Source organism: Cucumis melo, chromosome 8, assembly GCF_025177605.1.
Source record: "Cucumis melo cultivar AY chromosome 8, USDA_Cmelo_AY_1.0, whole genome shotgun sequence".
Taxonomy (NCBI): domain Eukaryota; kingdom Viridiplantae; phylum Streptophyta; class Magnoliopsida; order Cucurbitales; family Cucurbitaceae; genus Cucumis; species Cucumis melo.
Window position 1 is genome coordinate 16,090,754 of NC_066864.1, and position 72,089 is coordinate 16,162,842.

At 32.6% G+C, this 72,089-nt stretch overlaps 4 protein-coding genes and 4 long non-coding RNA genes across 23 annotated transcripts in view; 5 read left to right on the forward strand and 3 right to left on the reverse strand.

Annotated features, from left to right (window-relative positions):
* The window catches only part of LOC103499526 (uncharacterized), a 4,245-nt gene extending 1,071 nt beyond the window's left edge, over positions 1-3,174 (reverse strand). The window contains exons 1-3 of one of the 7 annotated variants that reach the window (XM_051088347.1): positions 3,013-3,110; positions 2,320-2,339; positions 1,408-1,460 (exon numbers count right to left, since the gene is read on the reverse strand). The gene's annotated coding sequence lies outside the window, so the exon portion shown is untranslated. Of the gene's footprint in view, positions 1-1,407; positions 1,461-2,319; positions 2,340-3,012 lie in introns of all 7 variants that reach the window. The other 6 variants (XM_051088344.1, XM_051088346.1, XM_051088345.1 and 3 more) reach the window with 6 other exon arrangements.
* A 13,827-nt stretch (positions 3,175-17,001) lies between these two features.
* On the forward strand, positions 17,002-18,241 carry LOC127150668 (uncharacterized). The gene is made up of 5 exons (XM_051089169.1): positions 17,002-17,124; positions 17,407-17,472; positions 17,540-17,728; positions 17,802-17,885; positions 18,179-18,241. Exons 1-5 carry the CDS (start codon positions 17,002-17,004, stop codon positions 18,239-18,241), a joined length of 525 nt encoding a protein of 174 aa, XP_050945126.1.
* A 7,122-nt stretch (positions 18,242-25,363) lies between these two features.
* Positions 25,364-26,164, forward strand: LOC127150501 (uncharacterized). Its single transcript, XR_007822882.1, has 2 exons — positions 25,364-25,490; positions 25,582-26,164. It is a non-coding gene; the product is annotated as an uncharacterized LOC127150501 (long non-coding RNA).
* A 623-nt stretch (positions 26,165-26,787) lies between these two features.
* On the reverse strand, positions 26,788-34,860 carry LOC127150500 (uncharacterized). Of its 3 annotated transcripts, none has more exons than XM_051088339.1 (3): positions 27,796-32,421; positions 27,499-27,594; positions 26,788-27,412 (listed from the first exon to the last, which is right to left on the reverse strand). In XM_051088339.1, exons 1-3 carry the CDS (start codon positions 28,009-28,011, stop codon positions 26,822-26,824), a joined length of 903 nt encoding a protein of 300 aa, XP_050944296.1. In that variant the 5' UTR covers positions 28,012-32,421; the 3' UTR covers positions 26,788-26,821. The 3 variants fall into 2 exon arrangements, 2 of the variants coding, with proteins under 2 accessions (XP_050944297.1, XP_050944296.1); XM_051088340.1 differs by lacking the exon at positions 27,796-32,421 and adding an exon at positions 34,765-34,860.
* On the forward strand, positions 33,972-34,416 carry LOC127143756 (40S ribosomal protein S28-1). Its single transcript, XM_017047106.2, has one exon. The coding sequence runs from the start codon at positions 33,972-33,974 to the stop codon at positions 34,167-34,169; it is 198 nt and encodes a 65-aa protein (XP_016902595.1). The 3' UTR covers positions 34,170-34,416.
* Positions 34,861-48,138: 13,278 nt separating the features above from the next.
* Positions 48,139-54,942, forward strand: LOC103504437 (uncharacterized). Of its 7 annotated transcripts, none has more exons than XR_007822877.1 (8): positions 48,139-48,598; positions 48,682-48,747; positions 48,831-48,879; positions 50,538-51,951; positions 52,049-52,252; positions 52,422-52,474; positions 54,377-54,477; positions 54,610-54,942. It is a non-coding gene; the product is annotated as an uncharacterized LOC103504437 (long non-coding RNA). The 7 variants fall into 7 exon arrangements; XR_007822880.1 differs by having other exon boundaries at positions 52,049-52,190; positions 54,367-54,477; XR_007822876.1 differs by having other exon boundaries at positions 52,049-52,190.
* A 10,709-nt stretch (positions 54,943-65,651) lies between these two features.
* LOC103499523 (uncharacterized) lies at positions 65,652-70,491 on the forward strand. 2 transcript variants are annotated; one of them, XR_007822883.1, is made up of 8 exons: positions 65,652-66,029; positions 68,477-68,541; positions 69,119-69,177; positions 69,505-69,640; positions 69,751-69,823; positions 69,926-69,994; positions 70,150-70,212; positions 70,302-70,491. It is a non-coding gene; the product is annotated as an uncharacterized LOC103499523 (long non-coding RNA). The 2 variants fall into 2 exon arrangements; XR_007822884.1 differs by having other exon boundaries at positions 69,529-69,640.
* A 472-nt stretch (positions 70,492-70,963) lies between these two features.
* Positions 70,964-72,089, reverse strand: part of LOC103499522 (uncharacterized) — a 3,202-nt gene continuing 2,076 nt past the window's right edge. The window contains exons 5-8 of the long non-coding RNA XR_007822885.1: positions 71,922-72,056; positions 71,486-71,544; positions 71,216-71,272; positions 70,964-71,139 (exon numbers count right to left, since the gene is read on the reverse strand). This is a non-coding gene — a long non-coding RNA (uncharacterized LOC103499522). The remainder of the gene's footprint in view (positions 71,140-71,215; positions 71,273-71,485; positions 71,545-71,921; positions 72,057-72,089) is intronic.

The window sequence follows — 72,089 nt, forward strand, 5'->3', positions numbered from 1 at the left end:
ACAAATAGACAATGATATCCTTTCACAAAAAAAATCAGCCAATGATATTGTTAATTTGGATACAGATTGCTAAAAGTTTGGAAAGAGCTGCCTTTTCTCGTAAATCCTTACTAGCCATCTCAAACAAACCATGAGGACTCCTACAGGCCATCTTGGAGTACAAAATTCTCAAAAGGTTCAGATAAGCAGCACTGCGCGGTCATGCATTTTGGGAAACTACAGGGTTGTTTGGTTTCCCACTACTCTTATAAAATCCAAGTGTTGAGAAAAGTGCTCTCAAATTCTCTGGTTCACTACTTTGCTAGGCTGCTGGGATAGCTGTATGGAGTAGCTACTAAATAGCTTTTCATTCAAAGAAAAACAAAGATTTAATGGCAGAGTGTTGAATGCTAATAAGGCAATTCCAAGAGGCTAAATTATGGCTTCTACTTGGTGTGCACCATCAAAACCATTTGGTAAATTTGAAGTCATTATGCAAGATCCTATTAGCTCTAGGGCTTTGGCATTTTCCCCATTTCATAATTCTCACATCTTCTTGGTAAACTGTTGTTTTTTTTTCTTTTCATACAATTTACCAAAGTTGATCAAGTTCATAGTTTACAATATCAAGACTTAGGTTTGTTCTTCATTCTACAAGCAGTATAGACATTTTAAATCAGTTGGATGCAGGCAAAATCCTAACCAGATAATGCTTTGAAACCCTTTCCGGAGCTTTCTAAGTAACTACTACCGAGTCCTTAGTTCGAATTCCCTCTTTTCATCAATAATTTCACACTGAATTAGCCCCAACCTCCAAATATTCGAGCTCATATGCATGATAAAACCTTATATAGCTCAAAATATCTTTCTCATAACCCGCACAAGAAGCAATACGCTTAAAGTTAGTTTATAATTCAAAACATTACTGAAATGCTTTACAAAATACAGATTAACTATTTAAAAAACCACAAACAAACTCCAAAATTAAAAACTCTCTATCAAATACCAACATTGATAACAGTAATAATCTCTCCGTAGAAAAGAAAGCATAAATACAAAAGCCAGAAAACAAGAATCGAAGATCACTACATGTAATAACCACACAATAATCAAAAACAAAATAGTCGGGAACTCATATTGATAACAGATCACAGAAGGAAAAAAGAAGAACATATAGCAATTCTTAATTTCCTTGCACTGCACAGAACTGGGGAAAAAACAGATTAAAATGCAAACTACAGAGATTTGAGGGAACAAACAGGCGGATAACGATTTTGCGGGGTAGGGTTTCGATTTAATAAATCTATATCTTTCGATTTAAACTAGAGTCAATACAATTATAATAAATTTGTTTTAAAAGAATCAACACGACCACAAACATAGGATAAAAACAAAAACAGCCACCAAAGAGTTGACAATTTTACAAACCTCACAGAATCACACCCAAGAAATTGATTACTGAAATGTGAAAAAGTAGAGATCTGAAATTAAAATTGAAAAAAAAAAACAAATGTCAAATGGAGATGTAGGGAGACCCAAACGAGAGACGAGAGGAAAGGGCAAGGTGAGGGCGAGTGGCTAACTTAAGACAAAAATGAAAAGAACAACCCTAAAATCTAAAAGGTTATATAAGATTACATACACACAAACACACATATGAATATAGGGTTTAGGAAACGTTGTACAAGTAAAAAAAAAAAGTATCCATTAAGGAGGCACGAACAATAACCAACGGAAGTAACATAATAAAATAAATAAATAAATAAATAAATAAATAAATAAATAAATAAATAAATAAAAACAATTAGTCAATTACAGGAAAAGTAGAACAGAAATTATGGTGGCATCACAATAACAAATCCATGATGAGATTCCACCGATTCTACCAGACGTCAAAAGTGCTAATAAACACGAGATTCCATTTGAATAGAGAGATAGAAACAAACAACAGCTCAAAAATCAAGGATAGAGAGACATACCGATGAAGTTTAGAAAGAAAACATGAGTCTAATGCTCAAAGCATAAGAAGTAAAATGCTGCCGAATTAGATTAAACTTCATTGGAAAAGTAATCATCATTTCCTAGTAGTTCCTCTTAAACTTTAACCAGATATTGATTAGCCATTGAAAAGCCAACCATGAAGACTCCTATAGGTCATCTTGGAGTAAAACACTCCAAAAAGATTCAAATGTGGAACGTCATGGGAGGTGTAGTTACTACAGACATGTAAAATTAACAGATCCAACTGGTGTGCATTTTGGACAAGTAGTCGGAAAACAGGGCTCCTCTTATGAAATCCAAGTGTTGAGAAAAGCAATCTCAAATTCTTTAGTTCATTACCTTGCTTGGCTGCTGCTCGGCTGTATGGAATAGATATTACGTACTTTTCATTGAAAGAGAAACAAAGATTTAATGACAGAAAGTTGAATGGCAATAATAAGGCAATTCTGAGCAACCTACTATGGCTTCCTATATTTGGTTTGGCAATCACAATTCTCATAGCTTGTTAGAAAAGGATTAATGTCTTTTCATATAATTTATCAAATCCATAGTTCACAAGACCAGGCAAACAATGTAAAAATATTTTTAAAACGATCTGATGCAGCCAAAATCCTTCACCTTCTTTGCTTCAATAATTTCAGACTGAATTTATCCCCAATGTCCAAATATTCGAGTATCATCAATATTCACGAAAAAATCCTAACATAGACTCAAAACCTCTCTCCCTTGTCCGCTCATAACTCGCGACAACAAGCAATCCGCTTCATGCTTATGATACAAAACCCTAATGAAATGCTATTCAATAAACCACAATCAAACTCTCTTTTAAATTTCCCGTGTCAAACTCCAGCGTCAGATAACGGCAATGATATCTCCGTAGAAAGTAAAGACAAATACAGAAGCGAGAAAACGGGAATCAACAATCACTAGACGATAATCGAACGTATAATAGATGGGAACTCATATTGATAAAAACATGTAGCAGTTCGTAATCTTCTAGCAAAAAAACTAAATAGATTCAAGGGAACGAACCGGCGGCGAAGGGTTTTGCAGAGTTTGGATTCCAAATCTCACCGATGGAGTGTATGAAGCGGCGGCCTACGCTTGATTTTGTGGTTTTTTACTCTCAAACTTTTAGGGCCTTTTACTTTTTCTTTTTTATTTTAACGAAAATATCAGTGTATATCATTTGTGTATTTTTATTGTTTAAATTCAAACCATTCAAAACCTAAACTAATAAATAAAATTAATTTAAATCTTAAATTTTTATAAATCTATCGATTTAAATTTTAAAGTTATAAAGTTGTATCCGTTTAGACTTTTTATTATATTTTATTTAGATAGAAGTTTAAAATTTAAATTAACATATTTATGAAAGTCCAGATGCAAGTTCATACTTTAAGAATATAAATTAATATTTGCTTTCTATTTTATTATATCATTATTATTATCTATCTATCTATGTCCTATATTTAAATCTGGGCTAAGTGTAGGTTCCCTCATTTGTCATTAAAAATTTTGGGTAAAATTAAGTTGTATAACCCTAATTTGTTGTAGGGTTATACAATGTAATTTTACATTTAAATCATTAAAAAAAATCTTATTTATCACTAACAAATTTGAAATAATTATTAAAAGAAAAAAATTATCTTTAATATGTAGTTCAAGTAAACGATATCTACCTTAGAATGTTAAATTTTTTTAGGAGAATTGGATGAAATGACAAAATTATTTTACACAGCTGGGAATTTAGCAAAAAACGTAAAATAAGTTCTTTAGCAAAATATTAACTTGCACATTTATGACTTTCTGGTATGGACGTAAGAATAACTCGAGCAACCCGACAACCCAGACTACCCAACCTATATAGGTTGGGTTGGGTTAGTTTAAAATGTGAGTTGGGTTGGGTTAGTTTAAAATGTGACTTGGGTTGGGTTAATTTAAAATGTGAGTTGGGTTGGGTTGAAAATTTTAATTTTTTTCGGGTTAGGTTGGGTTGCAGGTTGGAGGGTTGAAAAATTCGAGTCAACCCAAATTAATATAATAAATATAAATATTAATAAATAAATATATATTATATTTCATTATTATTTAGGGGTCTTTTCAAAAATATAAAAAAATCGCAAAATAATTACACTATATAGAACAATTCCAAAAATGGAAAAAGTCCAAAAACTCACTGTGTAAAATACCGAAAATGCCCCATCAACCACGCGTAATATATTTGCGATCAATAACGCGCGCGTAATATATTTGCGATCATTTAGATATGGCTACAATTTGTACGCGATCATTTAGATATGGTTCAATATATATGCGATCGTTTAGATATGGTTCAATATATATGTCATCGTTTAGATATGGCTATAATTTATACGCGATCGTTTAGATATGGTTCAATATATATGTGATCATTTAGATATGGCTATACTTTATACGTGATTGTTTAGATATGGCTACAAGACGATCGTTTAGATATGGTTATAATTTATACGTGATCGTTTAGATATGGCTACAACGCGATCGTTTAGATATGGATACAATTTATCTTTTTAATTCCATCTTTAATTTTGTTACACGATCATTTAGATTTGGGGATCCAAATCTAAATGATTTTTTTTTTTTTAAATTTAGTACACGATTTTTTAAATTCTTTTGTACACGATCGTTTAGATTTCTTTACATGATCATTTACTTTTTTTACACGATCGTTTACATTTGGCTACTCCAATCCAAATGATATTTTACAAGATTTTTTATGCAAGATCTTTTATTTTTTTTACACGATCGTTTACTTTTTTAAATGATCGTTTACATTTGGCTACTCCAATCTAAATGATTTTTTTACAAGATTCTTTATACACAATTTTTTTTACACGTTTACAATTAGTTACTCCAATCTAAATGATTTTTTTTAAGATTCTTTGTCTTATACACAGTCGTTTAGATTTGGTTACCCAAATGTAAACGCGTAAAAAAAAAGGAAGAAAGATGATGGAAAGATTAATCGACATAAAAAAGAATAAAAAAAGAAGATGTAAATATTAAACAATGTAAAAAGAATAAAAAAAGAAGAAAGACGGTTAAAAGAAATCACAAAATCAGAAAAGAAGAAATACGATGGAAAAATCACAGTGAAAAAAAAGAAGAAGAAATACGATGGAAAGATTTAATGACGTAAAAAAACAATTGAAAAATAAGAAAGATGATGGAAAGAAATCGCAGAAAAAAATAAGAGGAAAAGAAGAAAGACGATGAAAGAAATCGAAGAGGAAGACGATAAAAGAAACCGCAGAGAAATCGCGAGGAAGAGAAGGGCAAACTTGGAATATTTAAAAAATGGCTAACTTTATGGGCTTTGTTACACGGTCGTAAATAGTTTGGTGTTTTGTTATATTTATGTAAGTTTTCCTATTATTTATTTATTTAATAAAAGTTAAACAATCTTGAGTTCTGAAAGTTTTTTTTTTTTTTTTGCTTAACTTGATGCAAAACATATTCGATTTACGGTTGATGATTTTCATTTACAAATATTAAAAGTTAGAAACGAAAAAAAAAATAAAAATAATACAACCCGTCAACCAATCTATATGGGTTGGGTTGGGTTGGAAACTTAATTCGGGTTATTTGGGTTGGCAATCCAACCAACCAGAAAATATGGGTTGGGTTTTGAATGTCTTCCAACTTAACCCGTTTACACCTCTACTTTCTGGTCATTTCCATTTTACCCCTAGTTTTGTGGTATTTCAAGGTTTCACATATAGTGAATTATAAATAGATCGGACATTGGCAAGGTGGTCGGATTTGCGAATAACAGTGTATTTTGCAAACTCATGATTTTATCCTAACTGAATCTTAGATTTATTTGTAGAAAAAATTGCAGAATATCTGAGAATTTGTATCCTTAATATCCCTAATTAGTTGTTGTGTTATATTCTAATTGAAATTGTATCTTTAATAAATAGGGGTCTTTTCAAAAATAGAACAAAGAGGCAAAATATTTATACTGTATAAAACAATTCTGAAAACGGAAAAAGCCCACAGACCCACCGTGTAAAATACCAAAAATGCCCCGTCGACTACGTCGTCAATAATGTGCGCGTAATATATTTGCAATCGTTTAGATATGGTTCAATATATACGTAAATCGTTTAGATATGGTTCAATACATACGCGATCATTTAGATATGGTTCAATACATACGCGATCGTTTAGATATGGTTCAATACATACACGATCGTTTCGATATGGCTACAAGGCGATCATTTAAATATGGTTATAATTTATACGCGATTGTTTAAATATGGCTACAATGCGATCGTTTAGATATGATTATAGTTTATACACGATTGTTTAGATATGGCTACGACGCGATCGTTTAGATATGACTACAACGCGATCGTTTAGATATGGCTACAATTTATACGTGATCGTTTAGATATGGTTCAATATATACGCGATCGTTTAGATATGGCTACAAGGTGATCGTTTAGATATGACTATAATTTATATGCGATCGTTTAGATATGGATACAATTCATACGTGATCGTTTAGATATGGTTCAATTCATATGCGATCGTTTAGATATGGTTTAATATATACGCGATCGTTTAGATATTGATACAATTTATTTTTTTCAATTTCATCGTTTAATTTTGTTACACGATTATTTAGATTTGGGGACCTAAATCTAAATGATTTTTTTAAAAAAATTGGTACACGATTTTTTTAATTCTTTTAGTAGATTTCTTTACACGATCATTTACTTTTTTTACATGATTGTTTACATTTGGCTACTCCAATCCAAATGATTTTTTTCAAGATTTTTTATATATAATCTTTCATTTTCTTTATACGATCGTTTACTTTTTTAAACGATCGTTTACATTTGGCTACTCCAATCTAAATGATTTTTTTCAAGATTCTTTATACACAATATTTTATTTTGTTTTACACGATCGTTTACATTTGGCTACTCCAATCTAAACGATCTTTTAAAAAATGTGAACGCGTAAAAAAAATCAGAAAAGAAGAAGATGTAAATATTAAACGACGTAAAAAAAAATCAAAAAAGAAGAAAAACGGCTGAAAGAAATTGCAAAATCAGAAAAGAAGAAATACGATAGAAAGAAATCGCAATGAGAAAAAAGAAGAAGAAATACGATGGAAAGATTCAACGACGTAAAAAACAATTGAAAAATAAGAAGGATGATGGAAAGAAATCGTAGAAAAAAAAAGAAGAGGAAAAAAAGAAAGACAATGAAAGAAATCACAGAGAAATCGCGAGGAAGAGAATGACAAACCTGGAATATTTAGAAAATGGCTAACTTTATGGGCTTTGTTACACGAGCCGTAAATAGTTTGGTGTTTTGTTACATTTATGTAAGTTTTCCTAATAAATATTTATATATTTATTTACTAACATTTTGAAAATATATATATTTAACTAATACATAATATCTATTTTTACTAAGATTTTGAAAATATATAGTTCTAATATGATTTCCAAATTATGTATGTATTTTTAGTTAGTTTTTAAAATAGGTTTGTTTATCTTAGGAAAATTTTCATAAATATAACAAATCGGTAAAATATTTATGGCTCGTATAATAAAGCCCATGAAGTTAGACATTTTTTAAATATTTCAGGTTTGTCCTTCCCTTTTATCGTCTTTCTTCTTCTCTTTCTCTACGATTTGATTTTTTTCTTTTCATAATCTTTCTTCTCTTTTTTTTTTTCCCAAACTGTTATTTGGTTCAAGATCGTGTATCCAATATAAAAAATCTATTTTTTTCAAATTGTTATTTGGTTGTTTAAGATCGTGTACTAAATATAAAATGCTTGAAAAAAACATCATTTAGATTTTGGTAGCCAAATCTAAACGTTCGTGTACAAAAAATAAACAACCGTGTAGACAAATCTAAATGATCATGTACCAAAAGAATCTTGAAAAAAATCGCTTAGCCAAATTGCCAAATCTAAGTGTACCAAAGAATCCTAAACGATCATGTACCAAAGAATCTTGAAAAAATAAACGAGTATAGACAAATCTAAACGATCATGTACCAAATCTAAAAGATCATATAACCAAATGAAACGATCGTATAACCAAATTAAACGATCATGTATAGAATGTTGAAAAAAATAGTTTGGATTGGCTATCCAAATCTAAACGATTGTGTACCAAACAATAGCCAAATCTAAGCGATTGTGTACCAAATGTATTACGTGTGTTGTTAACGACGTGATTGACGAGATTGTTGAATAAGAAATTTTGGAACCAATTACAAATTGCTACATCATTTACTAAAATAACTGTATTTGGGATTAACTAAAAATTGACATGTGTCCCAAATTAAATTTAAAGACAAGTTAGACAATTCTAATGATGTCACATGTCTTTATTATAACAATTGGATCAAATTAATTATGTTGGTTCAATTAAATATTATTTACTTGGGCTAAAATTCAATTGAGCCCAAGAATAAACTTAATTTAGCCCAAAATTAAATATGACTCAAATCCATGTGATTGAGCCCGTGGGTATGGTCAATGGATCAGACCAAGCCCAAGTTCATAAAAGCCCACTAAGGAACTCAATAAATAGAGGAGTTCTCTTCGTTTGTAGAGAGGGAAAATTTTTGACTCCAAAAAGTCTAGATTCTAAGAGCTAGAAAACTCCCCAACTCCTGAAGTTGAAGATACAAGCTTTCTTCCAAAACTCCAACTTCAAAAACATCATGTGCTTCGCTTCTTCAAATCAAGCATAAGCATCCAGAAATTTTTTTTGACTCCAGAAGGTCTAGAGAGAATTCTCTAAGAGCTAGAAAACTCCCAAACTCCTGAAGTCGACCACCCTCGAAGATTGAAGCTCCTTTGAAGATATAAGCTTTCTTCCAAGACTCAAACTTCAAGAACATCATGTGCTCCGCTTCTTCAAAGCAAGCGTAAGCATCCAGGTGGAAAATTTTTTACTTCAGAAGGTCTAGAGAGAATTCTCTCAAGAAATAGAAGATTCTTCAACTCTTGAAGTCGACCATCCTCGAAGATCGAAGCTCCGACCACCCTCGAAAATTGAAGCTCCTTTGAAGATATAAGCTTTCTTCCAAGACTCCAACTTCAAGAACACCCTTGAAGATTGAAGCTCCTTTGAAGATACAAGCTTTCTTCCAAAACTCCAACTTCAAGAACATCACGTGCTTCACTTCCTCAAATCAAGCGTAAGCATCCAACCGAGAGAGAATCAGAGGATCAAATTCTAGAGATTGAATCACATCGCATCAAATCAACATAAATACAACATCAACACAAGTTCAACTCCACGAATCAAATTTCTTTGGAAATCTCGTGTGAACAGGGACATTTTTGGTATTTTGCATTGTGAGTCTGTGGGTTTTTCCGTTTTCAGAATTATTTTATACAGTGTAAATATTTTGCTGCTTTGTTATATTTTTAAAAGATCCCTTTATCTTATTCCTTTTGATTATTTTAAACATGTATTAAACTAATTATATTTATATTTAATTGTTTTTCGAAAATATCAAAATATTTCATTAATTAACTTTAAAAAAAAGTAAAAAGTTTGTTGTTTTTTTAAGGAAATTTTGATAATATAACAAACTACTAAAATATTTACGACCCATGTAACAAAACCCATGAAGTTAGCAATTTTTTAAATATTCTAGGTTTGCCCTTCCGTCGTTTTTCTTTTCTTCACTGCGATCTCTTTCTATCGTCTTTCTTCCTTTCCTCCTCTTTTTTTTTCCGCTGTGATTTCTTTCCATCGTCTTTCTTCTTTTCATTTTCTTTTTTTGCTTCGTTTAGATTTGCTTTTTCTCTTCTTTTTTTATGGATTTGGGTACCAAAATCTGATTTCTTTCTATCGTCTTTCTTCTTCTTCTTTTTTTTTTTTCTGTTGCAATTTCTTTCCATCGTCTTTCTTTTTTTCCTCTTCTTTTTTACGTCGTTTAGATTAGGGTAACAAAATCTAAAAGATCGTATTGTATAAAGAATCTTGAAAAAATCGTTTAGATCAGAGTAGCCAAATCTAAACGATCATGTAAAAAGAAAAATAAACAATCGTGTAGACAAATCTAAATGATCGTGTACCAAAAGAATTAAAAATAATAATTTAGCAAAATTTAAACGATTGTGTACCAAAAAATCTTGAAAAAAATCGTTTAGCAAAATCTAAACGATCGTGTACCAAATTTTGAAAAACAAATCAAACGATTTGGGATAGCCAAATCTAAATTATCGTGTTCCAAAAGAATTAAAAAAAAAATTGTTTAGCCAAATCTAAACGATCGTGTACCAAAAATCTTGAAAAAATTCGTTTAGTCAAATCTAAACGATCGTATAACCAAATTAAATTATAGAATTTAAAAAATAAATCATTTAGATTTGGCTATCCAAATCTAAACGATCTTGTACCAAACAATAGTCAAATCTAAACGATCGTGTACAAAATATATTATGCGCGTTGTTGACGACGTGGTTGATAGAATATTTTTGGTATATTTCATTGTGGGCCTATGAGCTTTTTTCATTTTTGGAATTGTTCTATACGGTGTAAATATTTTGCCGCTTTGTTATATTTTTTAAAAGGTCATTTTTTTATTGTTTTATTAGATTCAATTTAAATTATTTAAAATATGAAAAGATTTTTTTCCATTAATTTAAAAGTTTTGATTATTTTGGAAAACAACATATTTCTTAACTACAGTTCAAACTAATAACAAAATTTTTATTCTTCTTCATTTTTACAAACTAAGATTCTATCTAATTTTTCAATTTTTTCTTGTTTGTTATGGCTCTACAACAAATAAGGTTGATTTTTATGGTAAATTAAATGAAAGTTCACAATATCACGATTATCGTTTTGTTGAGGATTACATTTCATCCGACTCTTCATTTCAACAATTTGATAATTATATTCGAGGTAAGCTCTTTCTCTCTTATGATCTTTATGTGTCTCGTTTGAAGATAAGGATGTCTCATGCTTAAGTTGGTTTTATCAAAATTCTCTCAAAATGATTTATCTATATTTTCTGAAGGACATCACATAGTCAAGAACAACACAAAAATCATTTTGAGGAAATTCTGATAAAAAGCATGAGACATCCTTATCTTCAAACGTACACATAAAGATTGGAAGAGAGAAAAAGTTTACCTTGAATACAATCATCGAATTTTTGAAACGAAGAGTCGGATGAAATGTAATCCTCAGTAAAACGATAATTGTGATATTGTGAACTTTCATTCAATTTACCATAAAAATCAACCTTATTTGTTGTAGTGCCCTAACAAACAAGAAAAAATTGAAAAATAGATATAATCTTAGTTCGTAAAAATGGAGAAGAATAAAAATTTTGTTACAAGTTTGTACTTTAGTTAAAGAAATATGTCGTTTTCCAAAATAATCAGAACTTTTAAATTATTGGAAAAAGCCTTTTCATATTTTAGATTAATTAAATTGAATCTAATAAAACAAAAAAAAAAAAAAAAACAAAATATTTACTGTTTTTTAAAATTAATTAATGAAATATTTTGATATTTTTGAAAAATAATTAAATAAAAATTTATTAAAAATAAATATAATTAGTTTAATACATGTTTAAAATAATAAAAAGAAATAAGATAAATGGGTCTTTTTAAAAATACAACAAAACGGAAAAATATTTTCACTATATAGAACAATTCCAAAAATGGAAAAAGTCCACAGGACCACAATGAAAAATACCAAAAACGCTCTATCAACCATGCCGTCAACAACGCATGTAATATATTTGGTACAAGATTATTTAGATTTGGCTATTATTTTGTACACTATCGTTTAGATTTGGATAGCCATAAATCTAAACGATCTTTTTCAACATTATGTACATGATTTTTAATTTGGTTACACAAGCGTTTAATTTGGTTAGAGGATTGTTTAGATTTGGTACACGATCGTTTAGATTTTGTCTACACGATCGTTTATTTTTTCAAGATTATTTTGTACACGGTCGTTTAGAATTCTTTGGTATACGATCATTTAGATTTGGCGATTTGGCTAAACGATTTTTTTCAAGATTCTTTTTGTACATGATCATTTAGATTTGTCTAGACGATTGTTTATTTTTTATACATGATCATTTAGATTTGACTATTTTTTGTACACGATCGTTTAGATTTGGCAACATTTTTTTCAAGTCTTTTATATTTAGTACACGATCTTGAATGACCAAATAACAGCTTGAAAAAAAATAGAACTTTTTATATTTGATACACGATCTTGAACCAAATAACAGTTTGAAAAGAAGAGGAAGAGAAGAAAGACGATGGAAAGAAAAAAATCAAATCGCAGAAGAAGAAAAAAAGAAAGACGATAAAAGGGAAGGGCTAATCTAAAATATTTTAAAAAATAGCTAAATATTTTACTGATTTATTATATTTATGAAAATTTCCTTAAGATAAACAAACCTATTTTAAAAGCTAATTAAAAATACATACATAATTTAGAAATCTTATTAAAACTATATATTTTAAAAATCCTAGTAAAAATAGATCTTACGTATTAGTTAAATATATATAGTTTTGAAATGTTAGTAAATAAATATATAAATATTTATTAAAGATACAATTTCAGTTAGAATATAATACAACAACTAATCGGGGATATTAAGGATACGAGCTCTTAGATTTTCTGCAATTTTCTCCCACAAATAAATCTCATATTCAGTTAGGATAAAATCACGAGTTTGCAAAATACATTGTTATTCGCAAATCCGACCACATTGCCAATGTTCGATCTATTCATAATTCACTATACGTGTAGCCATGAAATACCACAAAACTAGGGACAAAATGGAAATTACTAGAAAGTCCTAAATGCACAAGTCAATATTGTGCTAAAGAACTTATTTTCCAGTTTTTGCTAAATTCCCAACTGGGTAAAATAATTTTGTCATTTCATCTTATTTTCCTTAAAAAATTTAACAATCCAAGGTAAATATCCTTTACGTGAACTACATATTAAAGATAAATTTTGTTTTTCTTTTAATAATTTAATTCAAATTTGTTAGAGATAAATAAGACTTTTTTAACAGTTTAAATGTAAATTGACGTTGTTTTACGCTACAACAAATTAGGACAAATGAGTAGGGGTGTTAGAAAAACCCCGTAACCCCACCAACCCGAACAACCCAACCCAAACCGTAAGGATTGAGTTGGATTAAATTATGTTTTGGGTAGGGTTGAGTTAGGAAATTAAAAAAAAAATAATAATAAAGGTCGGGTTACCGAGTTGGGGAATTAAGGGTTGGTTGACCCAACCCATCCCAGTTTAGTAATATATATATATATATATATATATAAACCTTAATAATATATAATGCGTAAAAACTAAAAAGTCTCTTCCTCTGCCCTGCGTTTGCAACTGCTTGTTTTCATTTGAGGGTTCTTCATCGTGTTTTCATCTCCCACATTCTAGTCGGTGTCTCCCACCCAGCCCTACACTTGCCCCACTCGTCTTCCACCTATATCTAAGGGTTCTTCATCTAATCTACCCCTACCCCATTTTCAGCTGCCTGCTTAGGGCCTTTTACAAGGTTTCTTCATCGTGGGTCGTTCCCATCTAGACCTAATTTTCATTTTTTTCTAATTGTTTTTTTTATTCTTTGGCTTTGAAAATTACTGTCAAAAAAATTTTTGGTCACTGTTGTTCATTTTATTCTTTCTCATTACTACTGTTCTTTTTTATCTTTAAGAAATTCATGTACAAAATTCCATTATGACCATCACCAGTTCAGCTTCTCAATTATCTAAATTTTTGGAATTGAAATTTGTCACTGAAGTCTCTTTTAATATTGTAAATTGTAAAAAGGAGTTTGGTGACATTATATTGTTGGTAATGAACAATGGTAAATCTTTAACAAAACTAGTATCATGGCAGCAGAACCCATGTTTGGACTATTTCATTTGTCTAATTTTTCTTCTTGGGGTTTCCTTTTATCAATATGAAAACTCAGATAGGTCCTTTAAATTTCATATATTTGAGAAATTCACCCAAATGAATCATGGGTGGGTGAAATGTTGAGTCAACCTTGAAATAAAAGGGTAGGAGGTGGTAGAAGAAAGGCTTTTCTTTTTCGTTTTTCTTGATCTAGGTTTTATTTTTAATCTCTATATTTGCTCATTTTATGATGGAATATGGATATGGATTTAGCTTTTTGGCTTTCTTTTAACTCAAGGTTTTCATATTTGATTGATTTGTTACACTTTCTTTTGACAATACCTCAATATTTATATTTCGGTTTCTTTAAAACTCGTCACCACGAACACAGTGCCGGATACTGTGGAATCATCATTGTCTAACTTTATGGTAAGTTAAATATTTTGATGGTTAACATTTTATGTGTCTAATAATTTGATGCATTGTTTGAAATCTAAATTTTAATTGGGGTTGGAATTAGATATGTATATGTAATTGGAACTTTAGTAGGAATTAGATATTTTAGTTGGTGTTGAAATCTGAATTTTATGTTAGTGTTGGCAAGTTTAATTGGTGTATGTTGGTGTTGAAAGTTTAATTGGTGTATGTTTTGTTGGTATTGGAAGTTTAATTGGCGCATTAGATGTTGGTGTTGGAATTACATATGGATATGTTTAATTGGTGTATGTTGGTGTTTGAAGTTTAGATGTATATATGTTTAATCAGTGTTTGTTGGTATTGAAAGTTAATATGTATATCGGTGTTAGAAGTCTAATTAAATGTTGATTTCATTTATTTTATAGATTGATAGAAGTAGTGAGAATGATAGTTCTACCGGTAATAATGAAACGCCTCGTCCCCTCCTAATACAAGTCAAACCACCTCTACCTCTCAAGTCCAAAAGAAAGAGACCTAATAAACAAGCTTCCTCCGTGTGGGATCATTTCACAAAAATGGAAGCGAGTGCTAACGACGGAGCTAGGTGCATATGTAACTATTGTAGCAAGGATTATGCATGTGATAGGAATAGTTGTGGAACTAGTACTTTGTGGAAGCATTTAAAAAATCAATGTAAAAAGTACTCGTATAGAGAAGAAAATAAAGGACAAACCACCTTAATTTTTGTACTTACAGATGATGGGAAGGGAGCCAATGCTAGTAATTTTGTGAGTACATTATTTAGCCAATCAACATGTAGACTAGCATATGATAATTATGAATAAGTTGTCATTCAGATTTGTTGAGACTAAGGGTTTTAGACACTTTTGTAGTATTGTGTGTCCTAGGTTTGATATTCCATCGAGAGTAACAATAACTAGAGATATATATGAACTATATGTTGAAGAGAAGAAAAAATTGAAATCATTTTTACTTAAAAGCTCTCAAAGAATTTGTCTTACTACAGACACTTGGACTTCACTACAAAATGTGAACTACATGGTCATCACGGCACATTTCATTGATTTTGAATGGGTTTTACATTGAAGGTTTTGAGTTTTTGTCAAGTTACTAATCATAAAGGGGAGACTATTGGGAGGACAACTGAAAGTTGTTTGTTGGAGTGTGGGATTGACAAAATCTTTATGATCACTGTTGATAATGCAAGTTCCAATGATGTGGCTATTTCATATGTTTAGAGAAGACTTAAAAGTTGGAAATCCATTGTTTTAGATCAAGAGATATTGCATATGAGGTGTTATGCTCATATAATTAATCTTATTGTAAACGATGGATTGAAAGATATGCATGATTCTATTGCTAGTGTTCGTAATGTTGTGACAAATTTATTTTTAAATTGACAAAATAGTAAACAAAAAAAAAAAATTGGGGGAGCAATGCCTTAAATGCCCCTACCTAAGTGACAAATGTGATTTCTAATACACTTGTTTACTAATCTCCAAATACCCTCTAATTAAATAAAACTTTACACACACGGTTGAATATTCTACTTTCCCCCCAAAACAAAAAATAACCCATCAAATCACATTCAAAGCTCTGCAAGTTATCACATCTCATACAATTTGTGCAGGCCACCATTTCAGATCCTCCATTATTTGAAATTTGGAAAATAAAAGGTCTTCAACATTTGCATTTCCTTCCTTATTTGGCATTCCCTTCCCTTATTTGGAATTTGAAAACCCTAACTTCAATCTTTACCTTGCACCTTCGTCTGTTTGAATCAATTTGCACCTTTGTCCGTTTGAATTCAATTTGCACCTTCGTGTGTTTCACTTCAAGCTTTGTCCGTTCTTGCACATCTCCTTCGTCCGTTTCACTTCAAGCTTGTTTCACTTCGTCCGACACATCTCCTTCGTCCATTAGTATTCACACCATTTGCTTGGTTCGAATCACTTCAAGCTTCATCTGTTTCACTTCAATCTTCGTTCGTTTGAAACAAAGGGTTTCGCTTCGTCCGTTTGAAAAAATGTCCTTTCGCTTCACTTTTTCAGGTTCGTATCTTCATGTTCGTTTGAATCTTCAGTTCATCGGTTGCTATATTATTTGAACCTTCAAATCTTCATTCGAATCCTCAATCTTCAGGCTTTGCATCTTCAAGTTCGCTTCGAAGTCTTCGCATCCTAACAACATCTATCATCTTCAACATCTAAAGTCTTCACATCTTCAACATTTTTTCAAATCTTCCCTTCGCATTCAGGATTCTAGTTTTCATTCATCTGCTTCAAATTTTTTCTTCGGTTTGTTCCCATACCTTCATTTGCTGCAAAATCTTCATTGAGTTCATCAAATTGGTGAGTTATTCAAATTCTTCTATGTATTTTCTTCTTTGGATTTGTTCTTTGCATTATAGTTCTTCCATTGTTGTGATGTCTGGTGTTCTTGTATTTTGAAAATAGAATACTAATTTTTTTTTAAATTAAATGTTATATTTATAGTGGATATTTTTTATATTTTTGTTTATTTAATTATCTTTTTAGATTATATGAACAATATAGCAACCAATGTGCCTTTATTTTAGGAAGAAAAAGCTCAATTTGTTGTTTATTTTTCTTGTATATTGTTCTTATAAATTGTAGAAAATCTAAAGATGAAAAAGGAGAAGAGAAAGGTCAGAACGAGAACAATTGATCGGTTAAGAGCCGCAGGGATCACTGGTTCAGAAAAACGACTGCCAATAGGAATTCAAACACTATCAAGTTCTTCGGACAAGGTACTAATGTATGTTTTTAATAATTACACAGAAGTTGTAGATGTTTATAACTTTTTCTATGCCTAGCAGAGACTAGAAGATATAATGGCAAAGGAATTAGGAAGCAAGCGAGACAATTCAATAACTTCAAAAAAGAGAGAGAGGTTGAACCGCCAAAAGAAGAAGTCAATGTGCAGAAGAAACAAAGGATAAAAAGCTTGGTAAATTGCAAATTTATTTTCTAATGAGTTGTGGTCTGTGTAGGTTTAAAAAAGTAGCTTATTGATGTTGTTGTCTATGTAGGTTTCAAAAAGTCGAGTTTACAGAAGGAAACTTGAAGAAAAAAAACAAAAAGAGGTTGAAGAAAAGGTATGTGTTTTACCCTTTTCTATACTTCAATTATGTATTATATATTGATTATAATTTTGAAAAACAGGAAAATATTGAAAGCGAAAGCGAAGAAGAGGAACAAGGAGAAGAAGATAAACAAGTAGAAGGAGATAACGATGAAGAAGGGGAGGGTGAGACAGCGGTAGATGAAGATTCAAGTTCATGGACGAGTGAACAAAATGAAAGACCAACGGATAATAAAAAGAGAAAAAAGACTACAGAAAAGGGAAAAAAGGTAAACATATGGTTAATTAGATAAACTGTTGATTATTTTCTATATTTGGCTATAAATTTTTTTTATAACATAGGTGAAGGCTATTAAGAAGGAACAAAAGGCAAGAGAAGATCAAAGAAGGAAGGGAAAAGCACTAGTGAAACCAGAAAAATCAAGGGTATGTGTTGTATGGTACTGCCGTCTATGTGAAGTATAATAATTGCATAGTATTTGTGACTTCTGTTGTATGTGATTCATTCAATTACACTGTATTTGTGTATTGTGAATGTAACTCATGTTTTGAATGTAACTCATGTTCTGTTTTAAATGTAACTTATGTTTTGTATTTGTGTATTGTGAATGTACCTCATTTGTGAATTATACTATATGTTTTGAATTTTCATGTATACGATGCATTTAATTACACTGTATTTGTGTATTGTGAATGTAACTTATGTTCTGAATGTGGAGTGTGGTATTGTGAATGTAACTCATGTTCTGTATTTGTGTATTGTGAATGAAGAGATCAAATGATAAATAGTATAGATTAAGCCAGTGTCAACAAGAATATGGATAGATGCTGTAAGACGAAAAGTAGGTCCATCAAACAAAGAGAAAGAGAATTCATCTCTAGAAAGACCATCATTTGATTTGCATCTAAGTTAGGCTTGATAGTTTCATTTTAAACTTTTTTGTTAAGGGTCTACGATTTATGGGCATATTTATTGGCTTAATTACATTAGATCTATAAATTTTTTGTTCAACTAAAATCTATTTGTTTTTAGATATATGAAATTTATCAATATATTTGTGAAGTGATTCCCAAATCCAGACTTATAAGTTGTAAATTAAATAAATTAAAATACACTATATTTGGGTAATGATGTTTATATGTAGTCAATATAATAATACAACTTATATGTACAACGTATAGTTGCTATAATCAACATCATATAACCTGTCCATTCAAAATAACCAATATACTGTATTTACAAAAAAAAGAGATACTCTGAAAGCCAAATACGATTAGAAACTATACATAATGTATCCTGACCTTATGTGGTAATAAATGTTGTGACTTTCATATTAGGACGACTTCAATGTATCTAGTTTGAAAATAACTGTACTTGAATTTAAAACGAATCACTATAATATAGTGTATTTGCAAAGTCAACATACCTAGTTCCTGTAAAATATAAGAAATACTTTGTATTTGAATGAACAAATGATCAATCTTATTTTAACTAACCATTCAACCTCATTGATAACAGATACAACTATGAATATAAACAATTTGAAACATTCAAGTACTTAAAACTTAAAATTATTAAATATGAAAATTACTAAAACAATAACTTAACGTTGAATGGGTTCTTTACAAGACCTACAATTGTGACTTCTTTGACCACACCTACTGCACTCAACAATTGTTGTTTTCTCTAAAAATGAAGTAAACCTATTTTTTTTTGTCTTCCAGTTGGACGTTTAACCTGCAGTGGAAGTATTCCATTATTGCCACCTTGGTACGTATTCCTAATTTGGTCTATGCTACCAATAGGACATGTTCCCTTCTTGTACAAGTTTATCAAATTTGAGACATAGTAGAACTTATCAGTGTACAAATGTAGATTAAGATTCGTTGTAGACAATGTAATACATGCATGTGAACAAGTGATCAGATTAAGGTCCCTTTAACGACATGAGCATGTGTGGTCTAAAATGTTGATACCAAATTGTTCCTTACGATGGTGGACTTCAAATTCATGTTGGTCTACAGGATATATTTGTCAAATCATTACAAAAAATGTCATGTACCAATAACTACATACATACTTATTGCATTTATTTTTTCGATATTAAACAACTTATATTCATTGAACGACTTTTCCTTAAAAATTCTCGAATCATATCTTCTGCATATATTGAAAGTTTTGTGCGTTGAAAACTCCATTTGGTACGACGTTCGTAGAACTATTTTTGAACCAAACTACGAATTGATCCTAGAAGGCCAATTACAGGCAATTTTTGCTGTTCTTTCAAAGTAGAATTCATACTTTCAGAGATGTTGGTTATAATAACATGATATCTTTTTCTCCTAAAAAATGCCCTAGCCCATCTGTGTCTTTCAACAACCTCCAACTCATGCCTAATTGACGGAGAGAGTTGATCGAGTAGTCTCATGTAGTACTCAAATTCCAACGGGGTATAAACTCTGGCACATTTATGGAACGAGTCCTCCATGGGAAGTGATTTATGGTTTTTTTTCAAGTTCTTGAACAAATGGAATGCACATAATCCATGTTTAGATATTTCGTAAACGACATTAAGCCCATTTTTTTATACTTTTGTGAGCATTAGACACAATTATCATTTCATTATGTTCCCCAAAAACAACTTTAAGATTCCAAAAAAACCATGCCCATGACAAATCATTATCTGAATCAACAATATCAAAAGCTAGTGGCATAATTTGAGAGTTGTCATTAATAGTACAAGCAGAAATGAGTGTACCAAGGTATTTGTTCTTCATGGCTGCACCATAAACTAAAATAACTGGTATGCAATAATTCCATGCATCAATTAAAGTAGTTAGTGCCATGAAATAGAATTTAAATTGACCTTCATCATCTACTTCTTCAGGTGTATACGTTCCTAAAAACAATGAAATAAAATAAATGAGAATTACAGTCTATTTCCAAATTGATCATGTGTTATTATTTAAAATACAGTGTATTTGTAGATTTTATACCTGGGTTGTTACAGATCAATGCATTCGAAAATGCAGACAACATGGCATACGAGTACTCTGGTGTACCCTAATGGAATTCAAAGCAATTTCACATCCTCTCCAAGCCTTATCATAGCTTAAGTTCACTCCGTGGTGAATTTTCATGTAATTGATAACGTCCAAAGGACGACATGGAGTCTTGTCATTCATTTTAAAGAATGACTTTGTACACTCAGAAACAATTCAATATGTTGCTTGCCTGTGATCATTCTTCACGATGTCAACAGCACACTGATGGGTATCCATGAATTTACGAACTATCCAAATATCACTTGTTTTTTTAAATACCGAAGCATGTATATACCAAGGACAAGATGAATCTTTACACCGAATATCGAACGATGTACGATTGGATTTAACAGTAACTAGTTCAAAGCTATTATTCACAACAAGCATATAAATAGCTTTCTTCAAAACTGATTTATTCCTAAACATTGATCCAACTCTAATAGGTATAGCAGTATAAGCCGATTCAAATGCATCAAGGTCAATAATCCCCCTTTCATTACTTGAGTCTTGAGCTTTAGATAATTCACTACTCAAGTACGGGGTATTTTGCAACATCACCAGCAGATACAGAGTCAACGAAAGTAAATCATTGTCGGAGAATTTCGACATGACTAACATAAGCCAAGACACATCCTTATCATCAACAATCCGAATGAGGTTCGAATTGATGCAACTATTCCAGTAAACGATCAACTGAGAGACAAAAAGTTCTGAAGTTGGAAAAAGTTTACCTTGAATGCAGTTTACAAATTCTTGAAACGACGATGAAACTGGAACATATATATCAAGAAGGCGATAATCAAATATCGAGAAGATTCAATCCATCTACCATCCAACACAGTTTTCACTCGTTGTAAAGCCATTGCAAAATTTCAAAGGGATATACTGAGTAGTCCAAAAGCTATTACAGTCTATAAAAGGAACATGTTTACTGAGTAGTCCAACATATTTTAAATTGGCAAAATTATTTAAAATGTGTGGAAATAATTAACTAAAGAGTATTATGCTAAAATATTATTAAATTGGAAAAATTTGATTTTCAGCACAATTGTAGGACAATTGCATAATCAATTTGAATCATTCTTACAGTTGTATCTTAAAATTATTGTTTCATAAATAATACAAAATAATGTTTAAAATTTGAATTAAAGTTGTAAAGCTATTGAAAAAAAAATCAAAGGATGTACTGAGTAGTCCAAAAACTGTTACAGTCTACAAAAGGGAACACGTTTACTAAGTAGTCCAGTATATTATTAAATTGGCAAAATTATTTAAAATGTGTGGAAATAATTAACTGAAGAGTATTATGCTAAAATATTATTAAATTGGAAATATTTGATTTTCAACACAATTGTAGAGCAATTATAGAATCAATTTGAATCAATTCTACGGTTGTATCTTAAATTATTGTTTCATAAATTATACAAAACAATGTTTGAAATTTGAATTTAAACTAACCTTTAGGGTGGGATATATATTAGAAATATATCAAACATTATATTTGGCATAGGGATTCAAACTAAAGTAAAATCAAAATTTAATTTTAGGGTGGGATAGATATCAAATACTATCTTTGGCATAAGGATTCAAACTAACAATCTAAAATTAAGGTGTAAAACTTGGATTTTTAAATTGAAGATTTAGGGATGATATAAAATGTAGATTGAAATTGTTATTAAAAATTTGTAATATGTATTATTTAATATATTTTTTATAAATCATATAAAATATAAAAATTCGTTATTTACAAGATTTTGTATCCTAATAATTAGTGATGTTGAAACTAAAGTCATATCTTTTAGAGATTGGTTCAATCTTGTACGACAATAGAGTATTTTTTTTATCTTTTACAACAATAGAATATTTTTTTATTTAGTCAAGATTTAACAAAAATGGATGTGTTTACCAATGTTATGTGATATTTTATTTAACTTTTTACCATTCCTAAAGGGGTAAATTTGAGAAAAAAATTAAAAAATTAATCTAGGCGACGAATTGGTCATAAATTAAAATAATGTTGGAATTTACTTTATTATTTTTTATTTTTATTTTTATTTTTATTTTTGTTTCTGTCACCGATATTTCTAGGGAAATTGCCAAAAATAGGTTAAAAAAAGAGATTTAAATGAATTTTGGGACAAGTTTTCAAAAGAAAGACTTTTAGGACAATTTGGGTGTGAATAGACAAAAATGCCCTTCATTAAATTTCTATCGCTCTCTATTGATTTTTTCGCCTACCCACGTTCGCTTTCCCTTCTCTTTCGCATAGAACACCTGAAGTAAAAAAAAAACATCTCCTTTCTTTGGCTTTTGAAATTTCCCGCTCTGCTCTTCGAAGATACTCCGACTGTTCGTCTGTCGTCGGTCCTCCAGTGCATTTCGTCGCTTCTCCTTTTCGAACCTAAGAATCAACTTTGAGCGTGTTCTCTTATTTCAGTGAGTTTTATCTGTAACCAATTTTCAATATATTTGCTGGAATTTGCTTTTTCTTCAGGCTTGAATCATGACATCGACTTCGACATCGACCGACGGACCCTTCTACAAGATTAATCCTTCCCATCATTTTTATTCCCTAGTAAGCTGTTTGTCTCATTTGGAAAAGACAACACATAATATTAAGGCCAAACTCAAACCCGATCAATTAGCCTTATTTAGGAAAACAAAGTTTGGGCACTTTTTGGACCTAAATATTGTCTTTAATGGGCCACTCATCCACTACTTACTGTTAAGGGAGGTGGAAGATGAAGGAAAGGATTCTATAAGTTTCTTACTAGGGGGCGTTGTTTGTACTTTCGGTAGGAGAGAGTTTAACATCGTAACTGGACTATGGGGTCCTAAAGAGGACTATATTCAGTTGGTTGGGAATAGTCGACTGTTGGAGAAGTTTTTCAAAGACAAGGAGTGTGTTTACGTTAGCGACTTAGAGGATATATTTTTGGAATACGAGGGTGATGACGATGATATCGTCAAATTAGCTTTAGTCTACTTTATAGAGATATCTTTGTTGGGAAAAGATAGGCGAACCAAAGTGGACATTGGTTTTTTCAAGATTGCTGATGATTGGAATTCATTTAATAATTATGATTGGGGTCGGATTGTTTTTGTACGCACGCTAAGTGCATTGAAAAGAGCCTTGGACAAGCAATATGCCAAGGGAAAGAAGAAATCAACACAGACAAAAAAATATACTATCAATGGATTTCCGCATGCATTACAGGTATGTGACTTCTTACTTCTTACTTCAAAACTTTAAAAAGATCGTTTAGTTATTTGAAATGATCGTTTAGTTATTTTAAACGATCGTTTAGTTATTTAAACGATCGTTTAGTTCTTTTAAACGATCGCTTAGTTGTTGTTTTAACGATCGTTTAGTTATGTTAAACGATCGTATAGTTGTTTTTTAACGATCGTTTAGTTATGTTAAATGATCGTATAGTTGTTTTCAAACGATTGTATAACCACTTGTTTATATATCTATATATATCTTGTGGCACTTTCTAAACTTGTTTGTCAAATGTGGAATAGGTTTGGGCATATGAGTCTATACCAACCATCATTGGATGTGGTGTAGATAAAGTAAACGATCATGCCATACCACGAATGCTGAGGTGGGTGTGCCAACAATCACCAAAGTCCCAAACTATAAGCCAGGTGTTTGACTCGCCAATGGTAAGTAGCAAGCAATAGTAACTTACTTAAGGATCGCGTGATTTTGTGCTTATTTCTTTGTCCTAAATACATTTGCCTTTTTCTATTTGCAGTTTATAATTAAGGCGGTCATTGAGATGACACCTGAAGAGGAGCAATTGAAAATTGCTTCAGGTGAACTTTTTGAAAACTTCCGCTCATCTACCATTATTCAGTCGAAGAATGGTGGTTCAAAAAGAGTACGAGAAGTTGTTAACGATGAAGATGACTTCAAAAAGAGTAAGAAACAGAAGTCCAAGATTAAGATGAAAAAGGCTATTCGAAATCTCCAAGATCGAGTAGCGGTTGTTGAAGGGCAACTTAATACTATAAAATCCGATATTGACGAATTGAAGGGCCTGATGTCAACCATATTGAAGCACATTGGACTTCAAAGAAAGGTTAGGAATGAAACTGTTAAGTGTATTCACGTTAGTTGTTTCATATTTGGTAACCATGTTCTCGCTAATTCATTTTGAGGTTCCATAGGGTGACGAAGGGGACCACAAGGTGTCCGAAGGCTTAGTAGATCATACATTAGAAAGTAAAGATGTGGATAATGCTAAGACCGAAGATGTTGACACAGGCGGTACCCCTAATTGGTTGAGGATGCCAAAGGAGGATGAACACATTGAAGTTAAAAAGAAGGTTTGGTTCCATGTTCATGCTAATATTGATGTTTAATTTCTATCATTATATACACAAATGCATTATGAGCTTCCATAGGGTGACGAAGATGTGTTGGAGAAGAAGGTTGATATTGGTTTAGAGGAGCCAATAGATGTCGTTGACGATGAGGACGTCATAGAGATAGAACCATTTCTCACTCAACGACCACACTTTCGGCCCGCCCGTAGGAAGCGTGCAAGTGTTTACCTATCAACCCCATTCACAACTCTACCTAAACGGTCTCTGACATCAACCACCAGCACCTCTGAGTCTGAAGCAATTGTTTATGATCCTATGCACAAAATACTTGACGTCCATTTAGATAGACTTCGAGCTTGGATTACAGACAAGCGTACAGACGATGAGCTGCGTGAAACCTTTCATGGAAAAAAATCGAAGGCTTTTTTCAGAGACTTGTTTATGTGTCGCCGGTGGTTGTCGGATGAGGTATGGGATTATCTTATCATTTATGCAATTATAATTTTATCATTGTTATGGTTCTATACATTTACTGCTTACTTTTGTTTGTATTAGCATTTGGATGCACTTTTTCTTTTCATTCGCTTGAAGATTAAGGCAGCCGGGATACCTTCTTCTCAGAACTTCACAACTGCAGACACAATCTTTATGGTTTGTAATCGTCTCGTTACTTTATGTATGTATTTGCGTTTGATATTTGTCTTTCGGTCTGATATTTGCGTTTGTATGTTTTTCTTTGCAGCGCATTTTAGTTTCGAAGTGGCCCCTATACAAAGAATGTATTAAAGAGAATCGCCCGTTTGACTGGGACGAAGAGTATAGGTTGGTTGACTATGTTGTCGGGTCAAAAGTGGACTTCCAAGATCCTTGGGCAAGTGTTGATTACGTTTACTCTCCATTCAATGTCCATGGCAACCATTGGGTTCTATTATGCTTGGATTTGGTAAGTTGTCAAGTGAAGGTATGGGATTCGCTTCCGTCACTTACAACTGCCGAAGAGATGACAAACATATTACTGCCCATTCGACAGTTGGTGCCAAAGTTGTTAGATAGTACTGGCTTCTTTGATAGGAGAGGTAGATCATCGACATACAAGGAACCTTGGCCAGTTGTCATTGTTGACTCAATTCCACTTCAACGAAATAATTGTGATTGTGGCGTATTCGCAATTAAGTATTTTGAGTACATAGCTGCTGGTGTTGGTTTAGATACATTATGTCAAGAAAACATGTCATACTTTAGAAAACAATTAGCATTTCAATTATGGACCAACACTCCTATGTATTGAAATATTAACATAAATCACAAGTATCAATTGGCTGTTCGATTATTGTGTATGTTGCATTTCAATTAGTATCAATTGACATTTCAATTGGTAGTATCGATTATTCTCTATGTTGCAAAACTACTTGTAGCTAAACGATCGCTGAATTTTTTTATGATTTTAAGAACATCGTTTAGACTTTACCAAACGATCGTTTAGACTGTACCAAACGATCGTTTAGACTTTACCAAACGATCGTTTAGACTTTACTAAACGATCGCTTAATATTTTGACGTTTATTAAGAAGATCGTTTAGACATCGTTTATTAAGAAGATCGTTTAGACTTTACCAAACGATCGTTTAGACTTTACCAAACGATCGTTTAGACTTTACTAAACGATCGCTTAATATTTTGACGTTTATTAAGAAGATCGTTTAGACATCGTTTATTAAGAAGATCGTTTATACATATGTGCGCGATGAGTATTTCTCTACACGAATATTTTGTGATATGTATCTAAACGAATACAAATATTAACTCAAATATTCTTTCTCAATTTTGGTCGCGTTTAATTGAAAATATCACAAAGTATTTATTTTATAACAAAGTTTAAAATTATAATATGTTATTCTCTCTATAAAAATTACATAAAAAAATTATATAAACGAATACAAATATTAACTGAAAAGTACAAGAACGAATATATATTTTTTTATTTAGCAAAAGTATTTATTGGCCCAAAGTTCCAGCACATATTGTTGTCTAAACAGTTTCATGTTTGGCACAGTTAGACAACCAAGGTCACTAGCAGTTACAAGGCATTCAACAAATTTGGCACAGAAAATTCCACAATCCAATGAACGCCCTTTCTGTAATGTGGCCTTCGATCTGCGTATTGGCCAAGGGCCATATGTGAAACGATCTGAATGGAGGTTGACTCCAATTGCAATCGCGAGTGAGGCGATGCATCGTGCAGGCATTTGAAGAGCTTCATCAACAAGTTTCTGCTCAACATAATTTGGCATTGAGTCGAACACGTAGATCCTGCATTTTCTTATATCAGCTGCAATAGCCAACCAGTGTTCTTTTATGTTGATGCAGGTAATCACGTAGTTGACATCTCCCCACCCTGGTATGTCGTTGTAATCACCAACAGCAGTGTTGAAATAGTGTTCGACATCTTTTTCTGTCCATATAGTTAGGTGTGCTGTTGGGTCTGTCCATTCAGCTTTCGTATTATCTGGTGTCACCAGATGAGTATCAAAAATATGGTTCCAAACAATGCAGTCTGGTTTATTGATTCCAAGCTTCAAGAACAAGTCAAAATTTAGTCAGAATATAATGATGCAGTTTAACTTGTATACAAAAAAAAAATTAAAGAATAACAACTTACCAGAAAAGAGGAATGTAATATTCTAAAAGAACGCTTGCAATGGTGCTTGAGATGCAACATTTTATTCTGCAAGTGGGATAATAGCAAATCCAATGTCTACAAAGAAAAAATAAACGATCGTTTAATGAATGAAAGGAGAGGATAAGCGATCGCATAAGAAATGTACATGTGATCGTTTACGTAGTAAGCGATCGTGTAATATTAACTTAACGATCGTTTAGTTAATAGAAGCGATCGTTTAGTTAATAGAAGCGATCGTCTATCAAATATAAGCGATCATTTGGGAAGAGTACTTACGTCTCCATGTACCCATGTGTTTTCTTCAAGCTGTCTGAAAAAGTCTTTCTTTCTGGTTGTGGAGACTACTTTCCTTTCTTCATGGGTTGTTTTTCTTGATCTTTTCCATTGCAAGTATTCCTTCCATAATTTTGGATCCACTTTCCACATCGGATTATATGGATGTATATATATATCGGTCGTTTTTACCAAAGGGGCAATATTGTAAATTCGCATACTTTTTTTGAAATGTTGAATCGCGGTTGTAAACAATTCGCGGGTGTCTTTCGTTGTTTCAAAAGATCGTTTAGTTTCTGTAAACGATCGTTTAGTTTTTTATAGTCGATCGTTTAGTTAATTTCAAACGATCGATTGGTTGTTTTAAACGATCGTTTAGTTTTGTTCGACCAATCGTTTAGTTTTGTTTAACTGATCGTTTAGTTAATTTCAAGGTATCGATTGGTTGTTTTAAACGATCGTTTAGTTTTGTTTGACCAATCATTTAGTTTTGTTTCACTGATCGTTTAGTTGTTTTCCAACGATCGATTGGTTGTTTTAAACGATCGTTTAGTTTTGTTCGACCAATCGATCGTTTAGTTTTGTTTAACCTATCGTTTAGTTGTTTTCAAACGATCATTTGGTTGTTGTTAACCGATTGTTTAGTTATTTTTAAACGATCGTTTAGATATTTTTAAACGAACATTTAGTTATTTTTAAACGATCATAAAACCAGTGTTTGTGTTCTTAAATGAATAAGTCAATCGTTATTTTCGTCTTCTTCATCCATTTGGAAGCACAGAAAGTAAGAATGTTGGGACAAATCATTAAGAAAACACATCATTAACAAACATTCATTAATTAGTGTAATACTTAGTACATTGGTAGGGAAATTTCTAATCTTGTATGCTCGACTTGTCGGTATATGAAATTGGATTGGTACACGTTAATCTGTTGTGACCTATTTGTTTACACCGACCACACTTATGCAATTTCGGAGCTTCACCAACACTTGGAATCCTCTTTTTCTTCGGTCGACCAACTCTTTTGACTACTTTTGGAGGTAAAACAGTCATATGTACGTAGCCTTCGCTTGTCTTCCAATCTGACTGATTCCCAACTGGGTAGACGGCCTCCGCATATGCAGCCAACAAACATTCATTAGTGTAATAATTAGCACATAAACTATAAACATTTATATTACGAACCCGTGCTGCAGCAATGGCATGTGAGCATGGTAGTTGCTCAGCTTGAAACTCCTTGCAAGTGCATTCTTTAGTCTGAAGGTTTACGACCTCCTCCTTATCTAAATCTTTGACATGAAATTGGTAACAGTCAATTGGGTTGACCTTCATTGTCAAAGCTCCTTCTTGTTTCTTTTGAATAACTAACTCTGCCCATTTGGTCAATGTAGACGTCACTTTAATGCCTTCTTCTCGACGCTCCCAAAACCAACGTTGTAGCAAAGCTCGAACATTTTCAAGGAATGAAGCAATAGGCAAATCTCTAGGTTCTTTCAGTATAGAATTCATGGACTCCGCTATATTTGTTGTCATCATGTTATACCGTCTTCCTGGGCAGTGAACACGAGACCATCGTGCTATTCCAACATCATTTAAATATTTCCCTGAACCATTAGGAAATGAAAGAAGATGTCTCCACGCTTCAACAAACGTTGATTCACGATATGTTCTCGATGCATTATAAAACAAAGTAGCAACCGTGTCATTCTTATATTTATCATGCAAATTTTGACTCAAATGTTGGACACAAAGGCCGTGGAATGCAGAGGGGAAAACTGATGAAATACCCTTGGCGAAGCATGTTTTCCGATCTGTCACAAAGCCTAGATTAGGCACCTCCCCTATTGCACCTTTCAATTTTTCTAAGAACTACTGTATTGAGTCATCTGTTTCTCTATCAACTACTCCAAAGGCTAGAGGATAGATCTGATTGTTACCATTTAAACAAACGGCCACTATCAACTGACCCCGATATTTGTTCTTAAGAAATGTTCCGTCCATGACTATGACCGGTCTAATGCAATTTAAGAATCCTCTAACACATGCACCAACAGCCATAAAAAGATATTTAAAGAAACGATCATCTTCGAGTTCCATGTGAAATATTGTACCTGAATTTGTAAATTTGAGTGCTTCACCATATCTACGCAAAAGATTATATGACTCTTCAGGAGACCCTCGCACTCGTTCATATGCATTTTCTCTGGCACGCCATGCTTTCTCATAACTCATATTTATGCCATAGTCTTGCCTCATGTCTTCTATGATATCACGTGGTTTGTATATGCGACCGGGTCCCTTGAATTTGGACTTTATTAATTCTCCAACAACCCAAGATTTTGCTTGCCTATGGTCACGATTCAAAAACTCAAGAGAACATGAATGAACTTTCACATACTTTTTAATCTTGAATATATTTGAATCCTTCAGTCTAACCGCTCGCAATCTCCAACCACACTTGTTGTCGATGCATCTAACGAAAAGAACCTCTTTTGTAGACTTTTTTACTACAAACTGAAAAATTTTTTTCATTGCCAACACACTTAATCTCATTGACAAATCTCTCTTGCAAAAAAATATTTGTCCTACATCCAACTCTTCACTTGTAGAGCTTTCTTCCGACCAGCCACTTCCTTTTGTCTTCAACTTCCGACTAGAGGACCTGTAGTCAACTTTACCTTTTCCTTTGCAATCTTTTGTAGAAGCATCTCTTTGTTCTGGGATGTCAAACAATTCATTGTACATCTCAACTGACTCCAATGTAAAAGTATCATCTATTGAATGATATGACTCATATGATTCCCATATAGCCGAATTGGTCCCTATCATGTTATGACACAAGCCACCCTCAACTTCACCAATATCAACTTCATTCTCATCTAATCTATCCATTCCAATTGGAGGAGGATGAGGGTTTAAATTTTGAACTTGGTTGCTCCCAGATACTGAATTGTAATCTTTGTTTAACACTTTCATGCTTCGATTGCTTGTAGGCTCAAACGATAGGTATAGGGGGACCTCCAATGGATTTTCACTAAGAATATAAAACTTCAAATCACGGTCATTGCTTAACTCAAATGGAGGAGCTTCCTTTTCCCCTTTGATCTCATATATACATCTTATCTTTATGTCGAACTTTGTAGGGTCAACTTCTGCAAGGTCATATAGTTCAGACTGTAAATCTTTGTGTGTTATTTCTTTAGGGACAACAATGCCTTTTAACACTCCTCCTTCATATTTTCTTCGTCCCTCATCCCATTCACCACCGTGACGCACTAAAATCCGAACATGTGCCATCCTTAAACTACCTTAAGTACTTTTGTATCTTCAAAAATTGATTTGAACTTAAGAACCTACAAAATGCGTGCAAGATGTAAAGAAATGAATTAGGAGGTGTACCAATTTGATTTTGAAATAAATAGTGGAAGTTTGGAACGTGCGAGATGTGTGCGAGATACGTGCGAGATACGTGCGAGATAAAGCATGAGGGCCTAAGAGAGTTACTAAACATGCAAAGAATAGCTCTAAATGGATTAGGAGGTGTACCAAGTTGATTTTGAAATAAATAGTGAAAGTTCGGAACGTGCGAGATACGTGCGAGATACGTGCGAGATACGTGCGAGATACGTGCGAGATAAAGCATGAGGGCCTAAGAGAGTTACTAAACATGCAAAGAATAGCTCTAAATGGATTAGGAGGTGTACCAAGTTGATTTTGAAATAAATAGTGAAAGTTCGGAACGTGCGAGATACGTGCGAGATACGTGCGAGATACGTGCGAGATAAAGCATGAGGGCCTAAGAGAGTTACTAAACATGCAAAGAATAGCTCTAAATGGATTAGGAGGTGTACCAAGTTGATTTTGAAATAAATAGTGAAAGTTTGGAACGTGCGAGATACGTGCGAGATAGGTGCGAGATAAAAAAAAATGCGAGATAAAAAAAAAAACCTTAATTCCTTCTATTCCTATTGCTTACTCCTCCTCTATTTGATCCAACTAAATCCTCATCCTCTAGTTCAATTCATTTTTCACTAGCCATTGAACATTGAACTTTCTAAGAACCTAAAACCAAAATTTGACTAAACTAATTTACGGCAAATAAGTCCAATTCCAAAAACCAGACAATTACGGATGAAAATAGCACCAAATACCCTAACAAACATTTACTTACAGCAGATAAATTGAAAATCGGTTAGACATGAAACTCACCTAAATAAGACGCTCGAAGTTGATTGAATGGTCCGAATAGGAGCGACGAAATGCACTGGACAACGACCGACGAAGGGCAAGCGACGAAGGGCAAGCGACGAAGGGCAAACGACGATGGGCAAGCGACGATGGGCAAGTGACGATGGGCAAGTGACGATGGCCGGAGTAGGTTCAGGTGTTCTACACGAAAGAAAAGAGAAGGGAAAGGGAACTATACGCGAAAGAGAAGGAATCGATGGTGGAGAGAAGGGAAAGCAACGTGGAAGAGGGAAAGGAAAGGAAGGGCATTTTTGTCTATTCACACCCAAATTGTCCTAAAAGTCTTTCTTTTGAAAACTTGTCCCAAAATTCATTTAAATCTCTTTTTTTTAACCTATTTTTGGCAATTTCCCATATTTCTACGGTTTTTTTCGCGGCTGTATGACGCCCACCAAAAAAGAAAAAGTAAAAGGCCCTAAAAGTTTGAGAGTAAAAAACCACAAAATCAAGCGTAGGCCGCCGCTTCATACACTCCATCGGTGAGATTTGGAATCCAAACTCTGCAAAACCCTTCGCCGCCGGTTCGTTCCCTTGAATCTATTTAGTTTTTTTGCTAGAAGATTACGAACTGCTACATGTTTTTATCAATATGAGTTCCCATCTATTATACGTTCGATTATCGTCTAGTGATTGTTGATTCCCGTTTTCTCGCTTCTGTATTTGTCTTTACTTTCTACGGAGATATCATTGCCGTTATCTGACGCTGGAGTTTGACACGGGAAATTTAAAAGAGAGTTTGATTGTGGTTTATTGAATAGCATTTCATTAGGGTTTTGTATCATAAGCATGAAGCGGATTGCTTGTTGTCGCGAGTTATGAGCGGACAAGGGAGAGAGGTTTTGAGTCTATGTTAGGATTTTTTCGTGAATATTGATGATACTCGAATATTTGGACATTGGGGATAAATTCAGTCTGAAATTATTGAAGCAAAGAAGGTGAAGGATTTTGGCTGCATCAGATCGTTTTAAAAATATTTTTACATTGTTTGCCTGGTCTTGTGAACTATGGATTTGATAAATTATATGAAAAGACATTAATCCTTTTCTAACAAGCTATGAGAATTGTGATTGCCAAACCAAATATAGGAAGCCATAGTAGGTTGCTCAGAATTGCCTTATTATTGCCATTCAACTTTCTGTCATTAAATCTTTGTTTCTCTTTCAATGAAAAGTACGTAATATCTATTCCATACAGCCGAGCAGCAGCCAAGCAAGGTAATGAACTAAAGAATTTGAGATTGCTTTTCTCAACACTTGGATTTCATAAGAGGAGCCCTGTTTTCCGACTACTTGTCCAAAATGCACACCAGTTGGATCTGTTAATTTTACATGTCTGTAGTAACTACACCTCCCATGACGTTCCACATTTGAATCTTTTTGGAGTGTTTTACTCCAAGATGACCTATAGGAGTCTTCATGGTTGGCTTTCCAATGGCTAATCAATATCTGGTTAAAGTTTAAGAGGAACTACTAGGAAATGATGATTACTTTTCCAATGAAGTTTAATCTAATTCGGCAGCATTTTACTTCTTATGCTTTGAGCATTAGACTCATGTCATTATTCTAATGCAAAAGTCTTGTTTCCGTTTCAAAGAAAAATGTAATCTGACAGCATATGAATTTTGCTACTAATTTTCTGACAATGTAATCTCTAGAAGTTCGTCTGAAGATTACTGTTTTCGCTTTCTGGTTCAGAACTATTCTCCTGTCAAACATTTGAACTTGGACAAATGTGCCTTTTTTGTTTTTCCTCCTGTTTTATCTTTTCGGAAAGATGAATTGAATGACTATCTGTGTTTTTATTGGGAGTTCTCTTCACCTACTTTTTTTAAGCCTGATCAGTGGTAGATGCTGAAAGGACTTCTTTACCCTGCTTTCGTTGTTAATCACATCTTTTATTTTCCAGGTTTCTCTCAGATTCACTTAAGAAATGGAATCCCAGATCAAACACGCTGTGGTGGTAAAAGTAATGGGCCGAACGGGATCAAGAGGGCAGGTGACTCAAGTGAGAGTCAAGTTTCTTGACGATCAGAATCGTTACATCATGAGGAATGTCAAGGGACCTGTGAGGGAAGGTGACATTCTTACCCTTCTGGAGTCCGAGAGAGAAGCCAGGAGGCTGCGTTGATGATAGTAACGTCGTTGCGGTTACTGATGATTATCCTTCTCATCATGCACTCTTAAGAATAGAATGATGGCTGTTATCAATTTTCCCTCTTATGAAAAATCTGATTTTGGATACTGTTATTTTGTCTCGTACCTTTGATTCTAAGATAGAATGTTTGAACTGGACGGATAGTTTATTTGGATTGTCAAACTATTTTGGTTCTTACAAGGAGTTCCTGTGAAAAATATATTGAAGTTTCGAAGAATAACTGTGTTTGATTTCTTAGTTTTTAGGTTTATTGGAATTGCTTTGTTTGGTCCTTTGAGTTTTCAAAATGCATTGAGTTTTTAAAAATAGGTTTAAAAGGTGATGGAGAGACAAGAACAATTTGTAGAGATAAATGAAGGAAATCTGTCTAGATTTGGTCAGAAATGTAGAATTTTCAATGTATTTTCATTGTTAATGTTCAAAACCTGCTTAAGGATCTTCGAGCAAGATAATATAAACAAGGTTAAAAGAACATGGACTCGGAAAATCAACGAGGCCCAATAAGCAAAATACTAAAGGCCCAAATTATTAAACATAATTAAAACAATAATAAACTAAAAGAACTAACCTTAGATCTAATGGTTAGATCTTCATCAGTTTCCCTCCCATTTCAGAACGTGTCCTCATGTTGATTGACCTCTATTGGAGAATCTTCTTTTGGAAGCAAATTGGTTGGCATCCTTGGTCACGATGTTTTGGATTAAGGAGTCTGCGTGGTTCGATTTCATGCCAAACTCTTTATCTTCAAATTCTTCAATCGTCGGTGCAGCATCTGAAACATTAAAGGTAGACGTGTAGATTGACGACAGTAAGTCCAAAACGTAAGCATTAGCACCAATTTTTCGCAAGATTTTGTAAGGACCAACTTTTTGTGGTTTCAGCTTGGAATACGAACCAATCAGAGGTCTCTCGCGTCGAAGGTAAGCTATAACAAGATCTCCAACTTGAAAATTTTCATCTCGTCGTTTTTGGTTAGCATGCTTTTTATATTATGTGTTGGCTTGTTGAAGATGTTGCTTTAGCCTATCACTGATATTGACAATACTTTCAGACATTGCGTTAGCTTTTCTGCACATTCCCTTTTGACTAGGAATTAAATCAATTGTGTTGTTAGGTGCTTTGGTATAAATTACTTGAAATAGACTGAATTTAGTATATTTATTAGGCGTGTTATTGTAGTATAATTCTGCTTGTGGCAAAAATAAATCCCACTGTTTAGGATTTTCTCCAACCAAACTACGAAGTATATTTCCCATAATTCTATTAATAATATCTGCTTGTCCATTAGTTTGCGGGTGGTAAGCACTACTAAACTTTAAAGATGTGTTAAAATGCCCCCATAAGATCCTTCAAAAATGACTAATTTCACATTTCGATCTCAAGTGATAGATTTTAGAATACCATGTAACCGCACAATCTCACAAAAAAACAATTTCGCCACAACATTAGCATCGAATGTTTTCTTGCATGGCAAAGAGTGTGCCATTTTAGAGAATCGATCAAAAACCACAAAAATAGAGTCAACTCTCCTTTGTGTTCTTGGTAACTCAAGGATAAAATCCATTGATATATCTTCCCAAATGTCTTATGTATGGGTAAAGGAGTATATAGTTCTGTGTTTTGGGAGTGTCATTTAGCTGATTGACAAACTCCACACCGTTGAACAAATTTTTCAATGTCTCTTTTCAAATATGGCGAAAAGAAACGAGCCGCCACAAGTTGTACCATTTTGTCCCTCCCTGTATGGGATGTTAAGCCATTAGCATCTAACTCTTGAATTAGTTGGGCTCGCAAAGATGTGTTCGGGATGCACAACAAATTTCCCTTAAACAAAAATCCTTGGTAAAGAAAAAATTCTCCACACCGTTTGTTTGTTAAACAAAGAAGCCTATATCTTTGCAAAATCTGGATCATCAGCAAATAAATCTTTCAAACAATCAAAGCCCACGATCTCTATGTTCAACGTCATAAGAATATGGACTCTCCGACTCAAAGCATTAACAACTACATTTTGTTTACTTGGTTTGTGTTGAAAAACAAACTAAAATTGCTATAAATACATAACCCATCGAGCATACATTCTTTTCAAATATTTTTGAGAGTTGAGAAACTTTAAAGCATGATGATTACTTTGTAAGGTAAACTCTTTTTGTACCAAATAGTGCTCCTAATGTTGGAAAGTGTGAATAATAACAAAGAACTCTTGCTCATAGGTTGACCACTTTTGTTTAGTGATGTAGAACTTCTTCCTTTCTTGATGTTTCTTTAAAGTTCTTTAATATTTCTTTAGCTAATTCTTGAGTATTTTAAATTACCATTCTTGTATCTTTGAGATTAGTTATTCTTTAGTTAATTCTTGTATCTTAAGTTAGTTCTAAAATAACTAACTCAATTCTAAAGTTAGTTCTAAAATAAATAACTTTAACAAACTCTTGTAAATTTCTAGCCTATAAAAGGCTTCCCCTCTCATTAATAAAAAACATCAGAAGTATTATTCATAAAAATTCCTAAAAACTTTGCATTACTGCATCAATTGGTATCAGAGCGTGATCCTAGCTCACCCTTCCCACAAAAACTTGGATTTTACCACTCATAACCATAGACACAGAAGCCTCGTTCGACCAATGCTTGCAGTTGGTAGAACAAGCTATTGAAGAACTTCGAAAAGGATAATCGGATATACACCGATCTTTAGTAGAATTAACTAATATTTTTACCCCATTTCATGCCCAACCTTTAGAAAAAGCAATCTAGCCCCCAGAAACCCAATTGCAACAAACCAAGAAAGATAAGAAGGACTAAGAAATCCAATTGCAAACCAAGGACGACCCAGAAATCAACCTATTCACATCCACAATCACTAGCTACATGGAAACAACTTACCTGGATACTTGTTAGACGATTTTGACTCTTCCGATGAAGACAACTTGTTGAACATTCATCAAGAACCATAATGAGGGCTTAGACTTCGACCATATTTTCAAGAAGATCAAGAAATACGTATGAAAGTGGATCTCTCTACCTTCAATGGTCGAATGGACGTGGAAAAGTTTCTTGATTGAATTAAGAACATAGAAATTTTTTTCAACTATGTCAATAAACCCGAAGTAGTTGCTCTCAAACTTCAAGGTGGCGCAAGCGCATGGTGGGATCAATTATAAAACAATAGATGATTATTCGGTAAACAACTAAAAAGAAGTTGGCCAAAGATGTTACGTCTAATGGAGAAGAGATTCCTACCAATCAACTATCAGTAACTACTTTACAATTGATATCAACAGTGTCATCAAGGCTCACGAAGTATCATGGATTATACAGAAGAATTCTATAGACTTGGCACTTTAAATAATCTTCCCGAAATCGAACATCAATAAATTTTTAGGTTTATTCATGGTTTACGAGATGAGATTAATGATATTGTAAACTTACATCATTTAACTTTTCTTTCAAATGTCATCTCCTTAGCTTCCAAGATTGAAGATAGTGAAGAGATCAAGAAAATAAAGATTTCTCAAAGAAAGAACAATTGGGACAAATAGCAAAGAGCTAACCCAACTAATTCATTTAGAAACTTTCAACAAGGAAGTTCTTCCACAACCTCACAGCCCGCCAAGAAAGATGAAAATCTACCAAAGATTTCAGCCACCAAATCAGGTGAGAATACCACAAAAAAGAAGGTTGACAACGTTTATAACCACCATACTTTGAGTAAATGTTTTCGTGGGGTCAACAAGGACACCTCTCCAATGAGTGCCCTCAAAGGAGGACTTTAACAATTGAAGAAGGACAAGAAGAGGATGACTCAAATGACAACGTCTATGAGATTTCAACTCCAAACGAAGAAGATCAATTATCTTGTGTAATTCAAAGAATTCTCTTCACTCCTACAACTGATTGGATACCTCAAAGGAAGTCTCTTTTTTGAACAAGATGCATCATTAACGGTAAAGTATGTTAAATTATCATTGATAGCGGTAGTAGTGAAAATTTAGTGTCTAAGAAACTAGTTTCCGCCCTAAATTTAAAAATTGATCCACACCTGAATCCATATAAGGTTAGTTGGATGAAAAAGGGGGGAGAAGCTACTGTTAGTGAGGTTTGCACTATTTCTTTATCAATAGGACAACACTATAAAATACCAAATTATATTTGACGTTCTAGATATGGATGCTTGCCACATACTTTTAGGACGACCTTGGCAGTACAACACAGATTACATTCATAGAGGTAGGGCTAGCACTATTGAATTTGATTGTATGAGCCGTTGTGTAGTTCTCTTACCTATAGGTAGTCTCCCCTGAAACAAAATCTAACCTTAATAAAGGAAAACAACTTTTTTCAGTAATTAAGGGTAAGAAGTTCCTGCCTCCAAAAACATCACCCATATTAGCCTTTATTATTAAAGGAAACAACATTGCACCTACATAAAATCATATATCTAGTGAGATAAAAAATCTTCTAGCTGAATTTTCAAAAATCATAGAACCAACTACTTCATTGCCACCTCTTAGAAATATACAGCACACTATAGGATTAATGCCTAGTAGTACCTTACGTAATCTGCCACACTATCGAATGAACCCTGAGAAGTACAAAATCTTACATGAACAAATAGAAGAACTCCTTAGCAAAGGTCATATCCAACCTAGCCTAAATTCTTGTGCTGTCTCATCCCTACTTGCTCCAAAAAAAGATGGTAGTTGGAGACTTTGTGTGGATAGTAGAGCTATAAATAAAATTACAGTCAAACATAGGTTCCCCATCCCTCGTTTATCGACCTCCTTGATCAATTAGGAAAGGTTTCCATCTTTTCCAAAGTAGATCTTAAGAGTGGCTACCACCAAATTAGAATTAAACAAGGGGATGAGTGGAAAACAACCTTCAAATCCAATGAAGGGTTGTTTGAGTGGTTAGTTATGCCCTTTGGTCTCTCTAATGCCCCTAGGACCTTTATGAGATTAATGAACCAAATCCTACAACCTTTTTTTGAATTAATTTGTCGTGTTATACTTTGATGACATATTCATCTATAGCTCCTCTAAGGAAGATCACCTAAAACACATCCAGTTACTTTTTACATCCTTACAAGAAAATGAATTACAAATTAACCTTTAAAAAAATGTGAATTTTTGTGCTATAGTATTGATTTTCTTGGATTTATCATAAGTTGTAATGATATTTCTATTGATCCTAAAAAGATTGACTCTATTAGTTCTTGGTCACAACCAAAAACTCCAAAAGATATTTAATGCCTTTTAGGTTTAGCCTCTTTTTATAGAAGGGTTCATAAAAAACTTCAGCACTATTGCAACACCTATGACAAACTGTTTTAAAAAAAGGTAGTTTCCAATGGGGTCAGGTCGAAGAAGACTTCTTTTAATTAAAATTAGCTTTAGCTAGTTCCCCTGTTTTAAAACTACCAAACTTTGATAAACCATTTGAAGTCATTGTAGATGCTTTGAGTTTAGGTATATGAGCTATCCTTAGTCAAGAAGGTCACCCCTTAGAGTATTTTAGTGAAAAATTAAGTATTTCTAAACAAAATTGGAGTACCTATGAACATGAACTGTATGCCCTTGTGCGTGCTCTTAAACAATGGGAACATTATCTACTTGCTAATACTTTTATCTTGCTTACTAACCACTTTTCTCTTAAATTTCTGAATTCCCAAAAAATAATTAGTAGAATGCATGCTCGATGGCTACAATTCTTGCAAAGATTCGACTTTGTAATTAAAGATAGTTCGGGTAAGTCTAACAAGGTTGCTGATGCTCTCAGTCGAAAAGGTATACTTCTTACCACCCTCCAATTTCAAATCATTGCCTTTTGGTCACCTACCTACATTGTACCCTTTCGACATTGATTTTAAAAGTATTTGGGAAACTTGCTCTAACCATAAACCTTGCAAAGATTACCACATTGTTAATAACTCTCTTCAAAGGCAATGTTTTGTGTATTCCTTATACATCTTTAAGAGAGGTAATTAAAGAAGTACACTCTAGTGGATTAGTAGGACATTTTGGCTGAGACAAAACTTTGGATACAATTAGCTCTAAATTCTTTTGGCCACAACTCTATAGGGATGTTACTAACTTCATCAAAAGATGCTCTAATTGCCAAACAGCTAAAGGTAATTCTCAAAATATAGGTTTCTACCCTTCTTTACCTATTCCTTCTACTATTTGGGAGGATTTATCAAAGGATTTTGTTTTAGGCTTACCAAGAACTCAAAGGATTCATGATTCTGTTTTTGTAGTAGTAGATCGCTTTAGTAAAATGGCCCATTTCATCCATTGTAAAAATCTTTTTGATGCTTTGAATATAGCTAACTTGTTTTTCGAGACAAAAGTGACCAACCGAACTCTTGGCAACCTCATTTGGTGTCTTAGCGGGGACAAGACTAAATAGTGGGACTTAGCTTTACCTCAAGTAGAATTCGCCTTCAACCACATGGCAAATCGCTCAACAAGGAAGTTCCCATTTGAGGTTGTATATACTAGTCTTCCTCGGGTCACTTTTGATTTAGCTAATTTACCCTCTATAGTTGATGTCAGTATGTAGGCTGAAGCAAGGACTGAATGTATTTCCAAACTACACCAAGAAGTCAAGAGTCATTTAGAGCTTGCTAATGACTCCTACAAAACAGCCGTTAACTCTCACAAACACTTTAAGGAATATCACGTGGGCGACCTAGTTATGGTGTACCTTCAAAAATCAAAATCCCTAATGGTCATCATTCCAAAATGACAAACAAGCGCATGGGTCCATTTTAAATATTGGAGAGACTCGGCCCCAACACTTATCGAGTAGATCTCCCAACAAACATAAGAATCAACCCATCATTTGATGTTGCTGATTTGTCTCCTTACCATGCTTCAGATTCCTTCTCTTTGGCTTCCTAATTTTCACTCGAGGTTGAGTTTTTTCCTAGGGAAGGGATTTGATGTAGAACATTCTCTTTCTTGATGTTTCTTTAAAGTTCTTTAATATTTCTTTAGCTAATTCTTGAGTATCTTGAATTACCATTTTTGTATCTTGAGATTAGTTATCCTTTAGTTAATTCTTGTATCTTGAGTTAGTTCTAAAATAACTAACTCAATTCTAAAGTTAGTTCTAAAATAACTAACTTCAACAAACTCTTGTAAATTTCCAGCCTATAAAAGGCTTCCCCTCTCATTGATAAAAAATATCAGAAGTATTATTCATAAAGATTCCTAAAGATTTTGTATTACTGCATCATTTAGCTTCATTCAACTTCTCACTTAAAAATTCAACCGGTCGGCCTTCTTGCATCAAAGCATCCCCAATACTGGTTAAACAAGCATCAATTTCCACTTCATTTCTCAAAATTAAGTAAAACCAGGATAGGTGCTGAAACTATTTTAGACTTTAGCAAGCAGAAGCTATCTTCTTCCTCAGTATCCCATTTAAATCTATCATTCTTCATGCAATTTATAAGTGGGGCCACAATGCTACTAAAATTACGAATGAATCGTCTATAAAAAGTAGCTAAACCATGAAAACTACGTACCTATGCAACATTGATAGGGGATGACTATTCCACAATAGCTTTAACTTTAGCTGGATCCATTTGAATGTCATGCTTACCAATAATAAATCCAAAAAATAGCAGTTGTTAAGTGCAAAATTCACACTTCTTTTGATCGGCATGCAACTTATGTTCCCGTAGTGTCATAAAAATTTCATGTAGGTGGTCATAATGTTCAGTTCGAGACTTGCTAAACACCAAAATATCGTCAAAGTATACAACTACTGTCTGACCAATAAACGACTTTAAAACATGATTCATTAACCGAATAAAGGTGCTTGAAGAATTACTCAGCTCAAATAGCATGACTTCCACTCATATAACCCTTCACGAGTTTTAAAGGTTGTTTTCCATTCATCTCCTTATCGAATACGAATTTGATGGTAACCACTCCGTAAATCAAAGTAAGAAAATAAACAAAAACCCTCAAATTTGTCGAATAAGTCCTCTAAACGAGGGATTGGAAAATGATATTTCATCGTTATGATGTTGAGGGCTCTACTATAAACACATATTCGCCACAACCCATCTTGCTTTGGAACTAAAAGTGTTGGAACAGCACATGAGCTCATACTCACTTGAATAAACTATCTTTCCAGCAACTCATCAGTCTGTTTTTGAAGTATGTCATGCTCTTTTAGACTCATTCGATAGTGTGGAAGGTTATGACGGCTTGCCCAGGTACTAAATCAATACAATGTTGAATATCACGGAGTGAGGGTAATTCCATAGGTAAATCAGCAAGTAATACATCCATAAATTCATCCAGTAAACTTGTTTTTTTTTATCAATAGCATTAGTATTCACATTTTCCTTTGCCATCAGAATTAATAAGGGTGAGAGAGCCTCCGAGAGTTGGTACGAAAAATCACTTCCAGGGACAATCAATAATAAGGATTTTGAGGGTAAAATAGGAGGTTGGGTGGGTCAATCATAGGGAGTAAACAATATTTTTGTTCCCCCATTTGAACTTGTAAGTGTTTGCCTTTCCATCATAGGTAACTTCTTTATCGAACTACCATGGTCTACCCAATAGTAAGTGACATGCATCCATATCAACCACATCGCATCTAACCGAGTCTTTGTACGACTTTTCAATTGAAAAATGGATTTCACAAACATCTAACACTTTGTGCTCCCCTTCATTTTTAATCCAACCAATTTTATAAGGTTGGGGGTGCTTCTCAACGGGGAGCTTAAGGTTCCTCACTAACGAACGTGCAATAATAGTTTCAATGCTACCGTTATCCACTATCACATCACAAACTTTCCTTTCATAGTACATCTTGTTCTAAAAATTTGATTGCGATGTGAAGTAACTGACTGTTTAGGCAGTAGAAGCACTTTCTGAATAATGTAGGATACTCTATCACCTTCATCACAAATAACCTCTTCAATTTCATTTGGGTCTAACTCATCATTGGAGTTAATATCCGTGGGGCTGCCAACTTCCTCAACCAAGTCAACTTGCTTTCGTAGAGGACACTCATTTGAACGATGCCCTTTTGGTTACACTTGTAACAAACAATCTGATTTGCTCGAGTATAATTATTATTGTTTTTGCTGGCTATTGTTCCTATTTTCTCTTGTTGCTTAGATGATCCTCCTATGTTTTTCATGACCGTTGACTGATTTTTGGTGTTGATTTGTTTTTCCTTATCACTACTATTACTTTCTTCTATTTCTTTTTTGTACTGAGAGTAACGTATGTTTGATTTGGTATTGTGTGCCTCTGCCTTTTGTGCTACGTTATTTCCTTTGATATAGTTTTCATGGACTTCCAAGATAATTGGTCTTGAATGGTTTACTTTATCCCCCCAACATATCTTGCCACTTGTTGTCTTGGAATTTCATTTAAAATATTCAATGCATTTAGTCGACTCACGTATGCTTCTATTTCTTTGTTGGCAGTATTGGTATTGTTGATACACTTGATCATGATCTAAAGGCAAGAAATACTTCTTCAAATAGCGTCGCATCTTTGGCCAAGTAGGTATTTTCTCTTTTCCATCCCTTTGTCTGTTTACTTTCGATTGTTCCCATCATGCAGATGCTCCCCTTTAAGTTTATATGCTACAAGTTTAACTCGACTATCTTCAGGAATTTCCATGTATTCAAAAAAAATTTCACATGTTATAGCCAATCTAGAAATTCTTCAGTTTTAAATGTACTATCGAAATAAGGGACATCAATTTTTATTTTAAACTCACTGTTTTCACCTGTCCTTTGTTGGGGGCGTTCTCTTTCGTACTGATTTGCTCTAAGAATTGCTTCTTTTGCGAACTCGTCTGATTCTGTGCTGCTATTATCATCATTTTCTGAGTTACTACTATTTTCTTCTTCTATCATAGGTCCATGTCGCCGTCCAGCATACTGTCTACCCCCACGTCGACCCCCTCTTCGTTCAACCCCTCGAAGTTGTGGCTGCTGTTCATGAAGATTTTGTGGTCGTACACCTCTAAGATTGACGTTCATTTGGGTTATGCTTCGCTGGATTTCTTGGATATCCCTATTTGTCTGCTTGAAATGTTCATCGAGTCGATTTCCTATTTCTGCTGTGGCTTGCCACAAAGCTGGAAGATCTCCTACCTCATTCTCCTTCTCTCTATGACCTCTATTTGCCATTGCCCAAGCCAATCTTTGGGCTTTGATACCACTTTGATGTAGAGACAAGAACAATTTGTAGAGATAATGAAAGAAATCTGTCTAGACTTGGCTAGAAATGTAGATTTTTCAATGTATTTTCAATGCGAATGTTCAAAAGCTACTGTAGGATCTTTGAGCACGGAAATATAAACTAGATCAAAAGAACATGGGCTAGAAAAATCAATAAGGCCCACAATAAGAAAAATACTAAAAGCTCAAATTATTAAACATAATTAAAATAATAATAAACTAAAAGAACTAACCCTAGGTCTAACGGTCAGATCTTCGTTAGAAGATCTCAAATATAACTTTATGCTTTTATTTAAAACTAGTTTAAAAAATAACTTAATTATAAAAGTTTAATTAAACAAAATTATTACAAAATATTATTATTTATAAAAAAAAACTCGTGCACATTTAATCAAATGTATTTGATTTAAGTATTTGTTATTCTGATTTAAAGATTTTATTATCTTTCTCATTTTTAATTTTAATTCAAACTAAAATAGTTTTAGGTTATAAATATGTTTCTTTATAACCAAACTTTAATTGAGAAATGGGTTAAAGTATAAAAATAGTTTCTAACTTTAGTTTGCCTGAAAAAATGTTCATAAAATTGCAAAAGTTTCTAAATGCTTAAAACTTAAAAAAAAAAAAATGATTAAAGAATACTGTTAAAAGAGTTTCTTAAATACTTTTGATTTTAAAGAAAAATTTAACAAAATATGCTAATAGTATACGTTGTACAATTAGTGTTATCTAATATATCTTTCTAATAATAAAATTGTTATATCCATGACGCGAGGTTAATGTAGTCCATGTTTGTGTAATTTGTTCGTCGAATTCAAAACAAAGGATCTCCGAATAAACCATCTCGAAGATAGAAACAAATAAAATTCATCTTAATATTTAACTAAAAGAAGAAAAGAAAGTTGAAAATACTGTTAAAGAAGGACAATGTTAGATATGGTATAACTTTATTTAAAGGAAAGTGAAATAGGGAAGTGGATGGATGGAGGTGATAAAAGAATAAGAAACATATTTTTAGGCAATGTAAGAAGTGTTCATAACTATATTACAAGAGTTCGACCATTTACATAAGACGATCAAAGACGCAAAATCTAAAGCCAAGTGGAATGGAAACACCTCGATCTTCTTTTACTACTTCCTCCCCAATTTCTAACTTTTATCTTCTTTGCTCCTTCTACTCTTCACCCAACTAATAAAGTCTTTATCAACCCCTTTGATAACCTTCTTATTTCATTTTTTCTGTTTTTCATTTTTAGATCCCTATATTTCATTTATTGTCTTTTAAAGACTATATAAATACAAATATGTTTAATAACTATTCTTGTTTCTCGTTCTTGAAAAAAAAAAAGAAATAGAAATAGAAACTTGTTTGATAATTAATTTTTTTTTTCATTTCTCATTTTTTTCTTTATTTGTAATAATATAATATACATTTTTTTAAAAAACTCCTGCATTAAACATAAAGAGGAAACAATCAAAACTTTATATCAATTAATACGAATAAGTATCAATGCACAACTAACAAAAATAATGTTGCATCTATCCATCAAATTTTACCCAAATTTGATCGATATTGTCATTTCTCACTTGGGCAATTGTCTTAAATGATTTTGGCTCACATCTAATTCAACTATATCTCTGGTAAATTCAAAAATTTTAAAAGTTTAAGAATTTTAAAAATTCAAATTTTAAAATTTTAAAAATTTTAATTTTAAAACTTCATATTAAAATTTAGTTTTTTTTAAAAAATATAAGAAATTGGTAAAATAATATTTATGTTGTATTGAATAATTCTAAAAACAGAAAAACTCACAGGCTCACAATGGAAAATACAAAAAAATGCCTCAATCAACATCCGATTAATCGGCCACACGCGCGTGCAAGTAATCTTCCTCTAAATGATTGTCATGTGCTATAGTTTAAACGAACAATCTACTATCGTTTAGTTCATGATACATGATCATGTAGTTCTTTTTTAACGATGAGGAAAAAGACTTCAAATTTAAACGATTGTGTTGATTATGGCAAACAATTGTGTTGATTATAAAAAACGACCGTGTTGATTATGGTAAGCGATCGTGTAGTTCAATGTAAATAATCGTTAAAAACTTCAAATCTAACTATCATGTTGACCATGTTAAACGATTGTGTTGATCATGCAAAATGATCGTATTAACTATGGTAAGCGATGGTTATGTCAACACGATCGTTTAAATCATTTTAAATGAAGGAAAAAGACTTCAATTTAAATGATCATGTTAATTATGGTGAACAGTCGTGTTAACCACGGTAAATGATCTTTAGATCATGTCAAAATGATATTTAGACGATCTTGATATTCTCGAATATGAGGAAGATCAAGTAGCTTCAAAGAATTTTGTCAAAAGCAGTGAAGATGAAATATGAGATTTAAACAGAGAAATGAATCGTTTAAAAATAAAAGAAATAAAAACTAGAAGAGTAGATAAAAAAATCTGGAAGATAAAATGAATAAATCGCAAAGAAGAAGAAAAAAAAAGAAGTGACGAATTGTTCGTAATATTCAAGGGCAAATTTAAAACTTATGAACATATTGTACAACTTCATGGGCTCTTACTTTTTGTTACACAGACCATAAATATTTTTGTATTTTGTTACAAATTTTGTAAGTTTGTTCAATATTTTGTAAATATGGATGAATTTTGCTATATTTTGTAAATAGTTTCAATATTTTCCTATTCTTGAGAATGCTCATTTCTAATACATAAATGTAAACAAATTAAAAAACTTTAACGTTAATTTTCATATTGCGAACAAAAATATTTACTGCCTGTGTAACAAAATGAAAAAACCCATGAAATTGATCATTTTTTAAAAATATTCTAGGTTTGTCCTTTTTATTATCTTTCTTCTCTTTCTCTCTGTGATTTTTTTCTTTCCATCTTCTTTTTCTCTTTTTCTTATCCAATTTTTTAAAATATTTTTGTTTGTTCACTAGAAGAAATTTGATCTTTAATGTCACTTGGCAAACGACATCTTTGCGAGCGTTATTAAAGGCCTTTAATGTCAGTTGGACTTTAATGTCGGTTCAAAAACGACATTAAAGGCCTCTTTAATGTCAGTTTAAAAATGACATTAAAGGCCTTTAATGTTAGTTTTCAACCGACATCTTTGATAGTGTTATTGAAGCCCTTTAATGTCGGTTTTAAACCGACATCTTTGATAGTGTTATTGAAGCCCTTTAATGTTGATTGGGCTATGATGTCGTTTTAAAACCGACATTAAAGAGGCCAATAATGTCAGTTTAAAACTGATATTAAAGGCTTGTTTTTGTCCATTTTTAGAAATTTATTCGACCATAAACTCGTCCTTGTAATTGATGGTCATTGACATGTAGGAGTTTTGGAGCTACTATTGGGAACCGTTCCCAAGCCCATATTTCTAAGAGTATTAATGTAACGCCTCAAAATTTTGAGGTATTTTTCTTAACATTATTATCTTATGTTATTAAGATTTTATTTTGTTCAGTCTTATGTTATTTGATTTTAGTGAGAAAAAAAAAAGGAAAAAGATATTATTAATAATAATATAATATAAAATAAAATAAAATATTTTATTATTATTATCATCATCATCATCATCATCATCATCATCATCATCATCATCATCATCATCATCATCATTATATATATTTTTTTAAAAGAGTGACCTAGCTTTGCATGCCCATCATCTCTTCTTCTTCGTGCTCCCTCTAAACCAATATCGTTGCCCCTATTTTTCCTCTCTTCTAAGCAGCCTTGCTGCCGCAACCTTCATGTTTCCGCTTAAGCTGAGCCTCAATAAAGCCCCATTGTCGTCAGGTTCCTCGTCCAGCCATTTTTGCCTAAGCCCAACGCCAGCTGCTATCGCATTCTCGTGAATCACAATCGCTCGTCGTCGCCCCACTGTTTGCACCGTTAACTTCTTCTTCCTTGTGCACCGCTCGAAGAAGCCACGCCACCGTCGTCGCATTTCACTAAGTCGTGCACCACCCGAGCCGTCCCTCACCTTCTAGCCACGAGCCATGTGCGTGCCAACAACTTCCCTCTTCACCCGAGCCATTTCCCTCAAAGCTGAGTCATGTGTACGAGTTTCCTTTTCAGCCGTTTTGAGTTTTCTTGTGTTTGTATGCTGCTTTTGCCTTGTTGTGGGTTTTGTGGTAAGATTGTTTTTATGAGTTTTGTAGTTGTTTCCATGACCATTTTAAGTATAATCGTTGGATTAAATTGTTGATCCTTGAAGGTGTTGGAGTTGAGTTCTTGAATTTCCAAAAAGCTTGACTTGGAGTTTGATTCTCTATTTACTTGGGTAAGTTCTAGAATTTGCATTTGGGTGCATTGGTTGAGTGGTTTTGTTTGATATAATGTTTGGACCCTTATGTTTATGTTTAGGTTGGTTCATTGGACTTCAATTTGACCAAGGATCTTAGCTAAACGTAAGGTAAGAGATTTCTACTACCAAACTCAATTTGGAATATATTGACTACACTAGTTTGACTGTTATGTGTAGATAGAAAGTATTGCTAGTTTACACTATTGACTGTACTTTAGACAATTTGACTGTCATGTGTTGCTTAGATATATTGATGGACTGTGTTGTTAACTGAGTTTAGATGATTTCATGGTTTTTTTAATTTAGATATGTCGATGGATTGTATTGTTGACTAAATTTAGATGGTTTGATGTTATGTGTAGCCTAGATATATTGATGGTTTATACTGACGACTAAACTTAGATGGTTTAACTGGTTATGCATAGAGATCGAACTATTCGTTTTGAATGTGTTTGATGTGACTGTCATGGACTGTTTAGAATGGAATGAGGGGTAACTGTTAGCTTTATCTATGGGGTGGTGTACCTTATAGGCATAGTGTCCTATGGGATCACTACATCTTGTGCATCCTACGTGATCACTAGACTGAGATGTGTATCCTACGGGGATCGCTAAACTGATTGGAGTATATGACGGAATCACTAGATTGATAAGTGTACCCCATGAGACCACTAGACTGATGTGTGCATCCTACGGGATCACTAGACTGTTATGTTGCAGGGTACCCCCTAATAAGAAGCTAACCGTTCTTACCCTTAATGGGACCAGTAGTAGGTCTTTTGATGGTATATCTTATACTCACCCTTTTATGTTTAACTTTTTCAAGTAAAGGTAATGCGAGAGGTAGACCAATGAGGGATAAGAAGGATTCATGAACACCCTATGGGAACGTCTTTATTTTAAAATGATTCCGCTTAATTGTTTTTACTTCTTTTTGTTTTTAGGATTTAAAATGAGTAATGTTTAGGATATCTATTTTTCTTTTATGATTTCATAGACGAAGTTGTGAACTTTTAAAATTGTTTGAAATAGAGTCTGAAGATAATTTTCCTTATTTTTGGATGTTTATTGATTTTAAACAGGTTTTTATGAATTTTTATGTTTTGATGAAGTGTGTTAGTAGTAAAGTAATGACCCCAACTTAGTTTGAAAAGTTGGGTCATTACAATTAATGGTCCAACAATTTCACGAATACCTTATTTTGATTCCTTGTATAACTATCTATATAGTCATGTGATTAGATCTTGAATTGCTTTATCAAACTTTCAAATCTGGAATTGACAGCTGACACGGTAAGCATATAATTCTTCAATGGTGTGAATTTATACCTTTTATAGAAACCAATGATGTTCTATCCACCAATTCTCTAGATTGTTCACCACTGATATGATGCTAGCATGTCGATCGAAAACCAAGCATACCTCATCGTGGGACACAATTTTTGTAGATGTTATAAAAACTAGGGATGTTCAGGTTTAGTTCTGTTTTGCTTGAAGCTGAAATTGCACCAAACCATAAAATTCAAAAAATCTCATCTAAAAATGAATCAAACCGCTCATTTGTGTCAAACTGAATCGAAATCGAACCGCATATGCGATTTGGTTTTAAATCCTTCATGAATGTTATACATAAATAAAAATTTAATATTCCATATTGGTTTAAGGAAATTGAGGAGTTTTATGGGTTTGTTTAATTTGGTATTGATGATGAGTGGTTCTTCAAGTATGCAATGGTCATTCTCAAACAAGGTTTCTGTTGTTCCACAGTTGCTGTCTTTCAAGGCTTCTCAAAATGAGACGCAAAGGAAAGTTATTGTCGATCCACTCGTTTCTTCAGACACTCATAGGCCACAGTCTTCTATAATTCACCTTTCACTTTATTCCTTTCTATCTTTGATCATGCTCTGAGTTTTGATGTAACTAATGAACCATAACAAATTGGCCTTTATGATAATTCATTGATTTTGGTTTGACGGGTTTCTCTTTTGTATGTAGAAAAATGTAGCCTCAAATAAGAAACCTGTAAACCAGTATGCAATGGCAGTTTACCCTATAAACCATACTATTTTCTCTTTTGCCGGAGGGTTTGAGGAGATTGCATGTCGTCCACGTCTGTCTAGTGTCATCTTCGTCTACCTCTTCTCTAAGGCTCTAGCTTTACCCTAGGACATATATATATATATATATATATATATATATATATATATATCTTCTTTTAGTAAAGCTGTTTGTTTAGTTTTAGAATCGATTTAATGTCTTAAACCGGACCAAACCGCATAAGAAGCGGTTTTAATTTAATACAAACTGAATCGAACCACATGCATTTGGTTTTAATTGAATTTGTCAATGGTTCAATTTTCAACTATTTTTTGAACATTCCTATTGTGCATGGTTATTTTCTTTTCAAACAACCACAAATCTAAGAATATAATATAAGAATATAGTCAAAATTTATATAAATAATTTCATACCACAAATGCTTCAATAGGAGAAAAGTTTAGGAAAATGATTCTCTTTTAAGAAATAATGATGGAAAAATGTTGAGGGTATGGAGGGAAAATGTGAAGGAAAATGGGAGAAGGAGAGGAAAGGAGAGAGCCGAGAGGTTTTGTGAACGACGAGAGGATTTGTGTGAAGGATTTGAAGAAGGTGGAGTTTTAAAGGAGAAGGGTGAGTCTTAGACGCCCTCTGTCACAAGAAAGTTTCTTCCCATTCTGAAAAGAGGAGACTCGCCCCGAATTTGTCCACTCTATTTTGTTAAACCTTGCATGTCTTCAGCCTTTGACTATCTATATTTGACCTTTTTTTTTTAAAATTAGATCGAGGATTCAACGCAGGACTCAAACACTTAAACTTGAAATTAACTCGGAGCGAGTTTGATAATTTGTTTTGAACAACTTTATTATGAAAATGTGTTTTGAATAACATTATTATTATGATAAGTTGTTTTGTAAGAGCATTATTTTGATAACAAGTTCTAAAAATAACATTATTAAAATAAATTGGGGTTTTTTAATAGAGAAAAATAAAAGGCAATTTGGACTTTTCACATCCCCTAAACAAATTTCCACTCCTTCTTCATTTGTGAATCAGTCTCATCTCTCTCACCACATTTAGGCTCCAGATCTTTCCTTTTGCCAATCTCTCCCTAAGCTTCATCGCTTCACCTCTATTTTCATCGGTATGTCTCTCTATCCTTGATTTTTGAGCTGTTGTTTCTTTCTATTTCTCTATTCAAATGGAATCTCATGTTTATTAGCACTTTTGACGTCTTGTAGAATCGGTGAAATCTCATCATGGATTTGTTATTGTGATGCCACCATAATTTCTGTTCTACTTTTACTGTAATTGACTAATTGTTTTTTTTTTTTTTTTTTATTATGTCACTTCCGTTGGATATTGTTCGAGCCTCCTTAATGGGTAATTTTTCTTTTTACTTGTACAAAGTTTCCTAAACCCTATATCCATATGTGTGTTTGTGTGTATGTAATCTTATATAACCTTTTAGATTTTAGTTTTTTTTTTTTTTTTTCCATTTTTGTCTCAAGTTAGCCGCTCGCACTCACCTTGCGCTTTCCTCTCGTCTCTCGTTTGGTTCTCACTACATCTCCATTTGACATTTGTTTTCATTTTCTTTTTTCTAAATTTCAGGTCTCTACTTTTTCACATTTCAGTAATCGATTTCTTGGGTGTGATTCTGTGAGGTTTGTAAAATTGTCAATTCTTTGGTGGCTGTTTTTGTTTTTATCCTATGTTTGTGGCTGTGTTAATTTTTTTAAAACAAATTTATTAAAATTGTATTGACTCTAGTTTAAATCGAAAGATATAAATTTATTAAATCGAAACCCTACCCTGCAAAATCGTTATCAGCCGGTTTGTTCCCTCAAATCTCTGTAGTTTGCATTTTAATCTAGTTTTTCCCCGATTCTGTGCAGTGCAAGGAAATTAAGAATTGCTATATGTTCTTCTTTTTTCCTTCTGTGATCTGTTATCAATATGAGTTCCCGACTATTTTGTTCTTGATTATTGTGTGGTTATTACATGTAGTGATCTTCGATTCTTGTTTTCTGGCTTTTGTATTTATGCTTTCTTTTCTACGGAGAGATTATTACTGTTATCAATGTTGGTATTTGATAGAGAGTTTTTAATTTTGTGGTTTTTTAAATCGTTAATCTGTATTTTGTAAAGCATTTCAGTAATGTTTTGAATTATAAACTAACTTTAAGCGTATTGCTTCTTGTTGCGGGTTATGAGAAAGATATTTTGAGCTATATAAGGTTTTATCATGCATATGAGCTCGAATATTTGGAGGTTGGGGCTAATTCAGTGTGAAATTATTGATGAAAAGAGGGAATTCGAACTAAGGACTCGGTAGTAGTTACTTAGAAAGCTCCGGAAAGGGTTTCAAAGCATTATCCGGTTAGGATTTTGCCTGCATCCAACTGATTTAAAATGTCTATACTGCTTGTAGAATGAAGAACAAACCTAAGTCTTGATATTGTAAACTATGAACTTGATCAACTTTGGTAAATTGTATGAAAAGAAAAAAAAACAACAGTTTACCAAGAAGATGTGAGAATTATGAAATGGGGAAAATGCCAAAGCCCTAGAGCTAATAGGATCTTGCATAATGACTTCAAATTTACCAAATGGTTTTGATGGTGCACACCAAGTAGAAGCCATAATTTAGCCTCTCGGAATTGCCTTATTAGCATTCAACACTCTGCCATTAAATCTTTGTTTTTCTTTGAATGAAAAGCTATTTAGTAGCTACTCCATACAGCTATCCCAGCAGCCTAGCAAAGTAGTGAACCAGAGAATTTGAGAGCACTTTTCTCAACACTTGGATTTTATAAGAGTAGTGGGAAACCAAACAACCCTGTAGTTTCCCAAAATGCATGACCGCGCAGTGCTGCTTATCTGAACCTTTTGAGAATTTTGTACTCCAAGATGGCCTGTAGGAGTCCTCATGGTTTGTTTGAGATGGCTAGTAAGGGTTTACGAGAAAAGGCAGCTCTTTCCAAACTTTTAGCAATCTGTATCCAAATTAACAATATCATTGGCTGATTTTTTTTGTGAAAGGATATCATTGTCTATTTGTTCCTTAACATAAATCAGATAAATTCCCTGATATATTCAGACTTTTCGCAGGACACACAAACACTTCAACTTGAATTAAGAGAAAAAACGTTTAGTTTGAGCCTTTTACAATTCTTATTGCTGAACCCATTGCTGGGTAAAACCAACTGAAACTTCACCTGGTCCTAAAAACCCGTATGAAAGGCAAATAGAAACCACACACTGCCGCTTATTTCTTCCCCATGGGTGCATATCACAATGTTAAATTTCCATGCTTATGTACTTTAAGAGTATTAGATGTCAATAGATGCATATATACAATTAAAAATTCATATCTTCAACTTGTTTGTGTCCTACTTTTCTGTTGTAGTTTGTGTTTGTGGTCCTCGTCATCTTTGTTCACGTATCTATCCATGTTCAAGTCCACATTAGGATAGTAGCTTTTGGTTTAATATGGGTGCAGTTTGACGTAATTCTGTGTGTGGTATGGTTCTCAATTGATCTGGGAACTTATTAGTTCATTGCAGTTAGAAGATGGCAGCAAAATACATAGTAGGTTCTTTACTTGGAGCAACTGCAGTTGCATATATCGGTGACCATCTTATTTCTGACAAGAAAATATTCGGAGGTAACTATGGGTCTGGTCTCACAGTTTCTTTGATCTGCTACCCTTGCTTGGCTTTGCCATTTCTTTGATGTGCCTCCATTTCTCTAACTTCTTAATCTCTCTTTCTTTTTAATGGATTTCTTTCTTCTTCAGGAACAACTCCGAGTACCGTTTCAAACAGTGAGTGGTGGGAAGAAACTGACAAAAAATTCCAAGCATGGCCTCGTACAGCTGGTCCACCTGTGGTCATGAACCCCATCAGTCGCCAAAATTTCATTGTCAAAAGCCGCGACTCTTAAATGTTACTTGGGTTGTCAACCTTTTTTTTGGAAATACTTCCTAGTCATTAAGCAGTTCTAATCTGCTTTTTATTTTGAGCGGTGAAATTTGAAAGATTTGTTGTTTGTTGTTGTGATAGGCATTCTTATTTCCTGGTGTCAGGATGTTCATTCTAAATAAATCAGCGAAAAAAGAAACTTCCCCTCATGTCTCTTTTTAGACAACGTTGAATGATTATTGTTTTTATTTATACTTTGATTTTGGGATCTGGTTGTCTGATTGTTTGTAACCGGACAATAACTTGTAAAAATTGTTTCCTTTAGATTTGCTGCTCAAGTTGGTTCGCTTACCTCCTTTGCTCAACACCCAATTTGCTTGGAAACTCTCACATGGGGATCAACTTTCTACCACTGATGGCTGGTTTATTCTCAACAGAAATTAAGAGTTTGTTTGGCTTGGAATGAGATGAGTTTGTAGTGAAGTATAGATTTGATTTGAGCATTTTAAACTCAATTTGTGAACTTAATTCCTTTTGTTTTCATTGTTTTAGACCAAATTATCTTTTTTTCTCGCAATCTCATTTGTTTTATATTTTTTGTTTATTAGCTCCTTACCTTTCAATTTGTTTCTTTTAACCTCAATTTTTAATAATTCTTTTTGAAGTTTGATATCTTCGATTTGGACACGATAATATTTAATTGTTCTAGTTTCTATTTCTGTTATTTCAAATTTTTTAGTCTGAGTGCTTATGTTATATTTTTGATAACTCTAAAATCCACCTCAAAATTAATTTAAATTTTACATTTTTCAACCTTAATTTTTAAATAATTAAAATTTCGTTGTTTTCGATTTTTGAAAGATTATTTTAGAGTGATCTGAAAACAATAAAAATGATCTTTTAACCTATTTCTCATTACTTCCTATTTATGATTAAGTATGTAGAAAAAACTACCTATAAAAAATACATTCTCAAAGTCCAAAATATCCCTAATTGAACGAGGCTTCCCAAACTAAACCAAAAGTAACTTTTTCTTTAATTTTTCTATCATACCTCCTCTCGGATTACCTACTCTCAATCCTAAAGACGGTGTGATATTAACTGATCTCTCCCCTTTGGAATGACACTAGTTGAACCGTGACTACTGATCACTTTAAAATACTAGACAACTTAAATAATTTAGAACTTAAGTAGCAATACACTAATAAAAAATTAAACAAACTTCGTTACATAATTTTGTAGAACAAGTTAAGATTATATACCAATAATTACCGATGACACTTCAAACAAACGAAAACCCAAAACAACATGACTAGCTAAACTCTAAGCATATGTACATGGCTTGACTTAAAGTACTAACAAAAAGTAGCAGAACTTAATAACAAACTGACGCAACAGACTGGTAATAATAGGTCAAACTTGCGGATCACGACCTTTTCCTAAAAAATGAAAATCATTTGGAAAGAGTGAGCTAAATAGCCCAGTGAATGACAGTCTTAAACCATGTTTTGAAATGATTTAACTTAAAGCTTAACCTTTTTACATAAATAATTTATGAAGCATAATGTATATCAAAGAACACTTGAAATCTTTTGGTTGGTGAACTCTTTATGCCCTTAAATTATTTTGTCTGTTTTCTAAAGCAATTCTTTCTCTTTTATTTCTGTTTATTTTATACCTATGTAGCCACCTAATTTTATTCTACATTTATTTTTATTCTTTAAAATATATAGTAGTTGTAATTTTGGCTAAGATTTCATTTTTTTAAAAGAAAAAAAGGGTAAAATCTTTTGTAAGAATATAAAATCTTATGTTTTTTTAAATCTTTTATTAAAAGAGAAAATAAAACCATTAATGAGAATATCTATTATTTAAAAAAAAATAAAATCAATTTTGACTTAATTTTATCACTTTAGTAAAAAATAAATTAATTTATTTATACAAAATCTCTTTTGATTTATCATATTAGGAAAAACAAAATAATTCATTTTATACAAAATTCTTTTAATACCATATTTTGATTTATCTTTTATCACTTTAGGAAAAAAACAAATAAATTTATTTTGAACAAAAATCTTTCATTATCATATTTTTACTATTTAAAAAAAATTAATAAAATTACATAATATCTAATTTGATTTTATACTTGTTAAATTTTTCTAATTTGTGGCACACCTCGGCTCGATAAATAGAGACCTTTGTCATTTGGAAAGAAGGAGAAAAAATTTGTTTTAGAAAGAATCTTTAGGAGAGAAAAATTTTTGGCTTAGAGAGAATCCCTAAAAAAAAGTATTTAGAGAGAATCTCTGCGACAAATTTTTTTTGAAGAAACATATTTCTCTGCAAAAGGGTGACGACACATCCTTCTGTCTTCTTTTATTTTTATTAATTAATTAATTTAATTTCTTTTATTATTTACACTTTTTAATTTACTATTATTATCATTACATTTACTATTATTAGCATTATTATTGTTATTATATTTGTTATTTTATTATTTTTATTATGTTTTTATGGCTATCACCCTCTATTTTCTTTTTTTTTCCTTCTCTTTATCTAAATAATTTATTATTTTTTTCCTTCTTCTTTCCTTTTTCTCTTATTTCCTTATTTTATTTACTATTATATTATTTTTCCTTTTATTTTCATTATTATCCTAATAATTATTATTATGCATGCATTAATATCTTAAATTATTTGACCAATTTATTGTGTGGTATATTTGATTTGGTTTATGATGTGTTATTTCTATTTGACTTCATTAAAAATTTCTTAAAATTTTTAAAATACTTTTAACCATAATTGCATGTAATTTTGAATTTTTTTTAAAAATTTTCTCCTTAAACCATTTAGATTTTGTTTTGCTTTAAAATTATTTCTTTTAAACTCAAAATTAAATATATATTTCATAAGGTTTTCTAATCAACTTTTTTTGTAATAACCCATGTATATTTCGCTAAAAAAATCATACGATGGAATCTAGAAATTTCTGCAAATCCGTTATTTCTAGATTCTTGAGGTGAGGGATCAATATCTTTGGGAGTCCGAGATTTGATCCCAAGAAAAAATAAATTTAATCAATGTTTTAAAAAAAACTTTATTCGATGACTAGCCTATGATAAAATTTGAGAAATTGTAATAATTTCTCATTCTCTTAAGGTGAGGAATTTTTCTTCAATATAGTCTAATTAATGGGTGTATCTCACTTATTTTATAGGATCATTGCTTCAAATATTGGAGTGTTGAGCAATGAAATAAGACATAATTTTTTTAAACAAATGAATTTTATTAAAGACATTAAATTTGGCCACCGTTTTCTAAACGGGTGTTACAGGGTGCTAACACCTTCTCTGTACACAAATGACTCCTGAACTCAACTTTGATTTTCTCGTAGACCAGTTTTTATTTTATTTAAAATGATTTACTTCATTTCAGTGTCCAATCGCACCGTAAAAAATATTTGTGGCAACTCTTTTTTTTTTAAAAAAAAATTAAACCATTTTTAATGACGTTGGTCGCTCTGCGTCGTCTCGGGTACGTGGCGACACCCTAAACTCGATCATGTTAGCTTGATGAATCAAACTATCGTGCTTGATAACTCAGTCATGATATTATCATGTCTAAAGATAGTAGAGTATACTCGATACTATCCTACCTAAACTCGTTGGTAGCGGCTAAGTGGTTAACATAGCCTTATACCCCTGAAACTCTGTGCACATTGACCATATGTAACTCGGTGTATAGAATGAACATGGTTTTCTTGCTTAAAACCTTAACAAACTCATGCTTTTGGAAATACCTTTCTAAAACAGTAACAATTCTATTTCTGAAACTTAAGATATACTCATAAATCATTATCTACTTGCTCAAAGACATTCAAAATAGTCTAATTGAAAACACGAAATCTTGCTTGCAAATCTCATCATCATTAATAAAGCTTAAACATTCAACTCATTTGGAAAATAATAAAACATGCTCTTAAAACTTCTTTAGAAATCATTTTGTCACTCACAGATAGTAGCTTAGACTCTTGGCTTGTAGATTTGTCCAATTTTTTCTTGTCCTTAAATAATGGAAAATAAAAATCCATTAATTTAATTCTCTTTGATCATAAAAATACCAAAACTTTATTCAAAATTCCCTTAAATCACCAAAACAACCTAAAATCACCTAATAACATGGGCTGGAGCGCATTGCACGACGACAGGGGCTAGCACGTGCGCACAAGGCCTAGGTGAGCCTTGCTATATGCTAATCTCGCAAGGGTCACGCCGTGTGCCTAGTGCTTCGTCTATGGCCTTGCTTGTTGGGTTGCTAAATGCCTCGCACAACGCGTACGTCTTGAGCGCAGACAGGCCGCATGGCATAGGCATGCACTTTGTGCCGCCTGGCTGTGCGCTGTCCTATGCCTTGTGCACCAACATGACCATGCTAACCTCTTTTAACTTTAAACACACGCCCATCTCGCCTCATCCGTCTTGCCCTTCGGCCTAGCTTCAACCTTGCCCAGAACTTCCTTTCTTGGCTAGAACCTAAGTCCAAATTTGGATGTTAATATCTTAAAATCCATAATTCAAATGGGAAAATTTCCTTTAGAAATTTGTTTGAAAATGTCTTGGCTATCTTACCTCAAATTTTCAGCCAGAAAAACCATAATATGCGTTCTTTAGCTTTCTGAGAATCAAGACTGCTCAGATTCTTCCCCGAAAGTGACATTTCCTCCTTTTTCCAACTCACACCTCGTCTTGCTTGCATCAAAATTAACTAGAAGCTCTAACTTAGAAACTAGACTCAATTGGAAAACTTTTGGGAGTAGTTTGAGCCAAAAGCATGAGTGAAATGAGAGAAATATTTTTTTGAAGTGACCTATTTACAGTGAGTCTTGCATGAGAGTTTCTTTACACCTCTAGCTTACTGAAATTTAACTTAAGCATACAAAGGACATGTGGAAGATTCCACTTATCGACATACCATTTCGTCCAACTTCAATCAAAATGCTTAAAAGATTTTCATATTCTTTCAACCCAAATTTTCATATTCTTTTCAAATTCGAAGTCTACAATAATGTTCATTCAATACTACAAACCACCTTAACTCTTGTACCTACAAATGATGGGAAAGGAGCCAATGCTAGTAATTTTGTGAGTACATTGTTTAGCCAATCAACATGTAGACTAGCATGTGCTAAAATGATAACTATGAATGAGTTGTCATTCAGATTTGTTGAGACTGAGGGCTTTAGACACTTTTGTAGTATTGCGTGTCTTAAGTTTGATGTTCCATCGAGAGTAACAATAGCTAGAGATATATATCAACTATATCTTGAAGAAAAGAAAAAATTGAAATCATCTTTACTTAAAAGCTCTTAAAGAATTTGTCTTACTATGGACACTTGGACTTCACTACGAAATGTGAACTACATGGTTATCACGACACATTTCATTGATTTGAATGGGTTTTACATAAGAAGATTTTGAGTTTTTGTCAAGTTGCTAATCATAAAGGGGAGATTATTGGAAGTACAATTGAAAGTTGTTTGTTGGAGAGAGGGATTGACAAAATCTTCACAATCACTATTGATAATAGGTTCCAATGATGTGGCTATTTCATATGTTAAGAGAAGACTTAAAAGTTGAAAATCCATTGTTTTAGATGGAGAGCTATTGCATATGAGGTATTGTGCTCATATAATTAATCTTATTGTAAATGATGGATTAAAAGATATGCATGATTCTATTGCTAGTGTTCGTAATGTTGTGAGATATGTACGATCATCACCTAAGAGAACGGAAAATTTTAAAGCATGTGTGAAGCAAGAAAAATTCAGCATAAGACTCTTGTTTGTTTAGATGTAGCTAATATATGTAATTCTACATATTTTTGATGCTTGAATATGTAATTAAATTTGAAAAAGCTTTCAAAATTTTAGAGGAAGAGAAAGAGGACTGTAACGACCCAACTCTTTATACTAAGCTGAAGTCATTACTAAAAAGAAACAATAACAAACACTATTTTTGAAAGGAGGGAAGACTAAATTTTCATTGAAAACGGAATACTAAAACACTGAAACATAGACGCGGAAGCAAAACTGAGTCTCCATATGGCATGTCACGGATCCTTCTCTGTCGCTCGCCAACTTTCCTCTACCTTTACCTTCGCCTGAAATATTAAACATAGAAAGAGTGAGTACAAACATATACTCAGTAAGGGACCTACTACTAGTCCCGCGAGGTGTCTGTTAACTTCCCATTAGAGTCCTGTAAAGAAGTACCCAAGAACTAGCACATTCCCGAACACGTGCAATCTGTGATCCCGTAGGAACATATCTGGTCTTCGGTGAAACCAAAGAAACACCTAGGACAATCTGGTCTTTAGTGTACCCGAAGGAAACACTAAGACAATCGGGCTGCGAGTGATCCCGTCAAATCACTCGAATCATGTCTATGTCAATGCCAGACTGGCGGTCCCATCGGACTACGCAGTCCTAAAAAGGTGGTGATCCCGAAGGACACCCATGCAGGTACGACTCTAATAGACAAAGTTAACAGAAGACCCTATCCATAACATGTAGTATAACATAACATCATAACATGGCATGAATATTAATCTTAACGTCCTTAATCATGTGATTAATATATCATGCATCAACAAAAACATCAATAGTCATCAACAACATACTACCAGTCATCATCATAACACCAGTCATCATCATCAATCAATATAATGAATTATGCATTTTAGCTACCATCAATGCATAATCATAATTACATGCGGTCTCTTGAATTTAATTTGAAGGTCTAGTAGGAGAATCTCTTAGCTGGAGATTTTAGCCAAACAAGGTACTCCCTAGTTGACAGTAAAAATTCTCCAATTAACTTGATCCTAATCATAAAGGAAAACTCATTATCTTAATTAATAAAATTAGCAATTGGCTAACATCCAAAAATTCTCCCAAATTAATTAACTTCTCAAACAAAAGGGGTTGAAACCAATTCAATCTTGATTGGGAAAAATCCAAGATTTAAATCTCAAAAAGTTGGCCAATTGAACCTTTAAAGAAACCCCAAATAGATCCAAAATTAAATTAATAAAATATTAATTTAATTTTATTGGCTTACCAAGGTTACTCAAATGGAAGTTGAAAAATCCTCTTATCTTTAATGGAAAAATTCATCACTTTAAATCCTCAAGCTTCCAAAGAGACTAATCTTAACTTCAACTGATGCGACGACGACAACAGAGGGTTATCTTAGAGAAGAAGAACCTTTTTTTTTTTCTCCTTTACTTTCTAACTTAAGCATTCCAATGCTATTTATAGATCCAAATAATAACAATAATATTTATTATTATTATTTCCTTTTCCTTTTCCTTTTAGGATATATATATATATATAATACCAAATATATACATATATCCTTATTTCCATTATCTTTTCTCAATAAATGCCTTAAATGCACAAAATCTTAGACATTTGTAACCATTAATAATAATAATAATACTTCTTTATTATTATTATTTTCTCTCACCAAAAATCTACAATAAACATATATATATTTATTTAAACCATTATTCTCTCTTATAAATAAATATATATCTTTTTCGTCCAATCAAATCAACCATCTCTCTTCTCATGGATTATCTTTTTTTTCAAACAAATATAATTATATTCCATCATATAATTAGGTACACTTTTCCAAATTATTAATTAAATATATATATCCATATATATATATACTCAATTAAATCCAATTCCACCAAAACCAACTTTTCCCTCCAAAATCTCAAATTAACTTAAATCCTCAATTAATTGAATCAATCAAATATTTTCCAATAAATCACTTAAAACTTCCAACATGAATTATCTTAACCCAACAATAACAACTCCACTCCATAATCAAGATTTATCTTTCTGCAGAATAACTAATTATCTTCCACAATAATTAATTATTATTTATCTTTCTCCAAAATAATTAATTATCTTCTACAATAATTAATTATTATTTATCTTTCTCTAAAATAATTAATTATCTTCTACAATAATTAATTATTATTTATCTTTCTCTAAAATAATTAATTATCTTCCACCATAATTAATTATTATTTATCTCTCCAAAGTAATTATCCTTTTATAAATAATTATATTTTCTCAAAATATAATTATTTTACTTTTTCTCCCTTACTAAATATCCTTTCTTCAAAATACAATTATCATTTCCTTAAATAATTATATTTCAACAAATATAATTATCTTTTCCTTTAACATAATAATTATATATATATTTTCACATATACATAAAATTATTAAATCTCCAACAAACTTTCCACCCTACAGTTTAATTAAATAACGTCCATAATTATTTAATTAAATTCAACTTCAACAACACTAAAAATCCACAACTTTACTCAATTCTCTTAACTTACCATTTAATAAAAAACTCAACAAACACCACATGCCAAAACCTCTAATTAATTAAATATTCATTCAAGAAATATTTAATTAATTTCAATTCCCACATAAATCCAATAATTCTTATTAAATGAATTAAAAAATAACGTCTAATAAATTAAATCTAATTAAACAAAATTAAGATAACTAACTCCAAAATTATCTTAATTTTTGGGGCGTTACAAGGACTCAGATTTTGTTGAGTATTTTAAGGAAGATGATTATGGAAATAAGAGATTGGGGCCCCAAGTGTGTCTGATTGGTTGACAGTAAGTGTGTTTATAAAGTTTTTTTAAAGGATTTTATGAAACCACTACAAAAATAAGCAGATCTTCATATGTGACTTCTAATGTTGGTTATAAGAAGAATAACAAAATTCAATTTGTTTTGAACAAATGGAGCAACAAAAACAACTCTGTTCTTAGTTGATGGTTATGAATATGAAAACAAAGTTTGATAAGTATTGAGGTTCGCTTGAGAAGATGAATAAGTTGATGTTTGTGGTTATGGTGATTGATCCTTGGTACAGGTTAAAGTACTTGACTTATTGTCTTTCCAATGTTTATGAGAGTGATGTTGTTAAGGATGTAGTTGAGAACGTGAAGATATATTTGTATCGTCTATATGACTTTTACAAATCACAACACAACCATTCTACTCAAATTGGTCATAGCACGGATGATCTTAAACAATCAAACAATGTTACTATGAAAGTGGAAAATGATAAAGAAGTTGATCCATGGATAACATTTGTGCTTTGAGAGAAGAAGAAAGCTTAATGGAAGTGGAGAATGACTTGACTTCTTATTTGTCTGATAAGGATGTAGTAGATAAAGATGAATTTGATATTATGTATTGGTGGAAAATGAATAGGTACAAATATCCCATTCTATCAACAATTGTTCGTGATGTTTTAACGGTTCTAATATCTACGGTGGCTTCTAAATCTGCATTTATTACAGGTGGGAGGATTCTTGATTTCTTTCGTAGTTATTTAACTCCTAGAACAGTCGAAACCTTGATATGTATGCAGAATTGGATTCAAGGTGGCTCGGTGTTATTAGATCTTTTTCCCCAACTTGAAAAGTTAGACTTATGAGAATATTGAGACATGTAATTGATTGCTTTCTTTATTGTCGACTAACATGTATTAAGCTAAGTATATATTTATTTACTTTTGTATGATTTATTTTGTAGGGAACTCGTCATCTTCTATTATTTTGGACTAATGAATTTGATTTGGAAGAATAGTATATTGATAATTGGTGTGAGTTTTTATTGCATTATATGTTATTACTTGCATTATATGTTATTACTTACATTATATGAAATTCTTATGTGTTTGTATTTTTTTCAAGAGAACGATCACCCAAAACCATCATCATATTGGCACACTTTGGACGCCAAGTTGGAATGTTTATTTTTTTCTATTGAACTTTGAACATTTTAATGTATTTTTAATGGACATTATTTAATTTTGAACTTTTGAATCTATTTTTCAATTTGAATGAACATTATTAGATATTATTGACATTCCTATTGTGTGTGATTATTAATTTTTGTACGAATTTGAATTTTTGAATGTATTTTTAAATTTTAATGGTGTCTCTCTTTTGTGTGATTATTCATTTTTTTTATAATTTTGAACTTTTGAATGAATATTATTGTAGACTTAGAATTAGAAAAGAATATGATAATTTAGGTTGAAAGACTATGAAAATGATGAAAATTGAATTCTTACCAATATAAAAATTTGAAATACAATATAATTAAAAAAAGACAATTTGCCAACCCAACTTGGTCCAACCTAAAATTTTTGGGTTTAGTTGGGTTGGGTTGACCTTTGAATATTGAACCGATAAGGTTCAAATTTTGCCAACCCGATCACTTTGGGACATTGATCCATATTTTTTTCTCCAACTTGGATCAATCTGACTTATGTACACCTCTAATAGAGCGCATATCAAGCAACAAGTTGCTATAATTTGCTATGTTTTGGGTTGTTCAAATCAATAATGAAATAGCCATGGATGCCAACATTTTTCCTATTTATTCGTATAGAAGTTCTCAATATGACGTTTGCTTGCTCATTTGGAAGGTAATTTTCTTTTAAATTTTTTCATTATAGTTAAATAAAAAGGCTATTATTAAAAAATTAGGTTTTCTTATAAAATTGAGCTAGGTTTTTTACCCATTTAAGCTGGGTTTTAGTCAAATTATGAGAAAAACCACTTACTCATCTCTTCATTTTTTTCTCAAAGCAGTGAACAAATTCATTTGCTCACTCACTTACTCACGTTTCGTTCTCCTTTATTTTATTTATTTATTTAATATTCTCTAAATGGTGAGAAACAAGTTGGAATACTTTTTATACTTCAAGTTTATTTTGAAGTGAGGGGTAATTTGATCTTTTTCTATATATATATATATATATATTAGTAAATAAAGATAAAAGAAAAAAAAGGAGTCTTCTTCTTCGTAGTGAATCACACGTCTCTCTCGAAACTTCTCTCCCTCTCCTTCATGCTGACATCGATGCCTCGTTCCACCGTTGTCGATCGTCAAGCCACTACGATTCTTCCCACATCGATAGTCGAGCCTAGCCGTCGTCGGCTATTCATCGTGCGCCAGCCCATCTGCAACTGTTGAGCTCTAGCCATAGATTTGTTGAGCCACGCACCGACCAACCGCAGCCCAGCCATCAAGCACCATACCGGTTGCTACTCCTTGTCCCGCTGCGTCACCCTCTGCTACCTCTATCCTCGCTGAATTTGGAAGTTGAGATTGAAGAGTAGCGGTGCTGTTTAGTTGCTGCCCAGTGGATTCAATCGGGTTTTCGTCAAGATTTTGGTAATTAATAAAGGCTGGAATTATTTAAAATGTTAAATAGAGTTTGGGGAAGGATTTGCTTGTGTTAGTTGGATTTCTCGAAGAGTCTCGACTACCCATTGAGTTTTGACTTAATTTTTGCAATGCACATTAGATTTCGTTGTTAGATGTGGAGTATTAGGAGATTTTAGCCGTTGTTCGTATCCGTTCTTCATTCAAATCAACCACTTAGAGTAAGATCTTTATGGTTTGGGGTTGTCTTTTTAGGTGATTTTGAATACCCATTAAGTTTATACTTGAGTTTAACATTACCCATTACTTTCGATGCTAGATTCGAGTTTAGAAGAGTTTGAGCCGCTGTCCAGCCATTCAAAGGTCAAAATTAGGCGTTTTGGCACAACTTAGGTAAGATTCTAAGCTTTATAGTGTGTCTTGAGTACCCATCTAATTTGATGATAATATTGAATAATCCGTGGTGTTGGATGATAGATTTCGAAGTTTAATGGTAGTTATGGTATTGAACATTTAAGTTCAGATTACTTTTTAAAGTTTTTGGAAAGTTTGGAGTAATTACGTTGAGTTTTCCTAGAGTTCTTGAATGCCCATTAAGTTTAAGTGTTAAAATTGAATTACCCATAATACTCGAGTCTTAGAGGTGAATGTTAAGGATTGAAAATGGACCTTCCATTAGCTTTAGAGTTCGCTTGGGTATTACTTCTATAAGCTTTGAAACATAAAATGGTTTAGGTACTAAATTTGAATTTAGAAAGCCCTTGATGTGCAGTCAAGGCAATTTCGACAAGGTATCAATAAGGTTTTTGGTAAATTTAATGAGTTCTCTCATAGACTTTAAATACCCATTCAGTTTTAGCATGAAATTGATATTACCCATAAGGTTTGAATGGAAAATTGGAGACTTTAGAGAACTATGAAGCATTGTTCACCGCATTTAAAATCGTTTAGGACAAGTGTGTGTAATCTCTTAAGTCATTGACTTGTTAGTTTAACATTGAGTTTGTTAAATGATCTAAATCTCTCACATTATTGATATTGCGACTAAAAGCATATTAATATAAAAGACCCATTAAGTTTACATTAAGTTTGGATGCTCATCTTGTTGAGAGTTCAATGTGAAGTTTAAGGTCCAAGGGTGGAATGTTTAGCCTAGACTAAAGCATGTAGGCGAAAGCTCAATTTAAGACTTGGAAGAGATAAATTGAAGTCTTTGGAATATTAAATAGTTTGAGTTGACCTTATGGTGTTTTTTGGAAATAGTTGTGACGTCTTGATATGTGAAGACAATGATTTGACCTTGATCATTGTTTCAGCCCAAATTGAAGTGAAAAAAGCATATAATCCCGGAAGATCGAGTTATTGACTGTGAGTGACTTAATTTCAAATATTTTCATTATAAATCTAGTATGATTGTTTATAGTATGAGAAGTTAGAATATGATTGCTTTATGAATTATATGTTAGAAGGTTCTCAAATATGATTTTCGGCTTCCATGAACTCTTGTATTTTGGAACTGTGGTTGAACCCAAACTTACTAATCAAGTCTTAGATGATAACTCGTTTATAAATATTCGTTGATTTATAACTAGATTTGAAGGAGTTCTAAAAGTATGTATTGATGGCTAAGGATCGAAAATAATTTGAAAACGTATTTCTAACCATGTTTGGTTTTTAAACTTGAAATATGTGATTTTTATGAATGTTGGTGATTACCCTTAAGGCTACGTGAATGTGTTTCCGTAGCGCCACCTATGGTTGTCAGGGGATTCTGGGGCTGAAAGAAGCTGTGACTGGAGATCCGAGAACCTGAACCTAGGTGAGGATATGGATAGAGGATTTTAATATGGCTTTGGACCTAGCTTAACCCATGGTGGGTGGCTCTATGTGCGCATAAGAGCGGATATAGAGGTTGTTACTGTGGTAGATGCTAAGTATGCATAAGCTTCGTTTGGTCGCGTGTTTCCTTGTGGATATGGGTCATGTGTGAGCTATTATGAGTCGTGTATTTAGTATGCTATCATGATTGGATTGGATGGAGATTGTTATTGTGGTAGGTGCTAAGTATCTGTTTGGCTGCGTGTTTTCTTGTGGATATGGATCACGTGTATGCTATTCAGGACCGTGTATTTAGTATGCTATCATAGACGGATTGGATGGAGGTTGCTATCGTAGCGAGTACTATATATACGTGAGCTAGTTTTGAGCGCATGATTCATTGGTCATGTGCGAGCTATCTTTGGTCGTATATTTAGATGCCTTGCCATGGTTAGATTGGGTACATGTTTGTTGACCTTACTTGGTTTATAGTAATATATGATTTTAACATTTTAATTATTATTTTGGTATTAATGTCGTATTTAAACAATTTGAAAGTATGTTTATGAGCTTTTACTTTTTAAAACTTGCCAGTCACTGAGTTTTAGCTCACGTTTTCAATGTTTTCTCTCCCTCAGGTAGCGGTCAAGGACCAAGCCATCGTTGAGTTCCCCGTCATTGATTGTAAATTGTCATTCTTATTGTATGTATTTACTTAAGTTTTGTATTGTATAATGGGGTGGTTAGAAATAGCGAGGGTCACGCCAAGGTCACATGTTTTGAGACCCTTTTTGGACTGTAATTATTTTATAACTAATATTTAGTTTGGATAGAAACTCTGAATGAGACTCTGGAATTATCTGGATGAGTCTTGATGAGACACACTCGATGTTATTTAAGTTTGAAAAACATAGAAGTGTGATTTTCTTCTATTTTCCACGTGTGGTTAGTCTGGTTTTTAAGGGAGGCTTTGTCGAAATTTTTATAGAATTTTTTGAATAGTGTTTTACTAGTCTTACATTGGAATCAGAATGCTTTTAAAGAGTAGAATCACGCCACGATCTAGGTTAGAGTGGGAAACCTAGAATGGGGTGTGACACTTACTTTTAATTTGAGTGATAGTAATGCGATATGTGTTGAAGAAATACGTCGTTTTGCTCAACCATTTGTGGCTGCTCTGTGGATGAGATCCTTCTCTTTATAACTTTTCTTAATAAGTAGTATTTTTTTCATAATCTAGTGTTTGTTTATATTAATTGGTTGTGAACTGCATATGACAGTGCAAGTTGGCGTTGAGGTGGTCGAGTGTGCGTATGTGATTGAGTTGGATGGACTAAAGGTATGCATTTGCAAAAAACTGAGAACATATCAGGACCTTATACTAGATTTTTGTTGGCTGGTGTTGTTATTTCATTTTCATCTCAATGCAAGTTGTCATCATTATTAAAAAAAGTAGAGACCTTAATACTCAACTTTATTTTTGTGTGAGGGATCAAGGTTGTCGTTGTTGAAAGTACTAAATTATAATTCTAAGGTAGTATTGTTCTTCTTATAGGACTTATATTCCATGTTGGTTGGCCTTTGTACTAGAAATATGGTCATGCTTTTGAGGTTTGCATTCTGTTTTGCTTCTTAAAAGAATAATATATCTTTTGGAATATTTTAGGGACTTGAACCATCTTTTGTGTAGGCATTCAAGATCACCATAACTCACTCTGACTCATTGTTGAATTCTCTCATCCGTGAAGTCAATGGAGCTAGTCTTGATGGAGAGGAGGTAGCCTTGGTCCATACAAATTGAGGTTCTATTCTCTCAAAGTTGGCTGATCCTAACTTTGTATAGTATGCATTCTGTTTAATTTCTTTTTGGTATGAGTCATTTATTTTTAATTATCTATTTTATGTTCGTAAGTGAGGTACTGTATCATTTGCAATGATTGATAAACATTTGTAGGCAATTAAAGGAAGGCATTGAAAGCGAACAGGTGCTATGTCACCCTTTCAACTCATTTAAATTATTGTTTCAACCGTAGTGATATTATTGTTTTATTGTTGTTGTATATACATTTTTTTCTTTTGGAGAATAGGCATTTGTTGAAATCCAGTTTTCGTTTGACTGCTATAAGGCCTCCCATAGTTCCCGCCAACTCTTGCAGGTTTGATTTCTTTTGAATCTCATAAAATATTAGTTATTGAGATTTTCCTTGATTTTTTACTTGACAATTTTCATCTGTCATTCACTTTGCATTACTCTCTTAAACATTTTCATGTGATTCTTAAACTTCAGTATATGTGATTGTTCATTTCTTAGAGGGGATCTATTTTCAAGCCAAACACCATTGCTAAGGGATCGTGTAGATAGCCAGACGATCGGGTATGATCTATTTTTAGGCCACTTTTTTTTCCAAAGCTGCCTTGTTAGAATTCTAAAGATTAAATGGTTTATTTTAATATTTTTTGTAGAATGATTGAAGTCATATCGGGTTGAAAGCTAAGCAATTGTGTAGATAGCCAGGTGACTGTTGAAGGTTGAAGACTGAGAAGACGTTTAGGTTTTCTTATTTAAGTCTTGTATTACGCTATTTTTTCATGTACTGTTGTAGAATGTATATGTAAACACAAAATTAAGATTTCATTTTGTGTATACAAATGTAAAGGACAAACATTATAGTTTCTAAAATAATAATAATTTGTTTAATTTTTTGGCCTGAGAAAAAAATATTTATCTACACAAACCTAATGTTGGTTTTAAAAAATGGACAATACTGCAACAATTAAATAATTTTTTTTTGTAAAAATGGACCAAAAAACAAGGCTTTAATGTCGGTTATAATATGACATTATTAGGGATCTATAATGTCAGTTATAAACTGACATTGTTGACCTCTTTAAAGTCAGTTTTAAAACGCAATTAAAGGTCAGATTTCTTACAGTGCCTCTAAGAAATGAACAATCACATATACGTGGAAACAATAATTTAAATATGTCGAAAGGGTGACATAGCACCTGTTTGCTTTCAATGCCTCCCCTTAACTGCCTACAAATGTTTATCAATCACTGCAAATGATATAGTACCTTACTTACGTACATAAAATAGATAATTAAAAATAAATGACTCATGCCAAAAAGAAATTAAATATAATGCATACCATACACAGTTAGGGACAACCAACTTTGAGAGAATAGCACCTCAATTTGTAAGGACCAAGGCTACATCCTGACCATCAGGACCAGCTCCATTGACTTCACGAATGAGAGAATTCAACACAGAGTCAGAGTGAGTTATGGTGATCTTGAATGCCTACACAAAAGATGGTTTAAATCCCTAAAATATTCTAGAAGATAGATTATTCTTTTAAGAAGCAAAGAATTCATACCTCAAAAGCATGACCATATTTCTAGTACAAAGGCCTACCAACATGGATGTAGAAGTCCTATAAGAAGAACAATACTTTAAAATTATGATTTAGTACTTTCGACAACGAAAACCTTGATCCTTCTCACAAAAATACAGCTGAATATTAAGGTCTCTACTTTTTTAATAACGATGACGACTTGCATTGAGATTAAAATGAAAGAACAAAACTAGCTGACAAAAATCTAGTATAAGGTCCAAATATGTTCTCGCTTTTTTTGCAAATGCATACCTTTAGTCCATCCAGCTTCATCATATATGCACACTCGACCACCTCAAAGCCAACTTGCACTGCCATGTGCAGTTCACAACCAATTAATATAAACAAGCACTAGATTATGAAAAAGTACTGCTCATTAAGAAAAATTATAAAGAGAAGGATCCCATCCACAAAGCAGCCACAAATGGTTGAGCAAAACGGGGTATTTCTTCAAATATTTATCGTATTACTATCACCCAAAGCAAAAGTAAGTGAGTGAGTAATGAATTTGTTCATAGTTTTGAGAAAAATGAAGAGATCAGTAAGTGAGTTTCCTCCTAATTCGACTAAAACCAAGTTCAAATGGGTAAAAACCCCAACTCAATTTTGTAAGAAAACCTAAATTTTTAATAATAGCCTTTTTATTTGGCTATAATGAAAAACCAATTCAAAATCTAAAGAGAATTACCTTCCAAATGAGCAAGCAAACGTCACATTGAGAACTTTTGTACGAAGAAATAGGAAAAATTCTAGCATCCATTGTTATTTCATTATTGATTCCAGAACATAGCAAATTATAGCAACCAGTTGCTTGATATGCGCTCTGTTTGAAATTAAACACACAACAAATTGAAAT

Bases quoted from the DNA above. Each gene is read 5' to 3' on its own strand.
- LOC127150668 (XM_051089169.1), top strand. From the start codon at position 17,002: ATGAAAAAGGAGAAGAGAAAGGTCAGAACGAGAACAATTGATCGGTTA. The intron at 17,473-17,539 runs GTATGTGTTTTA...TTTGAAAAACAG, and splicing joins AAAAAGAGGTTGAAGAAAAG to GAAAATATTGAAAGCGAAAG. The intron at 17,729-17,801 runs GTAAACATATGG...TTTATAACATAG, and splicing joins CTACAGAAAAGGGAAAAAAG to GTGAAGGCTATTAAGAAGGA.
- LOC127150500 (XM_051088339.1), bottom strand. From the start codon at position 28,011: ATGCGAATTTACAATATTGCCCCTTTGGTAAAAACGACCGATATATAT. The intron at 27,595-27,795 runs GTAAGTACTCTT...TTTTCTTTGTAG, and splicing joins ACACATGGGTACATGGAGAC to ACATTGGATTTGCTATTATC. The intron at 27,413-27,498 runs GTAAGTTGTTAT...TTGTTCTTGAAG, and splicing joins TATTACATTCCTCTTTTCTG to CTTGGAATCAATAAACCAGA.
- LOC127143756 (XM_017047106.2), top strand. From the start codon at position 33,972: ATGGAATCCCAGATCAAACACGCTGTGGTGGTAAAAGTAATGGGCCGA.